Source organism: Rhinoraja longicauda, chromosome 11, assembly GCF_053455715.1.
Source record: "Rhinoraja longicauda isolate Sanriku21f chromosome 11, sRhiLon1.1, whole genome shotgun sequence".
Classification (NCBI taxonomy): domain Eukaryota; kingdom Metazoa; phylum Chordata; class Chondrichthyes; order Rajiformes; family Arhynchobatidae; genus Rhinoraja; species Rhinoraja longicauda.
Window position 1 is genome coordinate 35,351,219 of NC_135963.1, and position 72,089 is coordinate 35,423,307.

At 45.8% G+C, this 72,089-nt stretch overlaps 1 long non-coding RNA gene across 1 annotated transcript; it reads left to right on the forward strand.

Annotated features, from left to right (window-relative positions):
• Window positions 1–32,879: 32,879 nt before the first annotated feature.
• Window positions 32,880–48,514, forward strand: LOC144598110 (uncharacterized). Its single transcript, XR_013547828.1, has 3 exons — window positions 32,880–33,013; window positions 38,802–39,110; window positions 46,458–48,514. It is a non-coding gene; the product is annotated as an uncharacterized LOC144598110 (long non-coding RNA).
• Window positions 48,515–72,089: the final 23,575 nt, after the last annotated feature.

The following is a 72,089-nucleotide window of genomic DNA, read 5'->3' on the forward strand; positions in this document are numbered from 1 at the left end:
GGAAGGTTTTTCACATGGAGGATGCTGGGTATATAGATCGGGCTGCCAGAGACTAGTTGAGCCAGCTACTATAATGCCATCAGGTCATAAGTGATAGGAGCAGAATTAGGCCATTTGGTCCATCAAGTCTACTCTGCCATTCAATCATAGTTGATCTATCTTTCCCTGCTAACCCCATTCTCCTGCCTTCTCCCAATAGCCTCTGACACCCGTACTAATCATAATGATATTTGAAAGACATTTAGATAGGTACATGGATAGGAAACATTTAGAGAGATATGAGCCAAACATGGGCAGTAGCGAACTGGCATAGATGGAGCATCTTGGTTGGCATGGGCAGGTTCACTGAAGGGCTTGTTTCCATGCTATATGACTCTATAAATGGACAGATAATGTTTTGTTCAGTACCCTTCTGAAGATGACGGAAGGAAATGTATCATACCTGTGATAAATGTCACAGTAAAATAGCTTGTTTTGGTCAGGGTTTGTAGCAGGCTAGGTATCTAGCAAAGGATTGGAAAGGGAAATGGGTTTTATAAGTGCATATGCTCCTCACAGCATCTGCTCATTGCCGTCAATAAGGAAATGAAAACTATAAAATTTAGCAATAGACCCACAACAGACTATATTTCCATATTCCTTTACAACACGGATGGAAGCCATTTAGTTTATCAAGACTAGGCTGCTTTGCAGTGCAATCCAATTCCTCCATTGATTTTCCCTGCAACTGTCACCCCACGTTCAATCCCCCGTACACTCGCACTATCCTACACTCAAGGAACAATTTATAATTTTTGCTGAAGCCAATTAACAGTCCCATCAGCACAACTTGATCACATCAACAAACTTGTCCCATCTACACTAGTCCCATCTGCCTGCACTTGGCCCGTTTCCCAGCAATCCTGTCCTACCCATGTATCTGTCTAAATGTTTCTTAAATGTTGCCATTTACCTACCACCCTTAGAGCAAAAAAGCTACTCCTCTGGTTCCTATTAAATGTTCCCCCCCCCCTCACCTTAAACCTATGTCCTCTGGTTTTCCATTCCCCTACTCTGGGCACGAGACTCCGTAATGATGCAGGTCTATCGGATTTGGAAATTAATGATGGCCAAATAATTCAGCTTGCGTTTTCACAAATAACCAAGACAATTTTTTTAGTTATAGTTTTAGTTTATTTATTATTGTCACATGTACCAAGGTACACTGAAAAACGTTTGCGCAATCCAATGAAGACTATACATGATTGCATCCAAGCTGTCCACAATATACAGATAGATGTTCGATTTACTCGCAAAATGCTGGAGTAACTAGTCACCCATTCCTTCTCTCCCGAGATGCTGCCTGACCTGCTGAGTTACTCCAGCATTTTGTGAATAAATCGATTTGTACCAGCATCTGCAGTTATTTTCTTATATACAGATGTTCTTTGCTTTAATTTCTCAACGGTATGTTGCTGGTTCTTAGCCCTTTTCTTTTAAATGCAAATTTTCCATTACGACCTGTTAATAAAGGAGATTTTTTAAATATGCAATCAACTCCCTCACCTGCACTTCTATGCTGTGAATAGTTATTTCCATATGCAATGAATTATGTTGTTTATGTAAAGTGGATAATTTATACATCTGCCCGGATGCATCTTTAACTCAATAAACTGATTCTATATTACCAAAAATACTCAGAACTATTCACAATAATTCCCACATCACTCAGACAAGATCAATTATTTGGAAATTCATTTACTGTAATGTTGGAAATCAAGTAAACAACGTGGTTATTTTTTTCATTTATGCGCAAAAGAGCTCTTTTATTTAAATTGCAATAGACATCATTTTGTGATGATCTCTGATCACAAGATATTCAGCTTAGTTTCAGCTCCACCATAACTGATAAAGTACGCGTGCTGATCAATGCAGAGCTTGCTCTTTCTATTCTGCTTTGAGATTACACACAAAGGGAACAAAGCTAAACCAGCAGAGTAAATATCAGTCACTGCCCAACGTGATCCTGCAACATAGACTGGCCCACGAACATCACCGAGACACATTTATTCCGACAACACTGATCCAATTTCCAATTCAGGGGAAGAATGGGTAGTGATAAGCACCATAGCAACAAGATGTGTGAAAAGCATAGAAAAGTAGGCATGGGCTCGAAAGCAATGTGACTAATAATCAGTGACAATTTTTTTTATCAATGTTCCACCTTTTAGAAGCTAAAAGTCCAACAAACCCTGCAAAACTGTTTACGTTGGTGAACACGGGTAGATCTTTAAAAAAAATTAATTAAAGTTATTAGGAGATGGGAGTATTCATCGCTCTGATATTGTACAGGAAGCAAAGAGCATGCTGCATCTCAGAGATTACTTCAGGCAGTTTGTACAGTGCATCTCCTGTTCAACTGTTATGCCACTACCATTGAAAGTCCCAACAAGTATCTACTATCTCATTGACAGGCTTGACATTCTCAATTAGGTCTTAACAGGTTAGTACAATCCATCTCCTGCCCAAAACTCTCAGCATTATTGATCATCTAAACAGCAATCATACTACACACATATTTTAGTATCTCCAAAGCAACTATGCATTCATGTATAGTCACACCTGCCAGCTTTTATTTATCGCCCAATACTTTCAATGTGTGTAGGAGAGACCTAAATTCCAGATTGAATTAGAAATCGCTGTCTATCTATTTCCCTAAATTAATAAGACAATTCTCAAATTATAATTAAAAGAATAATGAACTGGTAAAATAGCTGCTTTGCTTTTGCACGTCTCCCACAATTTGATGATGTGTGGCTGAACAATTTATGCGATAAAGTGAAAGATGCTTGCGATTTATTGTGAAAGGTCTACTTAACTTCACAGAGATATTTATTCATGCTGTAGGAACGAGGAACTGCAGATGCCGGTTAATACACAAAAGGACACAAAGTGCTGGGTTAACTCAGCCGGTCAGGAAGCATCTCTGGAGAACAAGGAGTGGTGATGTTTTGGGTCGAGACCTTTCCTCAGGTTATCCGTGTTCTCCAGAGATGCTGCCTGACCTGCTGAGTTACTCCAGCATTTTGTATCCTTTATTCATGCTGGTTCTGTGACCAGTGATGGTGGCGTTAATCTGATGACTCGGAAGACTGGTGACATTAAACCATTGTACGAATAATTCCTTCAGCAGTGAATTTTGCTTCTGTTTACAACCCATCAGATTGTGTGAAAATATCTTCCATTGTCTTATAACTGCAAGAAATTGCAGAGAATTGTGGAGGCAGCCCAGACCATCACGTAAACCAGCCTCCCTTCGATTCACTCCATCTACTTTTTTTTCAAGATGGTCGCGCCGTTGTGTTTGGCTGCCTGTCGTCGCTCACCTGGAGATCGTAGTGTTCTTCGAGCCACTTTGGTTTACGACCGCTGAACCCTCCTGTTGATCCGACCCTCCGTCGTCGACTTCTTCAGTCCAGGTCCCGGACAAAGTTTCTTCCAGCGATCGCTCCTCGATCAACTCCCGGTAGATGTGCGGGCCCAGCCTTACATCCACCGCCGCATGCACCGCGCTAGGGTAAACGCGCGGGAACATTCGAAAATTTAAAAAACCTCGCCCGCGCTCATCCAACAGCGGCCTCCCTCGCCCAGCGCTGCGAAGTCGGACCTGGTCGACCTTACTGCTCCATCCACCGGCGCTCCCTCGAGCTCAGGTATGCCGCTCTTCGACCGATCATCCCGGTCCCTGGACTGCCGGCCCGTGGGCTCCCAGCAAGGCCATCTGTGAAGCGCAGCGGCGTGGTCTCCCTGAACCTCCGCCCGCTGGCATGGGAGCCGCTACCAGACCGAAGCTCACCTGCTGTCCCTGCTGTCCCTGCTAAAGTGGCCCTGATCAACGCAAGATCCCTACAGAACAAGACCTTCATCCTCAACGACTTCTTCACCACCCGTGGATTGGACTTCTTACTGCTCACAGAATCCTGGCTTAACCCTGGTGAGCTTGCTCCACTCGTGGAACTCTGTCCTGATGACTGTAACTTCTTCACCTCGCCTAGGCTGTCCGGACGCGGTGGGGGCTTAGCCACTGTGTTTAAGAAACATTTCAACTGCCGCCTCCTGAACGCTGATCATTTCTCCAGTTTCGAGGTGCAACTAATTAAAGTAGGCCTAGCCTATCCCCTCTTAATTGTTCTTGTGTATCGCCCACCAAAAATGCATAAGGACTTCATCACCCAATTTGCTGATCTGATTTCTAGCATTTTGCCCAAATTTGACCGGATCATGATTCTTGGTGACTTTAATATTCATGTTTGCTGTCCCACTAAGGCTCTTGTGAGTGAATTTATGCACCTGGTTGAGTCCTTCAATCTGACTCTTCACACCACGGGACCCACTCACAAGTTAGGCCATACTCTCGACCTAGTGTTATCATCCGGATTCCCAATCAACAACATTGAAACTACTGAAGCCTGTCTATCGGTCCACAGCGCTATCATTTTTGACGCATCTCTGCCTTTATCTCCTGCAAAATCTCATCTCCCTGTTCGCTACTCCCGCGACATAAATTCATTGACTGCCAGTAAATTCTCCGAGGCTCTCACAGCTGCCCCCAACATCTGCACTATTGAGGCCTCTCCCCCCCATCTCAGCACTGAAGATCTCGCCTCTTTATTTAATGTCACTTGCTCTTCCATCCTGGATTCTATCGCTCCCCTTAAAATGAAAAAGCCTAAGCCCAAAGGTCGGCCGTGGCTCAATGACACCACCAAAGCCCTAAGAAGGGAGTGCAGAAAATCAGAAAGGAGGTGGAAATGTGACAAGCTTCAAATTTCCTTCGAAATTCTGAGAAACAATCTTCTCAAATACCAGGAAGCGGTAAAGTCTGCTAGAGCACAATACTTCTCCGACCTTATTTCCAAAAACTCTCATAATTCCAAGGTCCTATTTAGAACAATTACCTCTGTCATATGTCCCGCCCCCAGTACCAGCTTAGTTGGGTCCCCTGCTAAGTGCGAAGAATTCGCTAAATTTTTCACCAACAAAGTTGAGAACATTAGAATGAACATTTCCCCTCCCACCCGTGACCTAGCTGTCTCACTAGTCTGTTCATCTAAATTGGACTGCTTCCAACCCGTCACTCTATCCTCCCTTGCAAAGCTTGTCTCCGCTATGAAACCTGCAACCTGCCCCCTTGATCCTGCCCCCACTGCCCTTCTGAAGGATGTCATTGCAATAGCCGGTCCCAGCATCCTCTCTATTATCAACAGTTCTCTGGCCACTGGCACTGTTCCAACCAGTTTCAAGCACGCGGTGGTCCAGCCCCTACTGAAAAAACCTAACCTAGACCCCACCTTGCCTAGCAACTACAGACCCATTTCCAAACTGCCATTCCTGTCAAAAGTCCTTGAAAAGGCAATTCTAAACCAATTAGTGCCTTACCTGCACCAATACACCATCCTGGAAAGTTTCCAGTCAGGTTTCAGAGCCCACCACAGCACAGAGTCTGCCTTGTTGAAGGTACACAACGACCTGCTTCTCGCCATCGACACCGGCGACTGTGCAATCCTGCTCCTTCTCGACCTCAGCGCAGCGTTCGATACAGTGGACCACACCATCCTTATTGACCGTCTCCGGTACGCGGTTGGCATTGATGGCACTGCCCTGAGCTGGTTCGCTTCGTACCTCAAAGATAGGAGTTTCGCCATCAACATAGGCAGTTATTCCTCTGCTCCAGCTAGCCTCTCCTGCGGAGTTCCACAAGGCTCCATCCTAGGCCCCATTCTCTTCTCTCTATACATGCTCCCCCTTGGCCAAATCATTCAAAGGCACGGCATTTCTTTCCACTGCTATGCCGATGACACTCAGCTTTACCTCCCCCTGAAACCCAACAACCAGTCAAATTTAAACAGCCTCTTACACTGCCTTGAGGACATAAAATGTTGGATGGCACAGAACTTCCTCCAATTAAATGAGAGCAAGTCTGAGGTCATCCTATTCGTCCCCCCCGACTCCATCAAATCGATAACAGGCAGTCTTGGAAGTCTATCCTGCCTAGTCAAACCGCATGTCAAAAACCTCGGCATGATATTTGACTCTGCATTAAAATTTGATAAGCAAGTCAATGCTGTGGTAAAAGCCAGCTTCTTCCAACTTCGAACCATAGCTAAAATCAAACCTTTCCTCCAATTCGACGACAGAAAAAAATCATTCACGCTTTCATTTCCTCCCGCCTAGACTACTGCAACTCCCTATACACTGGGATCAGCCAATCTTCCCTGTCCCGCCTGCAACTGGTCCAAAACGCCGCAGCGAGACTCCTGACGGGTACCCGTAAAAGGGACCACATCACCCCGATTCTGGCCTCTCTCCACTGGCTCCCTGTACGGTACAGAATCAACTTCAAGCTCCTCCTATTCACGTATAAAGCCCTAAATGGACATTCCCCCCCCCTACATCAAAAATCTTCTAACCCCCCTCTCTAACTCCAGGTCCCTCAGGTCGACCGACTTGGGGCTACTCACTATCCTGCGGTCTAGGCTTAAGCTCAGGGGTGACCGCGCTTTTGCGGTTGCAGCTCCTAGACTGTGGAACAGCATCCCTCTCCCCATCAGAACTGCCCCCTCCATCGACTCCTTTAAGTCCAGGCTCAAAACCTATTTCTACTCCCTAGCGTTTGAGGCTCATTGAGGAGGCGCTGTGAACTGTTTGCGTGCTACTGTATGTTTCATTTTTTTTCCTTAGTACCTAATCAGATGTACAGCACTTTGGTCAACGTGGGTTGTTTTTAAATGTGCTATACAAATAAAATTGACTTGACTTGACTTGACTTGACTACACTTCACGCTGCCTTGGCAAGGCCACCAGCATAATCAAGGGCCAGTCTCACTCCGGTTACTCCCTCCTCTCCCCTCTCCCATAAGGCTGGAGGTACAGTAGTGTGAAAATGCACACCTCCAGATTTAGGGACAGTTTCATCCCAGCTGTTATCAGGCAACTGAACCGACCTGTCACCAGATAGAGAGCGGGCCTGATCTATCATCTACCTAATTGGAAACCCTCAGACTGTAATCTGTAATCAGATTACACTGGATTTTATCGTGCACTAAATGTTATTCCCTTTATCCTGTATCTGTACACTGTGGATAGCTTGCTTGTAACCAAGTAGTCTTTTCGCTGACTAGATAGCAGGCAACAAAAAGCTTTTCACTGTACCTCGGTACACATGACTATAAACTAATCTTAAAAAATAAAAATTTAAAGTTTAAAATGTCAGATCAGATATTGATAATAGAAACTGAGTCCATTCAGCCCATTGTATCTTTGCTAGCACTTTGCTCCAGCAATCAAATCCAAAGATAATTCCACTGCCTATCCTCTGCTCAAACTCTGGTTCTCCATCAGCCTGAAGTTGGGTTCTGACCTGAAATTCCTCCACAGCTGCTGCCTGACCTGTCGAGTTCCTCCAGCATATTGTGCTTTACTGAAGATTCTAGCATCTGCAGTTCCCTGTGCCTCTCTACGTCCTCCGGCTTGAAATACTTAAAAAACCACAGGGCCTCGACAGATATGATGGACTAGTGTTAAATCACTGGACAAGATCCCACGGCCTAGACTTTTGATCTGGAGATGTGATCACTAAATTATCCCATTGATGGTCACTGCAAATCCAGGAGATTGTTGCAAAACCCTACCTGGATCAGTAATATGCTTTAGAGAAGGAAACCTGCTGTTCTTACTTGGTTTGGGCTAAATGTGGTTCCATATGAATGATGCAGTAGTTCAATGGTTCAATGGTGCTGTTATTGCCACATGTGCAAACGCACAGTGAAATTCTTTTCTTGCATAGGTCCAGTGCAGTATTCCCATACACAAGCACATCCCTGATTAGCAAGTGTGCAGAAATAGTCTACTGAGGCCGCATGCAAGAGGCACCATGTTTCGGCGCCAATTTCAAATTCCCATCCGTGCTCTAGTTCTTGTCAGCGTTGCGTGATCCAGGCAAGCCCCAGGCTGCTGCGGGTCTCCTTCCTTGGACGCGATGTCTCTCTCCTCGCCCATCTACCTTTGTACCTGGGGGCGCATCCCGCAGCAGACCATGAGGGACGGTAGGCCCGACCCTGGATCCCTCCTCTACCGCCAGTCGCGCCCGTCATCATCACTGGCTGCACCCTTTCTGTCTCTGGTCAGCAGAGAATGAGCAGGGGACGGCCCGGCGACTCTCTACCTGCAGATCACGGTCCGCCGGGTCTTACGTTCTGGCGCAGAGGACGAGCGCGGGCCATATCGGCAGCTCACTCCCTGCAGGCCGCGGTCCGTCGGTCCTCTGACCACTGGCCGGCTCACTCCCTGCAGGCCGTGGTCCGTCGGTCATCTGACCACTGGCCGGCTCACTCCCTGCAGGCCGCGGACCGTCGGTCATCTGACCACTGGCCGGCTCACTCCCTGCAGGCCGTGGTCCGTCGGTCCTCTGACCACTGGCCGGCTCACTCCCTGCAGGCTGCGGTCTGTCGGTCCTCTGACCACTGGCCAGCTCACTCCCTGCAGGTCGTGGTCCGTCGGTCCTCTGACCACTGGCCGGCTCACTCCCTGCAGGCCGCGGTCCGTCGGTCCTCTGACTACTGGCCGGCTCACTCCCTGCAGGCCGCGGTCTGTCGGTCCTCTGACCACTGGCCGGCTCTCTCCCTGCAGGCCTGCTGGTAGCTCAACTACACTTGACCCGTGGTTGCAGTTGTAACGGTGGAAATGGTCTCCCAAGCAATAATTTGTGAAGGATCAGAAATCTTTTTTGTGGCTGGTTGAGGCTTTGCTATTTGCTCGATCTCATTTACAATTCTCCTGTCATGAAGTACTTGAAATTGTCATGTGATAGGAGCAGAATTAGGTCATTCAGCCCATCAAGTCTACTCCACCATTCAATCATGGCTGATCTATCCCTCCCTCCTAATTCCATTCTCCTGCCTTCTTCCCATAACCTCTGACACCCGTACTAATCAAGAATCTATCTATCTCTGCCTTAAAAATATCCATTGACTTGGCCTCCACAGCCTTCTGTGGCACATATTCACCATCCTCTGACTAAATATATTCCTCCTCATCTCCTTCCTAAAGGAACGTCCTTTCTGAGGCTATGATCTCTGGTCCTAGACTCTCCCACTAGTTGAAACATCCTCTCCACATCCACTCCATTCAAACCTTTCACTCTTCGGTAAGTTTCAATGAGGTTAATATCTGCAGTTTCTATATAATAGTCGAACCAATTTACTCCAAATTTACTGTAATGTGAGATTGTAATGGTCCCAATCTGAATTGGTGCCTGTCCATTCCCTCCACAGATGCTTCCTGACCCGTTGACTTCCTCCAGTGCTTTTTCATTTTATGCCAGATTCTAACATAGGAATGTAGAAACATAGAAAACAGGGGTGCAGGAGTAGGCCATTCGGCCCCTCGAGCCAGCACCGCCATTCAATATGATCATGGCTGATCATCCTAAATCAGTACCCCGTTCCTGCTTTCTTCCCATATCTCTTGATTCCGTTAGCCCCAAGAGCTATATCAAACTGCATCTCCAGTTCCTTTTGTGTCACGCCTTCAGTAATCTATCGTATTATAAGTTACTCAATACTACAAATGAAAAAGTAAATTACATTTTTAATAGAAGGATTCAGCTGTTTAGGATTTCATGCTGAGGGCAAAATATAAGGTTGATTTCCCAAGACAACAGAGAGAGGAGCTGTAACTGCTGTGGAACCAAATGAGCCCAAAGGCTATTTTTAATTGAACAGTTAACAAGCTCTAGTGAGCTTTTTAAAAATTCAATTTCTCTTAATATATTTGTACCAAAGGCAAGCATTATCTCTGCTGAGAAAAACAAGAGCCGGGGGTCCATGGTGTGCAGGCAAACATCTCCATGTGTTGGTGTAACCCAACAGGATAGATATTGAAAGATCCTCCAAGCGTGGCGTCCCTGGCAAAACAGATGCTGAGGTGCTACCAAACCTTCCAATGCCAGTTATTGGCAAACCGCAAAATGTTTGTGAGCTTGACACAAAGTTCTGGAGTAACTCAGTGAGTCAGGCAGCATCTCTGGAGAACGTGGATAGGTAATGTTTCGGGTCGGGACACTTCTTCAGACTGATCGTGGGTGGAAGGGATGGTGGGGACTGGAAGTGAGAAAAGACCAGGCCAAATCAGGTCCAGCAACAGATGACCTCAGGCAGGTTGGCTTCTTGAAACCTATCCATTTTCTCCAGGGCAGCATGATGGCGCAGCAGTAGAGTTGCTGCCTTACAGCGCCATAGACCCATTTCAATCCTGACTACAGGTACTGTCTGTATGGAGTTTGTACCTTCTCCCTGTGACCACGTGGGTTATCTCCGGGTGCTCCGGTTTTTCCCACATTCCAAATACATACAGGTTTGTTGGTAAATTGGCTTCAGTAAATTGTAAATAGTTCCTAGTGTGTAGGATAGTGCTAGTGTATGGGAAATCAAACATCCCTCATCTGTATCCACCATCAAACCCCTCTCAGCTATCACTGGCCAGGCTTTGTCCTGCCCCCACCACTCTTTTCCAGCTCCTCACTCCCACCTCCCACCCCACTCCACCAGTTTGACGAAGGGCCCCAACCCCAAAACATTTTCTGTCCATTCCCTCCACAGATGCAGCCTGACCCACTGAGTTCCTCCAAAACTTTATATTTGGTAAAAGCATTGAATCTTGCTTTCTTAGGGTGGCACAGTGGCACAGCAGTAGAGCTGCTGCCTTAGTGCCAGAGACCCGGGATCGATCCTGACAACAGGTGCTGTCTGCACGGAGTTTGCACGGTCTCCCTGTGACCATGTGGGTTTTCTCCGGGTGCTCCGGTTTCCTCCAACGCTCCAACGATGTACAGGTTTGCAGGTTAATTGGTTTCAGTAAAATTGTGAATTGTCCTTTGTGTATAGGATAGTGCTAGTGCACGGGGTGATTGCTGGTCGGCTCGGACTTGGTGGGCCAAAGGGTCTGTTTCCGCACTGTATCTCTAAAGTCCACAGTCTAAAGATGCTGCCTGCCCCACTGAGTTCCTCCAGCATTTTGTGTTTTGCTCCACACCGGTTTATGTGTTAAAAGTATTTCAAAAAGCCAGGCAGAAGTACTGGCGTTGAGAAGGGGCTGCTGCAGCACTGCATTATGGGTGAGAGCTGGGAGGTGATTATTCATCGCCACGCTTGGGAACTGTTTACTCATGAGTACTGCTGGCACGGGTAAAGTGTTTAGAGCTGCTGTAAGCGCTACGATCCAAGGAACGCTCTCTCATTAATGTTTAGACACAGCATTCTCTACAATATTAATAATACCAGTGTTAAAGTTTAAGAGACAAATGAACTTCAATTTAATGGATACTTAACTTCCAATAATCTGCTGTAAAAGCAAAATATAAATAATTAAGAGCACTCCAAAGAAAGGTGATTAATGCTTTCTTTCTGTATAATTTCAGTACACATGCACCAGGCACTGACAAATTAAACTCTTGAGGGAAAAGGGTAAGGTTTGTTCAGTCTGGCTTTCATGCATTGAGGAACTTCAGGCTGTTTTCTTTGGATTGTCTGGTTGTTTTGATCAAGGACATGGCTCAAAGTTTATCGAATGAGATGTTGACAGTAATTTAAGGCAGACATTTGGAACTACAGATTCTGAAACTCCAAGTGCTGAAGTAACTCAGTGGGTCAGGCAGCAGCTCTGGAGGACATGGATACACGATGTTTCGGGTCAGTAACCCTTCTTCAGTCTGAAGTTGAAACCCAGCCCGAAATAGTGCCTGTCCATGCCCACCAGATTTGCTGCCTGGCCTGCTGGGTTACTCCAGTAATTTATTCACCCATTCAGAAGTTCACACTAATTCTTTGGATTGTCTTGCTAATGATTCGACCTACATGTGGTAATACGGAATCAAGGGATATGGGGAAAAAAGCAGGAACGGGGTACTGATTTTGCATGATCAGCCATGAACATATTGAAGGGTCGAACATGGCTCAAAGGGCCGAATGGACTACTCCTGCAGCTACTTTCTATGTTTCTATGTTTCTATACATACATGTCAATACATCGGGTGCTAAGACTATTACAGCAGTAAAAGGTGTAAAGTGAATTCCAAGAAGAAACCGATAAACCATGCTTCGTGAGATAAGCATTCTTTAATTTTGCCAAATGTTACATTCATAAGTTTGCAAGATCATAAATCATAGCAGAAGTAGGCCATTCGGCCCACCAAGTCCACTCCGCCATTCAGTCATGGCTGATCTATCTTTCTCTCTCAACACTATTCTCCTGCTCTTTCCCCATTACTCTTGGCAACGTTCCTAATCAAGAATCTGTCAATCTCCGCCTTAAAAATATCCGCTGACTTGGCTTCCATAGCCGTCTGTGGCAATAAATTCCACAGATTCACCAGCCTCTAACTAGAAATTCCTCCTCATCTCCTTTCTAAAGTACGTCCTTTTATTCTGAGGTTATGGCCTCTGATCCTAGACTCTCCCACTGGTGGAAACATCCTTTCCACATTTACTCTATCCAGGCCTTTCACTATTCGGTAAGTTTCAATGAAGTCCCCCCCTCATCCTTCTAAACTGCAGGGAGTCCAGGCCCTGTACCTTCAATCGCCCATTATATGTTAACCCAATCATTCCTGGGATCATTCTCGTAAAACTCCTCTGGACCCTCTCCAATGCCAGCACATCCTTCTTCAGATATGGGGCCCCAAACTGCTCACAATACTCAAAGCCTCCGCCAACTTTCACATCCCTCTAGACCACCTGTCTTATCCATGTTCCTGTCTAAATGTTTCTTAAACATTGCAATAGTCGCTGCCTCAAATACCTCCTCTGGCAGTTCAGTCCATACACCCACCAAAGTTACCCCTCAGGTTCCTGTTATATCTTTCCCCCTTCACCTTAAACCTATGCCCTCTGGTTCTTGATTCTCCTATTCTGGGCAAAATACTGTGCGTTTACCTGATGTATTGCCCTCATGATTCTGTACACCTCTATAAGATCACCCCTCACCCCCTGCGCTCCAAGGAACAATATCCTAGCCTGCTCACCCTCTCCCTACAGCTCAGGCCCACGAGTCCTGGCAACAACTTCGTAAATCTTCTCCACACCCTTTCCAGTTTGACAACATCGTTCTTATTATACGGTGGCCAGAACTGAACACAATAATTCTCAGCCAATTCTCAGATCCATCCCCAGGAGAATCCTCTCCTATCTCCCAGCTCGCCCTATCTGTACCTCAATGGCTTTGATTTCAGAATGCGGAAGAAATAGAAATGGCCTTTGCTTTAATTCATCACATTAAATCCATGAGATACAGCCTGCAGTGCTTTTACGTAGCCTCTGTAAATTGCAGCATTTGATGGGGAACCCAGACCGCAGCAACAAATGAAATGAATAATGAATTCAGCAAAGCACAAAAATAAAATCCTGTCAGTTGAAAATTCAACGTTGGAGAATCTTCGGTTGTTATTCCGAGGGAGAATCAGACAGGCCAAGCCCGCTGGTCTGGAGCTCCCTGGATCCTGGTCACAGGCAGCCAAATCCTCTGTAATCCTGCAAAGAAAATTGTTTGAATTTAATATTCATTGTGAATTAAATATGGAAATGCTTTAGAAGTATAAATGAAACAAGGTAGGGAAGTATAATAGATTCGAGTTTCATATTAATATCTTTTACAAAGTGTAGGGAAACAGGCCGTTCGGCCCACTCTGTCCATACTGGCCATCAACCACCTTATTTTACTGATCCATTTTTATTAGACTTTAGACTTTAGAGAGACAGCGCGGAAACAGGCCCTTCGGCCCACTGAATCCGTGCTGACCAGCGATCACCCTGTACACGAGCACTATCCTACACACTAGGGACAATTTTACAACTCACCACAGGTAATTAACCTACAAACCTGTACACCTTTAGAGTGGGGGAGGAAACCGGAGCACCTGGAGAAAACCTACATGGTCACAGGGAGAACTGTACAGACTGCACCCATAGTTGGGATCGAACCCGGGTCTCTGGAGCTGTGAGGCAGTGGCCTTATCCGCTGCGCCACCGTGCCGCTACCTGTATCTTTTCCTCCAAGATTTTTACTGATAATGTCGTGTAAGTCATGACCTATTGCCTGGAAATTCATCTCAAGTTAGTGGTCCTAGATGCACCAAATCACATTGGCACTATCCTGTATCTGGCTTTAAAATTCAATTCCTTTACAGACAATAGGTGGCACAGTGGCACAACGGCAGAGTTGCTGCCCCACAGCACCAGAGACTGAGGTATGATCGTGATTACAGGTCCAGTGTGTGCAGAGTTTGTACGTTCTTTTAGTGACCACGTGGGTTTTCTTCAGGTGCTCTGGTTTCTGAGTACCCAGAGGAAACTCACGCAGTCAAAGGGAGAACATGCAAATTCCACACAGTCACCAGCACAGGTCACAATCGAATGCCGGTGTCTGGTGCTGTCAGGTAGCAGTTCCACCAGCTGCATCACTGTGTGGCTCTGTAAGCTTTTGGGTTAAACGTATTGGGTTAAACTCTAGTATGCAAACTCTTGGATTAAAAATATTACAAATATTACAAAAGAGACCAATTTTCCAACAATTTCCAGAATAACTATTCCATAGAATTCTATAGAATTTCGAAGTTAATGGTATTACAAGCACATCTATTTTAAACTTTAATTTAGAGATACAGAAAGGAAAAAGGCCCTTCGGCCTACCGTGTCCATGCCAACCAGCTATCACCCCGTGCACGGACACTTTCCTACACACACTAGCAACAATTTTTACGAAGCCAATTAACCTACAGTTAACCTGCACGTTTTTGGAATATGGGATGAAACCGGAGCCCTCAGAGAAAACCCACGCAGTCACTGGGAAAACGTACAAACTCCATACAGACAGCACCCGTAGTCAGGATCAAACCCCGGCCTCTGCCGCTGTAAGTCAGCAACTCTACCGCTGCGCCACTGCACATTCATTAAAAAGTATTGGACAATATGATACAAAGAATAGTTTTAGATGATATTAAGCTGAAGTCTCATTCAGATGGATGTAAAATATCCCAAGGAATCTTTTGAAGATCAGCATTACTCACCAATGTTATTCCCTCATTTTCCATCAGTGAAATTTCCTGGTCAGTATCCAACAACTGCCTGGGCACCTCTCTGCTGCACAATTGATTGCTGTGATTCGTACATTATCTTGGCTGAGAGACGTTTGTTGATGTCATGAGGTTGTAAAAAGCTCCATAAAAGTAGAAGAGCTATCCATTCAATGTAATTTAAGAAAACAATATAGATTATTCATTAAACACTATTAGCAAATGTGGTATAATATTTAGCTACCTTTAAACATGACCTGACTGCGGTTTGTACAGCTTCTGTCAACACTATTAGAACCAGATACAGGTCCACCACCGACTCCCCGGTCAACTGGTGGTCCGGTGCCCGCGTGAATCCGGACAAAACTACGAGCGCACATTTCAAAACGCCACCTGGAAGTCCCCCCTAAAATGTGGCACCTGGGCCAGATGAGGTGACTGATCTTGACCTCATCAGGACTTCCACGGTGATCGGTGTGTCAAATTTGGCCCCCTGCATCCAAGGCTCTGGAACTTCAGCCCGACCCGAGCCGGCAGATCCTTTCCCATGGCTGACCTCTGAGGCCAACGTTGTGGGCCAGTATCTTGGCCTCCCAAGGCCATGACCTCTGTCGGTCCGGCAAAACAGATAATATAAGGGTCTCGACCCGAAACATCACCCATTCCTTCACAAAATGCTGGAGTAACTCAGCAGGTCAGGCAGCATCTCGGGAGAGAAGGAATGGGTGACGTTTCGGGTCGAGACCCTTATATTATCTGTTTTGCCGGACCGACAGAGGTCATGGCCTTGGGAGGCCAAGATACTGGGCCACAACATGGCTAGAAGGGTCTCGACCCGAAATGTCACCCATTCCTTCTCTCCCGAGATGCTGCCTGACCTGCTGAGTTACTCCAGCATTTTGTGAATAAAAACCTTCGATTTGTACCAGCATCTGCAGTTATCTTGTTATACCCATTCCTTCACTCCAGAGATGCTGCCTGTCCCGCTGAGTTACTCCAGCATTTTGTATCTACCTTGGATTTAAACCAGCATCTGCAGTTATTTCCTACACATTTAATATGCAAGGCTCTGGAACCAAGGGTACCGGAAAATTGGTGGTGGATCTGTAACTGTAAAAGAAAAACAGCCTTAGAGCATGACTTAACTGTGGTTGCGCATTAAACATGACTTAGAATTTAAAACATAGAACGTAGAAAATTACAGCACAGATGAATCAGTCTGTGTGCCAGAGATCACATTTGTTCAGACTGCACATAACGCCAGACAGGATGGAATGGAATACTTTATGGAATGGAATAGTTTATTGTCACATGTGTCAAGGCAGTGAAATTCTTTGCTTGTAAATCCAAGGTATGCAAATAGTCACCACATAAACGCCGCTGCCAATGTTACAAAGTACCCCTGCCGGCTCCTGCTTTGTTCTCACCCCCCTTCCACTCCTCAGAGTGGTCCCATCCATGCGGGGACCTCCATTGTTCATTTTTCGTCCCCCTCCTCGCAGCGGTCCCCCTTCCCCTCTCACGGTGGTTCCCCCGCGTCCTCATCGATCACCGACCGCCAGTCGACCCGCGAGGCTCCCAGCGACCTGCGAGGCTACACCGCTGCCACCGTGAGGCCCCACCACCACCAAGGCTCACCACCGTCGCTGAGGTTCCACCATCGCCGCCAAAGCTCGCCGCTGCCGAGGCTCAACCGCAGTCGAGTGTCCTTTCCACTGGCCTGTGTCTCTCACAAGGACAGGATATCACAAAGCACTTTACATTTTAAGTGTATTCAATGTTGTAATTCAGGAAGTGCAGCAAGCAGAATGGGGGAACTATAATAAACAGGCAGATTGTTAGTGGGGGCACATGGAGGCTTATGCCATCGATTGATAATCAGGCTTAAGGCAAACATGTGCAAGAAATGATAAGGGCTGCTTGCTTACATCTGCTCATTGCAGATCAGAAGACAATGTGTCCTCCACTGTGGTATTACTGTAATATCCTCAAAGCCTCTCTCCCAGGAGGAAGCCTTTTTAAAGGTTTATTATAGAATCATTTTGATAAGTGTGTGAAGATATCAAGGATTCTCAGAAGACTGGGATAATTAGGATTGTCCACTGTTAATAACTATAGCAAAAAATCCATGCAAAAGCTTCATTTGCAAAGCATGATTATACAAAAGATAATACCATATCCACTGAGACTTAGGTTCAATAGTAAATTCTTTGAGCAGAGGTATAATTATTAGTGGTTGAATACAGACACAATTTCGCCATTGTGTTCAATAAAAGGCTGCCTGCTTTTTTTTGTTTTCATGTTTCCATACTCTTTTATGTTCAGCCAAGTGCGTGTAATTAGCTAAGCGATGGGTCTTCCACTGTGTCACTGGGAAAAAAGCCAGTGGCACTGTGCCACTGGGAAAAGGCCAATGGAATAACATTTGTTCAGGAGTGAAAGCGGATTGTAGAAAATTATTTCGTTTTAGTTTAGTCTTCCCATAAGTAATCCCATTCCCCTTATTTCCCTGTACCCTTTAGACTTTAGAGATAGAGTGTGGAAACACGCCCTTCAGCCCACCAAGTCCACGCCGACCATTGATCACTCAGACACTAGTTATATCCTACACAGTAGGGAAAATTTACTGAAGCCAGTTAACCAATAAACCAGCACATCCTTAGGATGTGGGAAGAAACTGGAGCACACGGAGGAAACCCACGTGGTCACAGGGAGAATGTACAAACTCCGTAAAGGCAGCACCCGTAGTCAGGATCAAGCCGGCTCTCTATCGCTGTAAGGCAGCAACTCTATCGCTGCACCACTGTGCCAACCTTTGCTTGTTTTCTCGGAGTTGAATCAAACCCGTTTTTCCAGAACAGGCCGTTCCCAAACATTTCTTTATCACATCTAAGCCATGTCAGTGCTCAGATCTCATCAGTTTTAATACTTTTTCATCACATATCATGGCATCAGCCACTGCAACACTAACTTACCAATCATACCTCAGCCATCTCACTGCATCAGTGTCAAACACCAAGCCTCTCACTGCCCCGCAAACCTGACTCATCCACTGCTCCTTTGGCAAATGTTAAACATTGCATTGCTTAAGTGTGATTTGGAGGGCTATTCTGAACAAATAGCAGTTGCTATTTCTGGGCAGCTGAAGGGCCAAGGATTTGGATTTTATTAAGGGCCGCAGTGGCGCAGCGGTAGTGTTCAATCCAGTTCGATTCTGACCACGGGTGCTATCTGTACGGAGTTTTCACATTATTTTCTCCAGGCGCTCCGGTTTCCTCCCACATTCCAAAGACATGCAGTTTTGTAGGCTAATTGGCTTCTGTAAATTGTCCCTAGTGTGTAAGATAGAATTAGTGTGTGGATGATTACTCAACGCCATGGACTCGGTGGGCTGAGTGGGGCTGTTTCCACGTTGTATCTCTAAACTGAACTATTAACCATTCAACTCACAACCTACCAAAAGAGTAAAGCTGAATTTTGCTTTCCCATTGACTGGTACTTTGTGCACAGTCGCAACCGCAAGACTACGTCCGTAATTGAGAAGAGTTCTGAAATGGGTTGACGTTCTGGGAGGATGAGATTAAATGAGCCAAAGGTCCACCTTGTTTAAGCCTTCTTTATGATTACATTAATACTCTTCCCTTTCCTGCTCCAGAGGGTTTCAAGTGTGGGAGTTGAATCCAGTGATCCATCAATACCTCCAACACTCGAGAATGGTTATTGAATTTTCCACAAAAACGTTGACACAGTCACCCCTTGCACAAGCAAAATCCCTTATCCCCTTGTGAGTGCATGCTGCACTGGTCACGCAATAGAGACATCTTGCTTGAACGGTGACAGATTGCGCCAAGATTCACATGGGAGATTCAATAACCAATCTTCAGCACATTCAAACTAGGAGTATGTTCTATCATGTATGCTATGTTTTAAAAGGCCACAAAAAATCCAGTTCAGTTCATTTTTCTTGTCTCATTAAATCTACTTTAAACTGAAGCACACAAGTGATAATGAGTCATAGAGTCATACAGTGTGGAAACAGCCTCGCCGGCCTAACTTGCCCACGCCGACCAATATGTCCCATCTACAGCAGTCCCACCAGCCTGCATTTGGTCTATCTATATATTACTAAAACTCTCATCTTGTTTGTTCCCAACTTCCTGTATGATTGTCTCCCCCCCACCCACAACCTCTGTCCCATATGTTTTTCTCATATTTTTTTGGCGATTTTCTTCTGGAAAAAAACGGTACATGATAGCATGACAAATTTAGGCCCACCTTACTCACCATTGTCCTGGGATGTGTTTAACCCACATTTCATTCAAATTGGTCTTATATTTCTGAAGTTATTTACATTTTAAAGTTTAAAAATAAAGTTGGCTGGATCCGCTGGAGTGACGGGAGTGGCGGCCAAAGTGGGGGGGGGGGGGGGTTCCGGGCAGATGAGCTGCCGTTAACTCACCCACTCCATCCCCCCCTCCCCCCCTTACCCACTCCATCCCCCCTCAACCTCCCTCCTCCCCACCCCCCCTCACCCACTCACCCATTCCATCCACCATTAAACCCCCTTATCCATCACCCCCCCTCCCTGACTCAATCACCTGATCCCACCCCCCCCCCCCCGCCGGGAGGACGAGCTGCATTTTTGACGCTAGTCCGCGCGTGCGACCTAACGATATTTTGACATGGAGATGATGCAAACGGCAGCGACCCGTAGCGATCGCAGCTCACTTCCAGCCACGTGAGGGGGGATCGAATGGTCGAGTGGGTAAGAGGGGGGGGGAGGAGGGGGAGATAAGGAGTGGTTGAGGAGGGATGGAGTGGGTGGAGAAGGGGAAGGGGGAGTGGGGCAGGGGAGGGTGCTAGACCAATGCAGGAGAGGTTTGGGGGGTTGGGGGATGGAGTGGGGGAGTGTGCGAGGGAGGGGGGTGAGGGGAGGGGAGAGAAGGGGGATTGAAGAGGGATGGAGTGGGTGAGTGGGTGAGGGGGGTTGAGGGGGGATCGAGTGCGTGAGTGGGGGGGATAGGGGAGGAAGGTGGATAAGGGGGGTTCTGGGGGGATGGAGTGGGTGAGTGGGAGGGGAGGGGGAGGGGGAGAGGGAAGCAGGGGGTGGGGGCGAGTGGGGAAGGAGAGGGTGCTGCACCAATGCAGGACAGGTTTGGGGCCAATGTGGGGGAGGGGGCTAACTTTAAGAGGTGCGCTCCCCCCCCCCCCCCGCCGGGATGACTGGCGCCCGTCCCGACATGCCCCACCTCTGACCTTCCTCCCGTGTTGCAGCGCAACGTCAGAGGGTCCAACAAGATGGTCATCCCCGCCGATCGCCGCCGTTCGCCAACGACCGCCACCGTGCTGTAGGAGAGGCTTTTTGTCCACGGCTCGCTCTGGCTGCAGCGCTGACGGCACGGGGCCGAGGTGAGTGGTTCCCGCCCGCCTACAGCCCCAGGGCACACTCCCCGTCCGGCAATAGGCTTTGTCAGTTGGAGAGGGTTGCCGGGCCCGCAGGATCGTCAGTTGGAGAGGGTTGCCGGGCCCGCAGGATCGTCAGTTGGAGAGGGTTGCTGGGCCCGCAGGATCGTCAGTTGGGGGAGGGTTGCCCCAGGAGAGGCCCACAGGAGAGATTTGTCCCAACGGCTCCACCTCAGTCTAGTATCCCTCTAAAGCTGTCCATGTACCTGCCTAAATGGTTATTAAACGTTGCGATATTACTTGCCTCAACTGTCTCCTCCAGCAGCTCATTCCATACACCCACCACCCTCTGTGTGAAATCTATGAATTTATGAATATCTATAAACGTCTTTAAGGGTGGCACAGTGGAACAGCAGTAGAGGTGTTGCCTCACAGGTGCCAGACACCCGTGTTCCTTCCTGACTACGGGTGATGTCTGTACGGAGTTTGCATGTTCACTCCAAAGACATACAGGTTTGTCTTTGTATTTCCCTTTGACTCTATGAACCCATGACTCTAAAATGTTCGAGAAGGAAGCAGGTACAGAGTGCTAGAGTAGCTCAGTGGGTCATGCAGCATCTTAGGAGAACATGGATAGGTGACGTTTTGGGTCGGATCCTTTTCAATCTTTTTGTCTCACAGCTTCTGTCTTTTCGATTCTGGCCTTTGTCTACCAACTGCCTACAAACCTGAATTAACCAATCACCTGCCAGGCTTTGTCCTGCCCCATCTCTCTTCCAGCTTTCTTCCCCCCTCCCCTACAATCAGACTGAAGAAGGGTCCCGACCTGAAAATTCACATATCCATGCTCACCTGAGATGATGCCTGACCCGCTGAGCTATTCCAACACTCGATAGATGCAAAATGCTGGAGTAACTCAACGGGTCAGGCAGCATCTCTGGAGAAAAGGAATAGGTGATGTTTTGAGTCAAGTTCCTTCTTTAGACTGAGGGTCAGTGGGGAGGGAAACGAGAGGCATGAAAAGGTTCAGAACAAATCAGAGCCGGCTCCGATGACGAAGGAAAGCTTGAGCCCACAATGGTCCATTGTTAGCTGTGAAAGAGGTGATAACGAAGGGATATATCGATGTGAACAGTGGAATTAGTGGGATGACTAGGGTGGGGGGAGGGTAGAGGGAGAGGCAATACAGGGGTTAGTTGAAATTAGAGAAACCAAACGATATATCAGATACTGTACACTCTGTGTCTTCTTTTGTAAAGCAGCATCTGCAATTCCATGTTTCTCCGATGAGAAGGAAGGAAAGGAAGGATGTGTTTCAAGTCTCTGCCACTTATATTTGTTTCTCAGAAATTCATCATTCACATTTGCCACAGAAATTTGGACAGGAACATCTTTGCAAAAAATGACGTTACCATTCCTTTGAAGTTTACTCCAATTAATAACCTTTTAGAAAACCAATTTACAGACAGTGGGATGGCTTAACCTTACAACACCCTATCTTATTTCATGGAAATGTTTGAAAATGCCTCAGGTAATGGGTAGAATTTGACAAACTTATTTAATGAAAATATTCTTCTCTCAATATTCACAAGCCACATGTGTTGTTTAGTTTCGAGATCCAGTGTGGAAACAGGCCCTTCGGCCCATGAGTCCGAACCAACCAGCCATCATCCCATACACTAGCACCGTCCTACACACTAGGGACTGTTTACAGAGGGCCAATTAACTTACAAACTCTCACGTCTTTGGGATGTGGGAGGAAACCGGAGCACCCCGGGAAAAACGCATAAAATGACAAGGAGAGTGTGCAAACTCCGTACAAACAGCACCCGTTGTCAGTATCGAACCGGAATCTCTGGCTCTGTGAGGCAGCAACTCTACCATTGCCCACTGTGCTGCTGCATTTAAAGCAGAAAGAGGTTAATTGCATTTCAGTATATGTCCCTATTACATTAGTGCAAAGCAGTGGTTTCTTTCTTAGCAAACAGATGCCAGCAGGCATATCGTTCGTTGCTGCTGAAGTTGAAAGTGGATCATCGTCCTACAAGCTACTTAAGCTATTTAAAGGCATTCCTGCCTAATTTAATTAATATCTTTTAATTTTTTTAAACTTTAGTAATCTTTCATTGGAAATCTTTGAATTCTCTTTAATCGGACTTTATCAGACTTCAGTATTACATCTTTGCACTAAATGTTGTACCCCTTACAACCTTTTTCTGCGTGCTGTGGATGGCTTAATTGTGTTCAAGTGTAGTCTTTTCCAGACTGGATAGCATGCAAACAAAAGTTTTTCACTGTACCTTGGTGCACGTGACAATAATAAACAAAACTGATAATAAACTAAAAATATTTTTTTTTTGCAATATTAAAAAAATAAATTAAAAGGTAAATATAGCGTGTAACGTTTTGGAGTTGCCGGTACACTGTATTGGCACGTACAGTCACAATGGTGCAGAGTGATATGGTCTTGTATCTTTTTAATTGACAACCCTAGCTTTATGCGGATCTGTGCTGCCTATCCTGCACTATGCAAGACACCAGGTAGAAAAGAAAATTATGAAGAAAAACAAACAACATGTCAGAGGTTTTGGTGCACAACCCGCAGGCATTGCCACTTTCATTTCACTGCACATCGTGTATGTGTATGTGACAAATAAATTTGACTTGACTTGAGAATGGGGTTAGGATGGAAAGATAGATCAGCCATGATTGGATGGCGGAATAGACTTGATGGGTCGAATGGCCTAATTCTGCTCCTATCACTTATGATCTCATGATCTTATGAACATATCTGAGGTGATGGGGGGAGAGCACGTGGAAGAGGATTATGGGGTTTCCTTGGGTCTCAGAGCTGCACAAGCATTTTTGCATTAAAATTAAATTCTGGAGAGGATCCTCTGTCAAATCCTGATGTTACCTGATTTCTTTAAGAAATCCATGTCAAAGATACAAAAGGATGCAATTGTGGGAACGCTTGGATTCTTACTTGTCTGTTATAATTCATTGGAGACCCTTGAACTTTCTTCATTCGGACTTTATCTGGCATTAAACGTTATTCCCTTTATCCTGTATCTGTATGCTGTGGACGGCTCGATTGTAATCATGTATAGTCTTTGCACGGGTTGCCTAGCACGCAACAAAAGCCTTTCACTGTACCTCTGTACACGTGACAATAAACTAAACTAAACTATACTGATTTTAATAATGATTTTACTTCACAGCTTTTTTGTCAGGATGTGATGGAAGACTCACTGAATCAAATGGCATGAGACAACTGTGCCTAATTAGAGGGGATTTATTGTGTTAACATTGGCTGAATCAGAGGTCTTACTGTTCAAACCCAATGTTAATTCAGCTGGTTTATGTCGTTGGTTTTAGGTGCCAAAGAGACCAATAAAGGGCATCTTGGCTCATTGGGTCTCACTTCAGCTTGTGTAGTTCTTAAATTTACTTCATTTATTCCCCGGACTTCATATCTTATTATAGGTTCCCAGGACTTTATAGTTATTGCTTGGAACTATGTAAAGCCTGCATTATACATGATTTTTGATGCAGCCACACACTGCATGTGTTTTGCAGAGGCGTAATAATATTATCAATGGTTCAATGGTTCAATGGTTCTTTATGGTTCGATGGTTCTTTATTATCATGTGAACCAAGGTACAGTTAGATTCATTTTTTGCATACTGATCATTAAGATTATTGCTGCACTACGTACAATCTCCGATTAAGTAGAGAATGTATAGAAACAGCTCATGAGTCCATATGCAAGAGTCGCCAGGTTTTGACTCCATTTTCAAAGTCCCAGCTGCAGCCGGCCATGATGGTCCATTGCAGCCGTCGCCTCCATCTGGTTGTCCGGGGAATTGTCGTTCTTTACTCTCTTCATCAGGCCACCTTCAGCCTTTGATCCTTGCGTGACGCCTCCCACAGCCGACCATGAGGGCACGGAAGGTAAGACCCCGGTTCTTCTTACCGGCCCTTTGTCCAGCATCTGCCGCCATCACTGACTCCCTCCACTCTCTCCTATGGTTCCTGACCTATTGGAGACGGGTCTCGGATGAGGCTCCCACTGCAGGCGAGCTCCCGGTTCCATGGCGGGTGAGTCAGGCCTGTTTCCAGGGTACAGCTGCGGCCCCGACCGGCGGTTCTTTTGCCTCGTGTGACCCGCCGGGAGTTATGAGGGGCTCACCAGCTTTGTGCACCGATAGGTGCAAAAGACGGTTAGACAACCGAAGGCCATCAATGAAAGGGAAAAGAGGCGGAGATGGAGAGGTGGAGGTGTTCAATGAAAGCACGGCACGGTGACACAGAGGTATCGTTGCTGCATTACGGGTGCTGTCTGCACGGAGTTTGTACGTTCTCCCCGTGACCGTGTGGATTTTCTCCGAGATCTTTGGTTTCCTCCCACACTCCAAAGATGTACAGGTTTGTAGGTTCATTGGCTTGTTATAAGTGTAAATTGTCCCTCGTGTGTGTCTCGGGTAATGTTAATAGGAACATAGAAAAATAGGTGCAGGAGTAGACCATTCGGCCCTTCGAGTCAAAACCGCTTTGTGCGGGAATCGTTGGTCAGTGTGGACTCGGTGGATCTGTTTCCACGCTGTATCACTAAACTAAACCAAAGTAAACTAAATTAAACTAAACTAAACTAAACTGAAGGCCATCAATGATAGGAAAAGAGGGAGATTGAAAGACCAAGACAAGACGATTAGGAGTCCATGCAGCAAGAAACAAAAGATAATGATGAACACGACAGGAAGAAGGCTGAGTAGTTTCTGAAATATTACCATTACTCAGCATAAAAACTAATAAATTCATTTTATACTCTTTGAAAAATCAATTCAGTCAAACCACGGAGACTAATTGTGTTTCGGCATATAATGTATTCCTGGGTGTGGGGTGATCTTATAGGGATGAACAAAATCATGAGAGGAATAGATTGGGAAAATGCACAGAGTCTCTTGTCCATAGCAAGGGAATCAAGAACCATAGGTTTAAGGTGAGTAGAGAAAGATTTACCAGGAACCTGAGGGGTAACATTTTTACACAATGGAAGGTGAGTGTATGGAACAAGCAGCTGGAGGAGGTAGTTGAGGCAGGTTCTATCGCAACATTTAACAAACATTTAGACAGGTACATGGATAGGATAGGTTTAGAGGGGCATGGGCCAAACGCAGGCAGGTGGATCTAGTGTTGATGGGGCATATTGGTCGGTGTGGGCATGTTGTGCTGAAGGGTCTGTTTCCACGCTGAATGACTATGACTCTATTTCATATTTTGAAAAGTGTCACTTAATACATCCATCGAGTCAGCCCCATTCACATGCCATGAGTACAGAAATGAGGTGAGATAGCTCTCCTTGGCCATACAACAAATTTTGTCCGCTCTTCCTCTGATCAAGTTCCAGAATTGTCTTGAGGGACAGTTTTCTAAAGGCTTCCTACTATATGGTCAAGGATAGATGGTTCTGCGAAATGCTTATGTTCTACAAGTGACTGGAGCTGTTGGTGGCTGCTGCTTTACTCCACAGCTATGTGCAGGAAGTCAATGCACATACAACATAGAACAGCACAGTGCACATACAACATAGAACAGCACAGTGCACATACAACATAGAACAGCACAGTGCAGGAACGGGCCATACGACCCACAATGTCCATGCCAAACATGATGGCCAGTTAAACTAATCTCCTCTGCCTGCAAGTAATCCACATCACTCAATTCACTGCATATCCATGTTCCTATCCTAAAGCCTATGAAATGCCACTGTTGCATCTGCCTCCCCCGCTTCTCCGTGGATTGTCACCTTGTCGTGGTGGAGAAGCTTGTATGGTCCTGAGATCCTGAGAGCGATGCTGTTTGGAGCTATGCTCCTGGTAGGGTCATCCATGGCGGTAAGGTCGGGGGGGGTCCCTGACAAAGAGCAATCCAACCAAGACCTCAACAGTGAAACAGGCGGAGCATGATGGCTGACTTTAGTGGAGCGTCACAATGGCTGTGAAGGCGGATGAAGGCTGCAGTGGGCAGGTGCTATAGACAGGAAGGTAGACGCTCCCGCCCCCACGAGTCTCGGGCAGATGAGGCTCGTCAGCCTGGGAAGGCAGTCCATCTAGCAGAGGGAAAACTCTGATCTAGAACCTCCACCGCCTTGTGGCCATATCCAGTCATGGAAAAGGCTCCAGGAGTAAACCTCAAGAAAAATCCAGAGTCGGAGTCCCTAAGGCAGTTGGTCGTTGTCTACAACCTCGTTCTGGCAGCTCCTGCGATGGCGCTGGTGCCAAACTGTAACGGCTCTGCTGTTCCTTTGGATCAATCAGCGACGTGGAGAGGGGGGACGTGCTGCACGGGCAACAGCCTGTCCTTCATATGTCATCGCCCAGGCTTGTATCCGACCACACATTGACGCTGCTCTAGCCGAGGTTTGGAGCAAGCAGCCAACAACCAGGATGCATCACCCATGGTCAGCCATGACCGCGGGGGGCCTTAGATTAGATGTATCTGCCTCCCCCACTACCTCTGGTAGCGTGTTCCAAGCACCCACCACTCTCTGTAGAACGTACTCGCCTCACTAATCTCCTTTAAATTTTGGGCCTCTCACCTTAAAGCTATGCCAGCTAGTGTTTGACATCTCCACCCCAAGAAAAAGTTCTGACTGTCTACCCTATCGAAGCCTCTCATAATCTTGTATACTTCTGTCAGGTTTCCAACGGTCAAGAGGAAACACTCCGAGTTTGTCCAACCTCTCCTCTTAGCTAATGGCCTCAAATCCAGGCAGCACTCTGGTAAAAGGTCGAGTCATCTGACAAGGAAAGAATTGTGAACAATGGTGACTACGTGAAGCCACTGCAAAATTAATTTCAGGGAACCTACCAGGTAAGATGAAAGGCTCAAGCAGATAAGAATGCAATCGATTATATGAATTGCAAGACAAATGAAGCACCAGAAATTGTTCATTGAAATAACAAGCACCTTGATAACATGAAATGGATGAAACTAATAAGCTGAGTTAATCCTTATCACATTCTTAAAAGCTTTCTCTCACTTAAGAAATGTATTTCACAGTTGTTTTTTGGAACTGTAATCAGATGAGGAAGATTCATCAGTATTCCGTTTTCCCTCATCATTAACATCCGTCCAAGTTAATCGCTGCTCTGGGAGAGATCTCGGCAAGATGCCTGATTCAGGTTCAGTCACAGAACCACCACGTCCTGCAACTGCAATATTTACCACCATATCTAAGCAATGCATTTCAAAACCTCTACTCAACATTTTACTCAAACTTCACACATTGTGCTCCATCATTTTAATTCAGAGAGTCATAGAGAGTCATGCTGCACAGAAACAGGCCCTTTGGCGAAGGTACCATGCCGACTAAATTGCCCCATCGAAGCTAGTGCTATTTACGTATGTTTTGCCTGTATCTCTCTAAGCCTTTCCTAACCATGTACCTGTCCGTGTATCTTTTAAATGTAAACTAAACTAAAGTAAACAAAATGTTGGTATAATATCTGCCTCGAACACAACCTCTGGCAGCTCGTTTCATTTACCCAACACCCTCTGTGTGAAAAGGTTGTTCCTTGGGTTCCTATTATAATGCTATATATAAATACAATCAAGCTAAACTCAATTACAATAGATAGAGCAAAGGGAAAGATAAAGAGTGCAGGATGTAGTTCTCGGCATTGTAGTGCACCAGTTCCAGAGACAACGTCCAATGTCCACAATGGGGTAGAGGTGAATCGGACAGTACCCTAGCTTATGGAAGGATTGTTCAGAAGCCTGAAAACAGAGGGGAAGAAGCTGTTTCTGAGTCTGGTGGTGCGCGCTTTCAAGCTTCTGAACAGCAAACCCTCGCTCTGACGGACCACAGGGAGGATGGTGTCTGTTATTGCCAATTGTCTGCTATAACCGGATAATAGGAGTAAATATTAACTTGTTCAACCCAAGGCTGGGGGGGGGGGGTTGTTAAACCAGGAGGAATTCACAGGCTGGTGAGCCACAGAGCCCCCTGGCACCACATGCAATGTGCCAGGCCCTCTTCCTTCATGTCATATACTGCCAGGGGGCGCCACATGATGGCTGTCTCGTCTTTTTCATTCTTTGTGTTTTTAGTTTGTTGTAAAATGTTTGTTTTAGCTTATCTTTAGTTTTTGTATTTGTGAGGGGTGGTGGGTGGGGGGGGGGGGACTTTTTTTATCTCTTAACTCGATGGAGATGCAACTTTTTCCTTGTCGTATCTCCATCTGCACTGCGGCCTAACATCGTGGAGTTGGCGGCCTCTTATTTGGGACTTCTAGAGCTCCAACGCAGAGCCTGCAGACTTTAACATCTTGGAGCGGGCGACCCCTTTGCCAGGGGTCGGCCATTGGGTCTCCAACCTGCGGGAGCTGTGGACTTTATCATGGTGGAGCTCGCGGTCCCTGGTTAGCGGCCGACTTCGGGGACTCCATGCCACAGGGGTTTCGACCGTCCCGATGCAGGAGCTTAGGCCCCCCCGACGTGGGAGCTCGATCATCGGCTGTGGATGGTTCGACTCCCCCGACCGCGGGAGGAAAGGAGGAAAGAAGATAAGACTTTAATGCCTTCCATCGCAGTGGGGAATGTGGAGGAGCCACTGTGGTGGATGTTTATGTCCATTTTTAATGCAGTTGTGTGTCTTGTTGCTTTTTTTGGTGTGGCTGTATGGCAAACCAAATTCCTCGTATGTTGCAAAAACATACTTGGCTAATAAATTACGACTATGATTTTGATTATTATGATTCCAAACTAACAGAAGGGCTTCGGACGTTTGCATTTAGTTCACAATTGCTAGTGAGAATCAATAAGTACGGGTGAAGCAAGCATGATAATTTATAAGTGACAAGATTGTAACAGTGTTGTGGTGACAGGGAACACTGCTGTCTAGAACTGTGTTATTCCATTTACAATTGTGTGGGAGGAATTGAAGGAACTACCTTGTATTTTTACATCTTCTTTCATAGCCTCAGGTTAGTGTTAAGTGTTGAACAGCCAACAAAACAATTAACTGTGGCTACAATGGCATATGCAAGCTAATTTGTGGCCTTTAAGGTGCTGTTGAAATCAATATAATAATGGGATAATAATCTGCTTAAGTTGTATTGGTTGAGGAATGCATAATGGTGATCAAATGAGACCATATGATTTTCACATGCCAACCGTACTTCCCAGCAGGTCTCTCTGCATTAAGCTCCTGAATTTCTGTTAGGTCTTCCTACCAGAACATGGACTTACTTGATTACTGAAGAAGGGTCTCGACCTGAAACCTAATCTCACCTATTAACCTTTCTCCAGAGATGCTTTCTGACCCGCTGAGTTACTCCAGCTTTTTGTGTCTATCTTCTACTTGCAAGGTCTTCATTGCACCTAGGGCACCTCGTTATTAGTAAGTTTCTTGATTAGTAAGGGTGTCAATAGTTACAGGGAGAAGGCAAAAGAATGGGGTTGAGAGGGAAAAATAGATCAGCCATGATCGAATGGCAAAGCAGACTCAATGGGCTGTATTGCCCAGTATTGTCCACTGTCATTTCCAACATAAAAATGCTTTTGACCCTTCAGTCTGAAGAAGGGTCTCGACCCGAAACGTCACCTGTTCCTTTTCTCCAGAGATGCTGTCTGACCCGCTGTGTTACTCCAGCTTTTTGTGTCTATCTTCGGTTTAAATCAACATCTAAGTCCTTTCCGTCACGAACCATTGAACCTGATTGTATAACACTCATCTTCTACGTACTTGTGGAAAACCTTGATTCCTTATTAATTTGAAGAAAGTAGGCAGGGTTGGAAAATCTGCTGTAATCTGTTAAACTCTTCACCATGGAGTTCTGGAGTTATAAGATCATAAGGCATGGAAACAGGTCCGTCAGCCCAACCATGCCAGACAACATATCCATCTAAGTTAGTCCCGTTTGCCTGCACATGACCACCATCCCTGTAAACACTTCCTATCCATGTACCTGGCCAAATATCTTTTAAATGTTCAATGCACCCAGTAAATGGTACTGCATTTTGCTTCAACCACTCCCTCTGGCAGCTCATTCCATATACATACCACCCTCTATGTGAAAAGCATTTAAGTGGCTGTTAAATAGGCGCATGGTTATGCAAGGAATGGAAGGATATGGATCACATGCAGGCAGAGGAGATTCGTTTAACTTGGCATCATATTCGGCACGGACATTGTGGGCCAAAGGGCCTGTTCTTGTGCTGAACTGGTCTATGTTCTGAAAGGTTGCTCCTCAGGTTCCTATTAAATCTTTCCACTCTCCCCTTAAACCTATTCCTTCTAGTTTCTGAAACCGCAACCCAAGGGAAAAAACCCCTGCATTTTACTCTATGTATGCCTATGTATTCTATAAGATCATCTCTCAGTCTCCTACACTACAAGGAATAATCTCCTAGCTATAGTCCAAACTCGCCCTATAGCTTAATCCCTTGTGTCCTGTCGATATCCTTGTAAATCTTTTCTATATTCTTTCCACCTTAACAACATCTTTCCTATAACAGGGTGAACATTTTGAGGTAATCTGTTTTTTTTTTAATGCATTCTGTTGGTCTGGAAGATTTATTTAGATATTGTACTGCAGATGATCCTAGTTTTGCACCTACATTTGGTTTTTAACTTCTTCCTCTAAAAGGAACGCATTGCAACATGTAATTAATTAAATGGCCAAGATTGGGTCAAGCTTTTAGCAAAATGGAAAACTAATCAGTGTGTATATTTAACTGACAAGAGCATCTCTTAGTGCTGTAAACTGCTTTCCAAATGGCTCCTCATCAAGTTTATGTGAATCTGTTCATCTGAAGAATAATGGAACATAGTGGGTTGCAGTATGTAAGCTCAAACGTCTCTAAATAGACCAAAAAAATACAAATTCAAATAGTTTGAAACCGCAAAAGTCATATATGTCATGGGTATTGCCAAAATAAAACGTTTATTTCTATTTGTGGTGAATTGGAGTTCACTGATAAATTCATTGAACGTTAAAATCATTTTAAGGACGCAGTCACAAATCTATCGCTGCCATCCTTTCACAATCAATTATTTAGGGAAAGAAAACACCTTATAATTTACCTGCTCCACTGCAAAATCTCCTCAAGGTATGGCTTCTTTCAAGAAGTCACAGAGAAATGTGAGGCGTTGCATTTTGAGAAGACTAACGGGCAGGATCTACGCAGTGAATGGTAAGGCTCTGGGGAGTGTTGTTGAGTAGAGGGATCTAGGAATGCAAGTACATAGTTCATTGAAGGAGGCACCAAAAAAAGGCTTTTTGCACATTGGCTATAAGTCAGAGTATTGAGTATAGAAGCTGGGAGCTCATGTTGCAGTCATATAAGAGATTGGTGAGGCCGCATTTAGAGTAACGTGTTCAGTTTCAGGCACCATGTAAAAGAAAAGGTGTTGTCAAGCTGGAAAGGGTGTATAAAATCATGAGTGGAATAAATCAGGTGGATGCACAGTCTCTTGCCCAGAGTAGAGGAATGGAGAACTAGAGGACATAGGTTTAAGGTGATGGGGGAAAGATTTAATACCAACCTGAGGGGTAACTTCTTCACACAAAGGGTGGTGGATGCATTGAACGAGCTGCCGAAGGAGATGGTTGAGGCAGGTATTATTGCAACATTTAAGAAACATTTAGACAGGTATATGGATAGGACAGGTTTAGATGGATAAGGGCCAAACACAGGCAGGTGGGACGAGTATAGATGGGACACGTTGATCAGTATGGGCATGTTGGGCCGAAGTGGCTGTTTCCACACTGTATGGCCCGATGGCTCTAAGTTCTCCTCCTCTCTCCGACCTTGCTACCACAGCCACACTGAAGAAGGATGCTGACCCCGATACATCACCTTTTCTCCAGAGATGCTGCCTGACCCGCTGAGTAACTCCAACATTGTCCATCTTATAATTTCTGTTTTTCACCAGATGCTGTACAAAGTTCCTGATGTTTAACTCTTTTTATGTTGATTTTTTCCCTTTATCTGATAGCAGCAAAATTTCATTTTGAAAGGCTGAATCTCCTTCCTCTTCGTAGCGTTGCCTGATAGGTCATGTGATGGAGGAGAGAAGCAACTAGTTAGTTTATGTAAGACTTTCCAAATAAAATGAGACAGTGGCTATACTTCTACCTGTAGAAATCCAGTCTGCAGCAGACAGTGAGGAAATGAAACAGGTGTCCAGAAATGTCATCAACCTGTGATTGTGGAGATGTGATTTGCCCTTTTGATGACTGATTGTGAGTCCCTCCTCTGACCCCTGGTCCTCGCCCATGTTTACATGTTCTGTAAATGATCAAACATGTCCAACTCTACATAACGATGAGTTCCCTTTTTAATCCCTTTATGTAAACCAGCATCTGCCGTTCCTTGTGTATGCTGTTCCCATATTGTATGGGAACTGCACTGTAAGGAGTTTGTACGTTCTCCCCGTGGCCTGCGTGGGTTTTCTCCGAGATCTTCGGTTTCCTCCCACACTCCAAAGACGTACAGGTATGTAGGTTAATTGGCTGGGTAAATGTATTAAAAAAATAAAAAAATAAATAAATAAATAAAATAAAATTGTCCCTAGTGGGTGTAGGATAGTGTTAATGTACGGGGATCGCTGGGCGGCACGGACTTGGTGGGCCGAAAAGGCCTGTTTCCGGCTGTATATATATGATGTGATGATATGATATGCAGTGCATGGATTTAATTTTGGTGCACAACCTCCAATATATTTTACCTACTTATATAAAGACAAGTATTTCTTAAGAGCTAGCAGCACCAGATAATTATCATTTTAAAATTGTTCAAGTGAAGTATTTTGGATTCACAGGAATTAATCATTAATTAGGACATGCAATGGCAAAGCAGAGCAGAATTATTTATTAATTTTTACCCTGATCAGTAAATATACAGTAACTGTTACCGTGCTGAATTATAATCATGCAATAAATATGCTTTTATTCTATTTAACTGACAACAATTGACATGGTGGGTAACCCTGTGGAATAAACAACAGCACTTTGCATTTCTTAAATGACTTTAATGGAGGAAAATTTCCAAAAGTACTGCATAAGACCAATATATATTAAGAGGAAATTACTTTGAGCCTCAAAAGAAAATTGACATGTGCAGGTAACAAAAAAATTGATAATGGAGCTATTTTAAGAACCTCGTCCATAGTACGTATGTAGATTTGCCATGGGGTTGAGCAGGGGAGAATGATAAAGAGAGGGCAGCACGGTGGTGCAGTGGTAGAGATGCTGCCTTAAAATACCAGGGACCCAGGTTCGATCCTGAATACGGGTGTTGTTTGCACGGAGTTTGTACATTCTCCCTGTGACCGCATGGGTTTTCTCCGGGTGCTCCGGTTTCCTCCCACACTCGAAACACATGCAGGTTTGTAGCTTAATTGGTTTCTGTAAATTGTAAATTTTCCCCAGTGTGTAGGATAGTGCTGGTGTACGAGGTGATCGCTGACCGGCACGGACTTGGTGGGCTGAAGGGCCTGTTTCCACGTTGTATCTACAAAAGAAACTTTGAGCCACAGAGAAAAATTACATTAGCCCAGGGAACAAAAGAGTTTGATCATGGAGCTATTTTAAGAGCCTCAAGTCCACAGTAACTGTGTAGAGTTACTATGGGTTTGACGAGGGGAGAATGATAAGGAGATGGGTTGGCTGGGAAGGATTCCAGATCTCCTGGTCCAGGAAGCCAGCAGAGACTTGAACAATGAAAACTGGTGAATACCATGTGCCCAGACTTGGAACTTGGACCAGAGAATATCTTTGGACTGTAACTCATTTCTAATGGATCAGAAATAATTCCTCTCTTACATTGTAAATAACCAAACTGGAGCACATTAACTAGGCCGGCCTCACAAAGAACTTACCAATAACAATTGACCTGGTCGGCAACCATGTGGAATAAATAACAGCATTTTGCATTTCTTAAATAACTTTAATGCAGGAAAATTTCCCGAAATACTGCAGAGGAACTATATATATTTAAAGAATTGACTTTGAGATGCACTAAACAAAAATGACATTAACACATTAGAACTTCTTAGAATATAGATTATAGAGTTCATCTGGTTTATGTGGTCCATTTCCCCCATATATATAAATTACCAATCACCTGCTCGATGAGATTCTACAATCTACCACTGCTCCACTGTACCAACCTTCCTGGCTACAAGAGTGTTGTCAGAGGATTGATGGCCGATAACATTGTACCTTTTTTTTGTAAAAGGTTCATGGGAGAAATTGAAATTGAAATGAAACGATGTACAGATGATGAAAATCTGAAATATTCTGGTGCAGAGTCATATCTGTTCACCTTGAATATTTCAGATATTCAGCAACTTTCATTTTTAATTTCAACGCTAACTCTGCTAACAAAATGGTAACTCTGTATCCCTCTCCACAGATGTTACCTGACATATTAAGTATCATTGCCATTTTTTTTCATATTACATAAGGGATAAAATAGGCTAATTAACTTTACTTAAATGGTGTGAAAATTAAGGACTAAATTCGAAGGGGCAGCATCAAGTTTTCTGTACAAAGGCATGAGTTAATGAGGAACAGTTTGGATTTGTTAAGGAAAGAAAGGCACAAAGTGCTGGATTAACTCAATGGGTCAGGCGGCATCCCTGGAGAACATGGGTAGGTGACATCGGGTCAGGACCCTTCTTCAGATTGATCCATGTTCACTAGAGATGCTGCCTGACCCATTGAGTTACCCCAGCATTCTGTGCCTTTCTTTGTGAACCAGCATCTGCAGCTCCTCACATCTCCATTTGTTCAGGGAACAACCTGTCTGATGATACAGAGTTCTTTGAGGAGGCAGAAAGTTTGAGGTTATTTACACGGTTTTGACCATAGGTTTTGACAAAATCCCACATGACAGGTAGTTTAAAAAATAAAAAATCCAAAGGAGAGTGCAAATTGGATTGAAACTGGTTTGAGTGCAGGGAGAAAAGAATAATGGTTGATTAATGCTTTTGCAACCTGTAAGATGTTATGGTTAGGATTACCAAGGGCCCAGTACTCAGTCCATTTCTCTATGTATCATATATATATTAATAATATAAATCTGACTGTAGGAGCTTTGATGGAGTTGCCTATAGATGATATATTAGCTTTGTGATTTAGAGTGGGGAGAAAAGCTTTGGTCAGCAGGAAGATTTAGATGGTCTGGTCAGTTGGGCGGATAAGAGGCAAATGGAATTTAATTTACAGAGGCAAAGTATTGGAAGGTGCAGCCATCAGGGGAATACACAGTCTATGGGAAGATATTGAGTGGATTGGAGGAAGAAATGTGTTTAAAAAAATGCCATTGATCTTCCCTCCACCACCTTCTCTGCAACTGAAAATTAACTTATTTTTCACTCTTTCCTCCTTCTGACAAAGGTTTATTGACCTGAAGTGTTCATTCCATTTTCCTCTGGTCGGCTGAGTGTTTCCTGCATTTTCAGCTTTTACGCCAGATTTCCTACACCTGGATTTTTCTTTAGCCTTTTTTTCCATCGTATTTAAAGTCATAGCGACAAAGAGTCGTGCAGCACAGAAGCAAGCACTTCGGCACAGCACGTCAAGGGCCTGCAGCGGTAGAGTTGCTGCCTTACAGCACTTGCAGTGCCAGAGACCCGGGTTCGATCCCGACTACGGGTTGCTGTCTGTACGGAGTTTGTATGTTCTCCCCATGGTGTTGCTCCGAGATCTTTGGTTTCCTCTCACACTCCAAAGATGTACACGTTTTTAGGTTAATTGGCTCGGTATAAGTGTAAACTGTCCCTAGTGTGTAGCATAGTGTTAATGTGCGGGGATCGCTGGTCGGTGCGGACTCGGTGGGCCAAAGGGCCTGTTGCCGCGCTGGATCTCTAAACTAATAAACGAAACTAAACTAAACTAAATTAAACGTCCAAGATGACCAAGAGGCCCATTCGAAGCCGGTCGCATATTTCACATTTAGCCCATATCCCTGTAAACCTTTTCCATCCATGTACCTATCCAAGGGTCTTCTAAATGTTGCTGTAGTGCCTGCTTCAACCACCTCCTCAGGCAGCTCGTTCCATATGCTCACCAGCCTCTGAGTGAAAAAGTTGCCTCTCAGGTTAGAGGGGGGGGGGGGGGGGGGGTGTAATAAAGAAGGGAGTGTTGCCTAAAGAGTTCAATGTTCATACTGTTGGGTTGTTAGCAACCCAAGCGGAATATGAGATGCGGTTCCAGTTTGCGTGTGGCCTCATTCTGGCAATGGAAGAGGCCCAGGACAGAAAGGTTAGTTTGGGAATGGGAAGGGGAATTAAAATGGTTAGCAATTGGGATATCCAGCAGGCCTTGGTAAACCGAACGTAAGTGTTCGGTGAAACAGATCGCCTAGTCTATCTACACTTGGTCTTGGCATGCTACAGGTAGGGCCAAGTCACCACATAATTAATGGATTAGGCCAAAACTTTGTCATTCATAAAAGGTGGGTGGACTGATAAAAAAAAAACAATGGGAGAAGGTTTAGAGGTGGTCTTGTTAATTGATGAATGCACAGTGTTCTTTACATTAGGGACCTCTTTATAACAGATTTCAGTTTTATTGGACAGGGCCTACCCTCAGTAATCAGACTGTCTCTTTGAGAACACAGGCTGCTAGTTACACTGCGGAAGGTTATTGAAATTGACAAGGAATTGCTTCGATCCACTCTTGTGCAATGATACTGTATTACACAACGTAACAAATAGCCTTTAGTATTTTTAGCTTGCAGTAACAAAAATACATTTTTCGCTGTAAAAAAGAAATTGGTATTGAAAACAACTCATTGTAACCTTTAAACTTTGTTTGGGGAATTTAGAGACTCAGCAAGGGAGCAGGTCATTCGGTCCACTGAGTCCACGCTGACCAGTGATCACTGCGTACACTAACCTACTCAAGCTGGGGACAATTTTTACAATTTCACCGAAGACAATCTTACCTGCGAACCTGTACAATTTACAATTCACAGAAGACAATTAACCTACAAACCTGCATTTCTTTGGAGTGAGGCTGGAAACCGGAGCACCTGGAGGGAATCCATGTGGTCACAGGGAGAACGTACAAACTCTGTGCAGATTGCACAGCTGTGCAGATAGCACAGCAGGATTTCTGTGCAGAAATCCTGTAGTCAGCATTGAACCCAGGTCTCTGGTGCTGTGAAGCACTATTCAAGATATCTTTATTTGTCATCCAAAAAACAAGTTTTTTGGACGAAATTTCGTCACCCACAGTCCAACAATAAGAGCAATAAAATAAGCAAATTACACATGCAGTTGGAATGAATCCCTTACTCGGTTAAAGCGGACAATCGGCAATAATGGACAACATTCCCCCCTCCTCAATGGTCCATTACAATGAGGATTACCTGAATTTCCACAGATAAATAAAGCTGTCCATATTCCAGGCAGTAAGGCATAGGCAACTTTCCAAAAATAAACATGCACAATCTAGGAAGTGAGAATCTTTAACGACAGAAACCCTAAACTTAACGTAAAATAACCTAGTAAATTCAATTTCAAATAGGAGCAGAAAATATTGGCAATTTATCTAATACTCAAGAACAAAGGAATATTAGGATTCCTAATACACCCGGGATGAGAGGTTTATCATATCTTTCACACACGAGGAAACATCATAAATAACAAAATCAATGTTTAGAATAGAATGATTAATCCTTTCAACTCTAAATCGTCAATTTTCTTGTCCTGGCACAGTGTTGTTGCATGGTATAATATTCTAGACTTTACTCCTCTCAGCCGATCTGTGTTTAAATGAAGCTTGTTGCAACCACCATTCCTTCCCACTAGTTTAGTTTATTATGGTCACATGTATCGAGGTACAGTGAAAACTTTTTTGTTGGGGGCTATCCAGTCAAATGAAGACTATGCATGAGGACACATAAGCCGTCCACAGTGCACAGATAAGGGTAAAACATTTAGTGTAAGATAACGTCTGATGAAGTCCGATTAAAGATAGTTTAAATGTCTCCCATGAGGTGGATGGGAGGTCAGGACCTCATTGGTTCAGTTGCCTGATAACAGCTGGGAGGAAACTGTCCCTGAATCTGGAGTTGTGCGTTTTCACACTTCTGTACCTCTTGCCCGATGGGAGAGGAGAGAAATGGGAGTGTCGGGAGTGAGACCGGTCCTTGCTTATGCCAGTAGCCATGCCAAGGCAGCGTGATGTGTAGATGGAGTCAATGGAAGGGAGGTTGGTGTGCATGATTCATTTCACCTCTCATAATCTTAGTTTCCTCTCATGATTTTCAGACTTCTGAAGCACTTGTAAAGTTGATGAGGACCGGGGGCGATGAGCAGGATGGGGCTCGCCTCTGGCGTTCTGGAAGACGCTCTGGGGTTAAGGGATCAGCTGCGGTGGCGCCCCAGAGCACAGAGGCTGGGTGGTGACGAGCGAGACAGCACATTCCCAGGCCTAGAGGCCCTGCAACAGCCAGGGGATAGCATGGATCGGGCGCCACTGGCCGCCCACGGAGGTTGGCATGGAGCGCGGTGCGGCAGTGAAGGACGTCGACAACATTGCCAGGCCAGGCACACATACACACACATAGACATGCACAGGTATAAAGGGCCTGTCCCACTTAGGTGACTAGGCTGTCGCTGACAGTTTGCGGGCATGATCGTGAGGAGTCTTCAAAAAATCGTAGTGGATCTCGGCGCCTCGCTGAGAAATCAACCGGTTTGAAATTTCTCGGCGACAGCTGGCTTGTCGCCAGGTATTGTTGCTTATTGCGGGCGCTGTCGCATGCTGTCCCCAGGTTTGCTAGGTTGTCGCAGATGCATTTAGAAGCACATAATATTAAATTAAGTAAAGTCATTTGAAGATACCATAAAATACTTGTGTTTAACCAATTTATTTACCGTCAGGACATTTGACAGGTAAATTGGAGGCGACAGTTTGACGGTCAGGTAAGCGTAGGAATTTTTGTGATGTTTATGGCCATCAGCGATTACATTTAAAGTAGGCTCCCAACCCAGATATGCAACCCAGAAACCAGATATGCATCTCCCGTAATTTTCAAAGAATGCCCACACTCCGCACAAAAATCCATTTAACCATGTTTAAAATTAAATTTCTTAATATTGCTATTAGTAAACTGGAAGTCAATCCAGTTTATGCCTTGTTACCGTGAAGCTTGGTTTTTAAGTAGCCCGGGCAAGATGTTATATTTCAAAACTCTCAAGTAATTACAGACTATTCAGTGATTTCAGCAAAAATTAGGACGCCAGAGAAGCATTGATAAGTGTGGGAATTTCGCGATGTTTCCGAAGACGGTGTAATCTCGACCTGACTCGGCATTGTCGTGGTCATTGTCGTAGGGTAAAAGAAAAATTTGGGCAATCTGCTACGACTTTGACAGTCGCCGGCAGTCGCCTAAAAAACCCGCCTAAGTGGTACAGGCCCTTAAGCTGCCTATAGCTAATACCTAGCTAATGGAGGACCGTTCAGAAGCCTGATAACAGGTTTCAGAGCGGAAAAAGCTGTTTTCCTGAGTCTGGTGGTGTCGGCTTTCAAGCTTTTGTACCTTCTGCCTGATGGGAGTGGGGAGTGTCTATACACCAGTTAAACTGAAAATATGCCGACTAAAGTGCTGTTTAGAGTGCTGTGGTAATCCCAACGATGAATTGCTCTGGTTGTCTCCAGATGCTTTTTTTTCCTGCATTGTACAGGCTGCTGATTTTGTGGAATGAAACATCAGAAATTTAAAACTTCATGCTGCTAATTTGGGATAATTGGCAGTGTTGTGCCCTAACTTTCCAGGAGTGGTGAGCAATGGCAATATATAGAACATAGAACAAAGAACAGCACAACACAGGAACAGGCCCTTTGGCCCACAATGTCTGTGCCGAACATGATGCCAAGTTTAACTAATCTCCTCTGTCTGCATGTGATCTGTATCCCTCCATTCCCTGCACATCCATGTGCCTACCCAAAAGCATCTTATACGCAACAGTTATACCTGCTTCCACTACCTCTCCTGGCAGCGCATTCCAGGCTCCCACAACTCTCTGTGTAAAAAGATTGTCACAAACATCACCATTGAACCTCACTCCTTCTATGCTTTCTGGTGTTTGGCACTTCCATCCCTGTAAAAACAATTCTGACTGTCTACCCTATCTATGCCTCTCGTCGTTATACATGCTTCTGAGGTTTCCCTTCAATCTTCGGTGCTCCAGAGAAAACAATCCAAGCTTGTCCAACCTCTCCTTATAGCTAGTACCACCTAATCCAGGTAGCATTCTGGTAAACCTCTTCTGCACCCGCTCCAAAAAGTGTGATGTATCCGCTGATCATTCTGTGTGGAGAAAAGCTGACGAATTACAGATTTCTGAGGAAGTCAGATTCTAAGGTGAGTTAGAGAAGCTTCCTCACCTCCAGAAAGTGCTCTTCGACTAAATGAAATGAACGTTAGGCAGGAGCTGGAGTGTAATCTAGTCTTCTTTAGATAAGTAAAGTAATTTTCAATGCAGTCGTGCTCAATTCTGAATGTTATTAAAGATATTTGATCTTTGTACTCCAATCTTAAAACCAAATATAATTCTGAATTCCAGGGGAGTATGATTTTCAATTAAAATTACTGGGGATTGAAATAGATATTTATATTTCTGAAGACTGTCATTTAAATGTTAGCATGTGAAGGATTCCATCGTCCCACAGGTTTAACGTCACCCTGACTCGGGAGTTGACAATCGAGAGTTAAGAATCAAACAAAATTAAGCCATTCGGCCCGTCGACTCTACTCCGCCATTCAATTATGGCTGATCTATCTTTCCATCTTAACCCCATTCTCCTGCCTTCTCCCCATAATCCCTAACACCTCTGTCAATCTCTGCTTTAAAAATACCCAATGATTTGGCCTCCACAGCCATCTGTGGCAATTAATTCCATAGATTCACCAACCTCTGACTCAAGAAATTCTTCCTCATCTTCCTCATCTTAAGGTACGTCTTTTTATTTTGAGGCTGTGTTCTCTGGCCCAAAACTCTCCCCATTAATGGAAACATCCACTCTACGTCCACTCTATCCAGGCCTCTCACCATTTGGTAAGTTTCAATGAGTTACCCCCTTAATTGTCATATGTACCAAATAGGTTTGCCAACTGTTCCGTATTAGTCGGGACATCCCGTATTTTGGGCTAAATTGATTTGTCCTGTACGGGACCGCCATTGTTCTGTATTAGGCCCGGGGGGCACTGTAGGCCGGACGCTGTAGGCCCCGACACTGTCGGCCTCGATGCTGTAGGTCCCGACAGTTTAGGACCCGACACTAAGTTTCTGACATTTTATCTCCGGACAGTGTAGGCCCAGAGGCCAGTATGGGAATGGGAAGGAGAATTAAAGTGTTTAGCAACCAGGACATCAGGTTGGTTCAGGCGGACTGAGCGAAGTTGTTCAGCGAAACGATCGCCGAGTACAAAGATCTGAAGTTTGAGGCCACGGACACTAGGTGGTGCTGGCGAGTGTGGTCTGAATTTTTCCTTCTTCTTTCCCACATTGAACAATATTTAAAATTAATGTTCACCTGCTGATTGATTCAATCCCTCTGGCCTTCCAATAGTGAATTAGATATCTCTTTTATCACATTTCATTACCGCACATTAAAGCCGTATTTTGCATCGTACACAATTTGTTGTTAATTATATGCACATTTGACCTTTGATTGGTTGTTATAACTCTTACAGTTTGTCAAGTTCCTGTTCAGTCATCACCTCATTACCTGAGAATCTTTCATAAATATTCAACAATTGCCTTTTAGGACTTTAAAAGTAAAATGAGATGATTAAATCACACTATAGTCGGAATTACCTTTCCAGGTCAAGTTTAAGTACTTTTCTTTATCACTCAATATTACTATGAAGCGAATGATATTTATTATTGGGTACCAAATAATGCACAATGCATTCAATTGTGCTTGGAATTACTCATGGGATCACTTTTTTAAATGTTAAGTGCAATGTCATTTGTTTAATCTAATTTATACCACCCATACCAAGGCCAAGACTCTGCCTCACCTCCAGCAGATGCAATCTGTCAATATAACACAACTGTTGAAAAATTGCCCCTAGTGTGCGCGAGGTGGATGCGGAAGTGGGACAACACAGAACTAATGTGAATGTGTGATCGATGGTCGCCATAGACTCGGTGGGCCGAAGGGCCTGTTTCCATGCTGTATCTCTAAACTAAAACCTCACTGAGAAAGCACACAACCTGTGCACTTAAGTCCCTTGCTATTGTAAATGAACACTTTGTGAAGCCATCACTGCAAAGGTACACTAAATAGAACATTGAACAAGAACTGTGGGCTTCACAGTGGTGCAGCCGTAGAGCTGCTTCCTTGCAGCACCAGAGACCCGGGTTAGATCCTGACTGTGGGTGCTGTCAGTATGAAGTTTATAAGCTCTCCCTGAGACTGTGTGGGTCTTCAGCGGGTGCTCCAGCTTCCTCTCATGTTGCAAAGACATTCAGGTTTGTAGATAAATTGTCTTTGGTAAAATTGTAAATTAGAGTCATAGAGTGAATCTGCTTGGAAACAGGCCCTTTGGCCCAACTTGCCCACACCGGCCAACATGTTCCAGCTACTCTAGTTCCACCTGCCTACGTTTTGTCCATATCCCTCTAAACCTGTCCTATCCATGTACCTGTCTAACTGGTTATTAAACATTGGGAAAGTCCCAGCCGCAAATACCTCCTCTGGCAGCTTGTTCCATTCACCCACCACCCTATGTGTGAGAAAGTTGCAGCTCAGATTCCTGTTAAATCTTTTCCCCTTCACCTTAAACCTATGTCCTCTGCACCTCGATTCACCTACTCTGGGCAAGAGACTCTGTGCATCAATTGTCCCTAGTTTGTAAGGTAATGTTAGTGAACGGGGTAATCGCTGGTCATCGCAAACTTGGTGGGCTGAAGAGCCGGTTTAAATATAGAACAGTGCAGAACACAAGCAGGCACTTTGGCCATCGATGCTTGTGCTGAACATGATGCCCAGCTGAACTGAGCTCATCTGCCTGTAAATGATCCATATCCCTCCATTCCCTGCACTTCCATGTGTGGCATCCCAACACACACTCCCACCATGCAATATGACATGGACCAGATAATCTGTTTCGGTGATGTTAACTAAAAGGTCAATATTTCCCATGATGCAGGGGTTAACCCATCTGCTCTGCATTCTGAAGATAGACAAAGGAGTAACTCAGCAGGCCAGGCAGCTTCTTTGAAGAAAAGGAATAGGTGACGTTTCGGGTCGGAACCCTTCTTTCAGGCTCTCTGCATTCAGATTGCACCCTGATATCTTTTCCAGTTACCCCAGACAGAGTCGTGACCTCTCATTCGCCATCGTATCTGGAAAAAAATGGCAAATCAAACAAAATGAAAACTAGCGAAGATCAATACACTTCCCATTGTCAAATTACAGCGCAAAGAATCATTTTGAGATTAAATTAATTATGTTTTGTTTGAATTCCTTTATCTCTTCATGTAACTCTAGCCCTCCCCCCCCCCCCCCGATGGGTTACAAAGACATGAACTCCCACTAGGTTACAACAAGCCCCCTCACGCAAGCAGATGATTTTGATTATTGCACCTATTTATTGCCTGCTGATCATGAGATCACACACTGAATGCCAGTGATCTGCAATTTGGAATAAAGTCATCTCCTGATGCAGAAAGAAAGTCTCCCACGTAGAAACTAAAACCAGAGCACCCATATCTACTTATTACTCACTTGGGTGATTCTGTTTTCTGTGCTGCATTTCATACACTTTGTGTTACAAGCTGAAGGGCTGGCACCATTTGTGTGGAGGGCGGCCACTATTTATACGGTTGTTTGCGTGAAACGGTTGGGGACGGAGTCCATCACCTGCAACCCTCACTCTGCTCCTCACGACTTGTTCCCATCTTATACTCTTGATGCGTTTTTGCAGCCAGCAAAACAAAAGGAGTTTCATTCATTCAGCAGAATTCATTCAGTTTCTTTTTAAATATTGAAAATATCAATTGTGCTTATGTGAAAACTATATCAATGATGACTGAAAGGTGGATGGACCTTCAGAATAACTGGGAGCTACCAAAGTCAGAAGAAAATTGGAACACAAAACACATTCAATCAAAAATAAATTATTTAATGTCGAAGGATAGCCACTTCTGCCCTACGAGGTACCATTGTTAGACACAAAAAGCTGGAGTAACTCAGCAGGACAGGCAGCATCTCTGGAGAGAAGGAATGTATACCACTGTGCTGTCTACTCATAGGCAGGTTTGTTCCACATGAGGAGAATACATGCAGGAAAATGGCAGGAGTAGACCGTTCGGCCCCTCAAGCCTATTCCACCATTTAAACAATGTGTCTGATGGGCACCGGGCCTCGTCTCCCCCGGTCCTGTACCTCAGAGCCCACCATTCCCTGATCTTTAAAAAATGTGTGTCTATTCCTTCTTTAAGTGGTACAGTGGCACAGTAGAGGTGCTGCCACACAGCACCGGAGACCCTGGTTCGATTGTGATCTTGGGTGCTGCCTGGGTGGAGTTTACACATTCTCCCTGTGACCGAATGGTTTTTTTCTGGGTGCTTGGTTTCTTCCCACATCTCAAGTATCTTGAATGTTGTACGTAAATTGGCCTCTGTAAAATTGCCACCAGTGTGTAAGAAGTGGAGAGAAAAGTGGGATAACATGCTGTATCGATCGATCGATCGATCAATCAATCGATCAATCGATCAATCAATCAATCAATCGATCAATCGATCAATCGATCAATCATATCCAATGATCTACTCTTTACAACACAATGGGGCAAAGAATTTCAGAGGTTTATTGGCAGAAGAATCTACTACGCAGCTTAGTTTTAAAGGGCAACACATTGGCATCATAGTAGAGTTATTGGCTTACAGCGCTAGAGACCCAGGTTAGATCGTGACTGTGCGTGCTGTCTGCGTGGAGTTTGCACATTCTCCCTGTGACCACGTGGGTTTTCTCCGGATGCTCCGGTTTCACCAAAGACATCCAGGTTTGAGGTTAATTGGCTTTGTTATGAATTGTAAGTTGTCCCCAGTGTGTGGTATAGTGTAAATGTACAGTATGATTGCTGGTTGGCATGGACTTGGTGGGCCGAAGGGCCTATTTCCACACATTATCTCTAAAGTTTAAAGTCCAAATGATGACCTTGTAACTGTAATTATACATTTAATTTATTTTCCAGACTTTGTGGTCTAATTTTTACTGCTTAGCTTTATTTCTAATAACCTGCCTTAAATATTATCCTTATCAACCTGGATGTAGACATATTATCTTTGAAAGTTTCAAGAATAATGAGCAGAAATCTTTTCCCTTAATTTCTTAGTACTTTTACTATGATTAATTTATGCCTTTTAAAATCATTCTCTCTCTCTCTGTCATTTACACAAAGTGCTGAAGTACCAGAATATATAATTTATCAAGAGAATTAATATCTATAAATAATACGGAGAATTACATTAGAAATTATAGCCTTTGGCTTCTCAGAAAGCAAAAAAAAACACAATACATTGGCAATCCTCTATTCTTGAATGAACATTTTAGGTACAAAGTGGTCCTTTTATCTTCACCATCATCCCATTGTACCTCATTTCAACAAACCAATTTACTCACCTCTGTCAGAGCAACCTATCCAAGAATCCAAACCATTAAAGAACTTCAGTTGTGCAAATGAAACGGTATGATTATTGAATATTCTAAATTTGGGTAACCTTTAACATATCCCCTTCCCTCCTTTTTTCAACCCCCCTCCCCTCCCCTATACCCTGGACACCTGGACTCCCCTCTATCTCTCGCCTCCAACTCCCCCTCCCCCTCCTGCCCCATACCTTCCTCTGGCTTCACAATTCGCAACTCTTCAACCCTGTCTCACACCTTTCTCTTTTTATCTCTGCCAGGGGTCAAGGAAAGAACGTTCACGTCGCGGCCCTGTTTCCACCAATCTTTCCACCTCCAGGCACAAGATGCACAAGAAGCTCAAGACACCGTTGTATGCAGCATTGTGTTCAGCTCTGGCTGAACAATTTCTAATCTTGCGATGTGGACTCGATAAGAAGATCTCTGCCCTTTGTTCCAACCATCTGCCTATCATGAACCCCCTTCTGCCTGTGACCATCTATTACCTGCCCCGCTTTATCCTGTCTCTCCTCTCTTCCAGCTTTCTCCCCCCCACCACATCCACACTCTGAAGAAGGTGGTCCTGATCCAAAACATCACCTGTGTAAATGGGGTGGCACAATGGCGTAGCTGTAGAGTTGCTGCTTTACAGCCCCAGAGACCCAGGTTCGATCCTGACTACGGATGCTGTTTGTATGGAGTTTGTATGTTCACTCATGAAGGGTTTTCTTCGGGATCTCTGGTTACCTCTCACACTCCAAAGACGTATAGGTTTGTAGGTTAATTGGCTTGGTATAATTATAGAATATCTCTAGTGTGTGTATGTGTGTGTGTAGGACAGTGTTAATGGGCGGGGATCACTGGTTGGCACAGACTCAGTGGGGCAAAGGACCTGTTTCTGTGCGGTAATTCTAAACTAAACTAATAATTCTAAACTAAAATAAACTAAACTATCTTTGTTCCATGTTCTTCAGCTGAGTTACTCCAGCAATTTGTGTCCTTTTGTGTAAACCAGCATCTGCAGTTCTTTATTTCAATATAGATAGGAGGGTAGGAGTTGGCTGCGCCTAACGGCTACGGCTCTCTGGCAGTCTGTTTGTCTTTTTTTCTTTTTTTTTGTTTGTGTCGGTGTTGGGATGGTTTTTGTTTCTGTTTTTGGCTGTGTATGTGTGGTGGGGGGGTGGGGTGTGGGTGTGGGGTGTGGGGGTGGGGTGGGGCGGGGGAAACCTTTCTTTTATTAGGTCTCTTCCCCGGGGCGCAGCTCGCCCGCGGGGCCTTCCATCGCCGGCGCGGCTCGGCTGCGGGACGTTTCAGTGCCCGGTGCGGCTCGGCCGCTGGACTTAACATCGCCCGGTGCGGCTCGGCCGCGGGACGTTTCAGTGCCCGGTGCGGCTCGGCTGCGGGACGTTTCAGTGCCCGGCGCGGCTCGGCTGCGGGACTTAACATCGCCCGGTGCGGCTCGGCCGCGGGACGTTTCGGTGCCCGGTGCGGCTCGGCCGTTGGACTTAACATCGCCCGGTGCGGCCGCGGGACGTTTCGGTGCCCGGGGCGGCTCGGCCGCGGGGCCTTCCATCCTCTTGCGGGGGCTGTGCGTGTCGGTTGCCTCGGTAGGGGTCGAGCTGCCTGTCCGTGAGTGCGGGGGGAAGAGAGGGGAAGTTTTGTTGCCTCCATCACAGTGAGGGGGTGTTTGGAGTCACTGTGATGGATGTTTGTGTTGGGGTCGGGTGTCCTGTGTTTTTTTCTTTTTGCGGTGTTTTTTGACTGCTGAAATTTCGTTCGGTGTTGTGCCGAATGACAATAAAGTGTTGTTATGTTATGTTATGTATAAAAATCTAGTGGATAATTTTAAATTTAGTTTAGAGATTCAGCTTGGAAACAGGTGCTTCAGCCCACCGAGTCTGCACCGACCAGCGATTACCCCGTACACTAACACTGCCCTGTGCACTAGGGACAATTTACAATTTGTACCTAAGCCAATTACCTGCAAACCTTCACATCTTTGGACTGTGGGAAGAAACCGGAGCACCTGGGGAAAACCCATGCGGTCACGGGGAGAATGTACAAACTCCGTACAGACAACACCCGTAATTAAGATTGAAACTGGATCACTGGTGCTGTAAGGCAGCAGCTCAACCGTTGCACCAATTTGCCGCCCACAATAAAATTTCTTTCTTCCTCCAGCTGAAAAATGGTGTGCATTCATGATAGGACTGTCTAGGTGTGGAGTGACAAACTGACACAGCTGCTTCCTCACTTCTATACAACCCTGAGTTCACTTGTGACCTCTGTTGCCGCCCATGTGAAGTTTGCAGGTTGCTTCGGATGTTCCCTCCCACATCCCATGAAAATGTGATTGATGAGATACTTGGCCAATGCAAATTGCCCTTAGTATGTAGGCGAGCAGTAGAATCAGGGTGAGGGTTGGGTAAAAGCATAGGGAAATTCCTACCGCTGGGTAATAAGCTGCCCAAGCGAAATATGAGATGCTGTTCCTCCAATTTTCATGTGGCCTCACTCTGACAGTGAAGGAGGCACAGGACAGAAAGGATAGTGTGGGAATGGGAAGGGGAGTTAATATTTGCACTAAACGTTGTGCCCTTTATCCTTTCTCTGTGCACTGTGGACTGCTTGATTGAATTCATGTCTGGTCTTTTCTTTGACTGGATAGCAAGCGAACAAAAGCTTTTCATTGTATCTCGGTACACGTGACAATATTGAACAAAACCAAATTTGATCTCTCAAGGAAGAACCACTACATGTAACAACTCTGTTATCTTGATATCTCTCTGGTAAAATTGAACAGAATATAAAATGGAAGTATATTAAAATGTGCGATTTATTGAAGGAAAACATTTGAAATGTTCCTTTCATAGTGGTTTCATTTTATTTGGAATAGGTCAGTCAGAAATCATACCAAGGCAAAAACAGTTCCACACTTGCAGTGAGAATTCTTTAATGACCTGCACTAGTTTAAAAGCACATTTTCTATTTTATGCCCGCTGTGGGACGAGAGTTTTATACCTATTCTCTGCCGTGTGGTTAGTATCTGAAGTTAGCCTTTTCAGTGATATGTGTGTGAAATAGAGACCCAATAATAACCCAGCAATGAAAATGGAAGGACAATATTTTTCCATGCTGAAATTGCGTGAGACTTGAAGGGCCCTCACAGCTCCAGAGAACCAAGTTCGATCCTAACCTCCATTGCTTTCCGTGAGGACTTTCACGTTCTCCCTGTGATCGTGTGGGTTTCCATCGGGCATTCCAGTTTCCTCCTGCATCCTAAAGATGTGTGGGTTGGGAGGATAATTGGTCTCCATAGATTACCTAGTGTGTAGCGAGTGGTAGAATCAGTTTTTGTTTGATTGAAAAATACTGATGACAATGGAAATACAATGGAAATAGGCCCTTCGACCCACCGAGTCCACACCGACCATCAATCATCCATTCACATTAGTTCTATGTCGCATCCAGTCTCTACACACTAGGGGCAATTTACAGAGGGAATTTAACCTACAAATCCTCTTGTCTCTGGGATGTGGGAGGAAACCAGATCACCTGCAGGAAATTCATGTGGTCACATTAAGAACATGCAAACTCCACACAGACAGCACCTGAGGTCAGGATTGAACCCGGGTGTCTAGCACTGTAAGGCAGCAGCTCTACCAGCTGTGCCACTGTTGATGTGAAGGTCGGACTGAAATGAGATTAGTGTAGGTTTAGTGTAGACGTGTGCGGTTGGTGTGGTCTTTGTGGGCTGAAGGTCCTATTTCCATGTGACACCACTCTAGTCAAAAGAACATAGCAAGGTTGCTCATCCATCACTTATGGTTCAGATCAGAGTAGAGGGATTTGCTGCTGAAGGTACTTTGTGACGTTGCATTGCTTGTAATTCATGGATCGTGTATCTGGAGTACACCCATGGATCACAGTACTAAACAGGCAGCTTCTATTCACAATAAAGCATAGGGATGTCAAATATCATGCACTCTCAACCTATGGGGAGAATTGCTTGTGTAACAGATACCTGGAGGTGCAAGAAACTACAGATGACAAAAGACAATGGATAGACACAAACTGCTGGAGTAACTCAGCGGGATGGGCACCATCTCTGAAGAGAAGGAATGGGTGACAATTGGGGTCGAGATCTTTCTTCTGCGGCCTGTCCCGCTGAGTTACTCCAGCATTTTGTGTCTATCTTCGATTTAAACCAGTATCTGCAGTACCTTCCTACACAAAAGACATTAGGACAAATATCGAGATAGGAAGGGTTGAGGGCGATATAGGCCAAATGCAGGAAAAGGGCACGAGCCCGTGAATGTAGCAACAAGGAACTGCAGGTGCTGGTTTATGCCAAATATAGGCACAAAGTGCTGGAGTAACTCAGTGGGTCAGGCACCGTCTCTGGAGAAAAAGGTCGAGTGATGTTTAGGGTCGGGACCCGATCAGATCAGCCTGAAGAAGGGTCACGACCCAAAACGTTGCCCATCCTTTTTCTCCAGACGGTGCCTGACCTGCCAAGTTACTCCAGCAATTTGTGTCTATCTCTACTAGTCCAGAATGTTAACTTGTTTGGCATAGACAAGCTGGACTGAAGGACCTGTTTCCATGCTGTACGGCTTTGTGACTCTATGCTGGATTCATGAACAAAAAACAAACTGCTGGAGGAACTCAATGGGTCAGGCAACATCTGTGGAGCTATTTGGTCAAAAATAAAGTTACCCAAAGAGAGGATCATTGCTCCTTTACAGGATCTTTGAGTACGTTGATCAGTATTGATCAGCGTTGGTCATTACCTGAGTATTGATCTTCCGATTTCAGATGTCATTACAATTTTGGCCAGATTAATGGAGGTACAGAGCATGGGGTCCTGAACCGAAGTGTTCCCTCTCCGTGTTCTCCAGGGATGCTGTCTGACCTAAGTTACTTAAGCATTTGGCCTCTTTTGTTGGAGACCAGCATCTGCAGTTCCTTGTGTGTGCATACAGTTGGTTCCTGTCGCAACTGGCGAAACCCTTGCTTGGTCATTGAAATAGTCCAAAAGGTGCCAATACTCAGAGCTGTCAAGAGGTTTTGTATTTGACTCTCTGATGAAACTAGTGTTGGTTATGACAAGGCCATGTTCTAATCAGAAGGAGTCTTCGCTGGTGTTAGTTTTGTCTACTCCGTTGCAGCCAGTTTGCCAGAAGTCTGTGCCATTTACAACTCTTCTTTTACAATTGCCAAGGCCAGGAATCCCTGAAGAATGGAGTAAAAGTCTGTTTAAACCACGCCTATTAGTTGGAATGTCGTGCTATGTGGACTGACAACCGCACTACATTAGGTCCATGAGTGCCTCAGCTCAACGTTCATGACGTGTTCACTTATCCCATAGTGGTTCAATGGCTCAATGGTGTTTTTATTGCCACTTTGCGAAGTTCAAATGCACAGTGAAATTATTTTCTTACAAGCAGTCCAGTAATACTAATAATAATGACAATAATACATTTTATTTGTCATATATAGGTTGGCACAGGGTCAACGATACAATGAAATGTATTTGACAAGACAACGGGTCACCTCAGCAGTAATATTCCAAGGATAAATAAGATTTTAAAAATGACATTAGTATGGTAAAAAGACAATATTAAAAATAGGTAAAAAGACAATATTAAAAATAATCAACATATATGATTTGAAATGTGTTTATGAGTTCAGAAGCTTGATGGCCTGATGGTAGCAACTGTTCTTAAGTCTGGTGGTACGCGCAGCCATACTCCTGTATCGTCTGCCTGACGGTAACAAGGAGAACAGCCTGCGTGCTGGGTGGCTGTGGTCCTTGATGATGCTGCGTGCCTTCCGCAGGCACCGCCGGTAGAAAATGTCCTGAATGGCCGGGAGACAGTTGCCAGTGATGTGCTGTGCCGTCTTCACCACTCTGTAGTAATTTGTGGCTGTGGGCAGAACAGTTCCCGTACCAGACTGTAATACAGCCCGTCAGCAGGCTCTCGATGGTGCATCTGTAGAAGTTTGTGAGGATGCTGGCGTTCATGCCAAACTTCCTCAGTCTTCTCAGGAAAAAGAGCTGCTGGTGGGCGTTCTTTGTTATTGTGTCCGTGTGCAGTGTCCAGGAAAGGTCCTCAGTGATGTACACACCGAGGAACTTAAAGCTGCTGACCCTTTCAACCTCAGCATCACTGATGTGGATGGGGAGGTGTCCACTCCCCTGCTGTCTCCTGTAGTCCACGATAATCTCTTTAGTTTTGCTGACATTGAGAGAGAGGTTATTTTCCTGGCACCAGCTGTTTAGTGCCTTTACCTCCTCTCTGTAGGCCGTCTCATTGTTGTCTGTGATGAGGCCCAAGATGGTCGTGTCGTCAGCAAACTTTAGGATACTGTTTGAGCTGTGCTTAGCAGTACAGTCGTGCGTGAACAGGGAGTACAGGAGAGGACTGAGCACACAGCCCTGTGGTGTGCCTGTGTTGAGGATCAGTGAGGAAGAGGTGTGGCTGCCAATTCTCACCACCTGGGGCCTGCCCATCAGGAAATCGAATATCCATCCGCAGATGGAGGTCTCCAGTCCAAGATCAAGGAGTTTGGGGACGTTTTAAGGGAATAACAGTGTTGAATGCCGAGCTGTAGTCAATAAAGAGCATTCTCACATATGTATTTCCTTTGTTCAGGTGGGTGAGAGCAGTATGTATTGCCATGGTGATGGCATCGTCCGTGGCCCTGTTTGGTCTGTATGCAAACTGAAGGGTCCAAGGTGTCAGGGAAAGAGGAGCAGATGTGAGTTTTGACTAGTCGCTCGAAGCACTTCATGATGACTGATGTCAGTGCAACAGGACGGTAGTCATTTAAACTGGTTTCTTTGGAACAGGAACGATGATGGATGCTTTGAAGGAGGTGGGAACCACAGACTGACTCAGAGAGAGGTTGAAGATGTTGGTGAACACCTCTGCCAGTTGATCAGCACACGCTCTGAGGGCCCGCCCTGGAATACCATCCGGCCCTGGAGCATGCGGTCGTTGACCTTTTTGAAGGACCGCCTCACGTCTGCCATTTGTAAGGACAGTGTGGTAGTCCCCCTGCACACCTGTGGACTCATGGTTGGCGCTGTGTTGTCTGCATTGAACTGGGCGTAAAAGGTGTTAAGCTCGTCTGAGAGCGATGCGGTAGGCTGAACAGTGCTCCTGTTTTTCCCTGTAGTCTGTGACGCAGCGTAATCCACTCCACATGCGTCTGGAGTCCGAGCTGTAGTAGTTAGATTCCACTTTGTTTCTGTAGTCTCTCTTGGCTTTCCTGATGGACTTCCGGAGGTCATATCTGGCTACCTTGTAGGCATTGAGGTCGCCTGAGTTGAAGGCGATTGCCATACCCAAACACATCCGCATTTAGCAAGTGTACTGAAATAGTTTGCTGAACTTGCAAGCAAGAGGGACCATGTTTAGGCGCCAGCCATTATCAAAGTCCAATCACTCAGACATCAAACCAAGATGGTCGTCAAATTATAACCATCCCTTTCAAACCATGAAGAGAGCATTATCTCATGTCCCCTCATCCTCCAGTAGCTCAGAGTGTTAAATGTTAAAACATCTTCATTAAATGTGTGCTGAACACATATTGATTATTCTCCTCCCTCAGTTGCTATTTACCATGTCAAACCAATTAAAATGTTTTTGAAATTCACAGGTCGAATACAGGTTCAAATCACCAAATGCCTCATATGGACTAGAAGATAGAAGACTAGGATACTTACTCTCAACCTAATTCTATTGGAAAGAGATACAAAATGCTGGAGTAACTCAGTGGGTCAGGCAGCATATCTGGACAAAAGGAATAGGTGACGTTTCGGGTCGAGACCCTTCTTCAGACTACAGCAGAAAGAGAGGGTGTTGCAGAACTCTCGTTGGAGAGAGGAGAACTTTTTCAAAGTAGACATAACATGTGGAGATTTTGCAGTGGAACAAATAAGGTATGTAGAGAGGAACTGCAGATGCTGGTTTACACCGAAGATAGACACAAAATGCTGGAATAATTCAGCAGTCAGGCAGTATCTCTGGACAAAAGGAACAGGCGACATTTTGGGTTGAGACTCTTCGGACTGAAGAAGGAAAGTTGTCAGATTAGTCTTGCACGTTGCAGTGTATTCTGATTTCACCACTTAAATCGGGAACTGCTGTATAACACTGATGTATCTTTGTGCATTTCAGAACACATTACCAGACTTCAACATCTAGAAAACTATGAAGATGTGTGCGAAAATACATCACCTGATAGAGTACTGAAATGCAGACAAGTAATTCCCAGAAGACGATCTTGTTCAGTGTGTTTATAGTGAGATGTGAAGCCAGGTGTAACTCACAAATAGTCGCCTACCTTTTCAAGGCTCACAACTTGTGTGTGAAATCATGTGCACTATTCCCTGTCTCTTGATGTTGGAAGAACAATTGGCTCATTTACCAGGCAGTGCAGCAAGAATCCAGCGAACCCTTTTTTTTTGTTTAGCATGCAAAATGTTGCTTTGGCAAGTCTACATGCTCAGGGTCAACACGTGCTGAATGTGAAACAGATAAAGAATTTTACAACGACAGCTTTCTGCAGCATCAAGCAGGGAATGAACCAAAACGGGAACACATAAATGAATAGAATAAAATGTAAGCGATGTAAAATTGTTCAGTGCTTTCAGCAAAAAAAGCATATCATCTAAATGGTGAGAGAATGCAGATCTTGGAGATGCAGAGGGACCTACAGTAGGTGTCCAACCGAATACATGATTTGCTAGAGGCTAGGACACTGGTACAACACATAATTAGGAAAACTAACTAACGGCGGCACAGTGGCGCAGCGGTAGAGTTGCTGCCTTACAGCGCCAGAAACCTAGGTTTGATCCTGACTACGGGTGCTGCCTCTACGGAGTTTGCAGGTTCTCCCTGTGACCACTTGGGTTTCCCCTGGGTGCTCTGGTTTCCTCCCACACTCCAAATGTGTACAGGTTTGTAGATTCATTGGCTTAGTAAAAGTTGTAAATTGTCCCTTGTGTGAAGGATTGTGTTAGTCTTCTTTCGTGTCCGTCATCTATGTTTCAAATGTTCGGCCAGGCTCTTGCACAGTGGACAGCCTCCTCGTTTGCCAACGCCAGATCTTCCAGGTAGCATTGTTCACCAAGAAGTGGGCATCTTAGTAGTAGGTGTGGCATGGATTGCACAGATGTTCCACATTCACATTCTGTGTCTGCCGCATCTGCATAGCCACATTTGCTCATATTGGTCCTGCATCGACTCATCCCTGTACGAAGTATTGAGGGATTCCAGGTCTTCCAGTCACACCTGTGACCAGGTGGTAGCTATTCCTTAGTTGACTGTGTTAGTGTACAGGGATCGCTGGTCGGTGTGGACTTGGTGGGAGGAAGGGCCCTTTATCTTTAAACTAAACTAAATTAACAGAATATTAGAAGATAGACACATTGCTGGAGTAACTCAGCGGGACAGGCAGCATTTCTGGATAGAAGGATTCCTTCCTTCTATTCAGAGATGCTGCCTGTACCGCTGAGTTACTCCAGCATTTTGTGTCTATCTTCGGTGTAAACCAGCATCAGCATTTCCTTCCTTGACAGAATATTAGCATGTTGAATACAAAAGTAGGATAGTAATGTTTTGGTTATAGAACATGGAAAGGTACGAAACAGGATTGGGCTCTTCAGCCCTCAATGTCAGTGCCGAGCATGATGTTGTCAAGCTAATCTTCCCTGCCTGCATGTGATCCAAATCCCTCCATTCCCTGCATATCCACAAGCCTCTAACGTGCCTATCTAACAGCCTCTTAAATGCCACTTTCCTACCACCTCTGATAGCTCGTTCCATTTTTTGTATCAAAAACTTACCTTGCACATCACCATTAAATGTTGTTCCTATCACCTGGGGGTACATGTGAACCTCTGCTCACCTGAAAGGACTGCCGGTGTCCTGGATGGAGTCGAGGGAGGAGGTATAAGGGCAGGTCTACATGTGCCTTCTCTAAAGAGCATCCCCTGTTCCTGATGTGGGTTCCTGAACATCGGCGTGACCAAACGTAGACTCGGTAACCGTTTCGATGAACCTTGCGCTCGGTCCGTGGAGGTTGACGCGATCTTCTGGTTGCAAACACTTTAACTCCCCTTCCCAATCCCACACTGACCACTCTGTCCTGGGCCTTCTCCATTGCCAGACTGAGGCCACACGCAAATCGGAGAAGCAGCATCTCATATTTCACTTGGGTAGCGTACAGCCCAGCGGTATGAACGTTGAATTCTCTAATTTTAAATAACTTCCACCTGCACTGCTCCCCCCTGCCCTCGGCCCCCTTTCTCCCTTCAGGTGTATAACCAGTTCCTCAGCTCTCGACGTTGCATCCTTCTCGTTCACACCTTCTCTAGCCAACAATGGGCCCACAGGGCACCACCCTACCTGAGGTCATTTGTGGCCAGCCCTGATTGGTCCTGGTCTTTTCTCACCTGCAGCTCTTCACCCCTCCCCACCCCCTACTTTCAGTCTGAGGAAGGGTCTCGACCCAATATATCACCTATCCTTTTTCTACAGAGATGCTGTCTGACCTGTTGCGTTAATGCCGGCACTTTTTGTCCGTCTTTGGTCTAAACCAGCATCTGCAGGTCTCTGTTTCAACGTTTAAGCATTTCACTGTAACTCAGTACATGTGACGATAAAGAGACCATTGAACCATTGAACTATTTGAAAGCCTCTTAAAAACATTTACCTGCAGATTAACTCATCAGAATACCCTTCACATCACTAACACAATTGTTTAACAACACCAATTAACAAGCGTCAATGCTTAGGTCTGATCCCTGAAGACAGTTCCCATCAATTGCAACACAAGTGCAACACAATGCTGGACATTGCATCATACCACAATCTAATTTAGATTGTGAGACCCGCCAAAAAAAAAAATGTTTCTCTCGACAGTGGCGGAGCGGTAGAGTTGCTGCCTTACAGCGCCAGAGACCCGGGTTTGATCCTGACCATGGGTGCTGTCTGTATGGTGTTTGTACGTTCTCCCCGTGACTGTGTGGGTTTTCTCAGTTGGGCTGAAGGGCCTGTTTCCACACTGTATGACTATGACTCTGTGATTCCATGAACAGTGGGTCTCGATCGTGCATTCCACCAGAATTGAATGAGCCAGAAAGCAGAAAGGTCACATGTAAACCAGTGAAATGTTTGCCATGTGGTGAGAGATTTGGGTATCTCAACAAAAACATCTGAAAGAATACCAGAGGCTTGTGTCTTGGTCAGGGCCTTGGTCAGCATTCTGTAGGAGGCTGGCATTTTGATGGATTGATAGATACTTTATTGTGACATGCACTTGGTACAGTGAAATTCTTTGTTTTGCGTAGAATATACATACATAGAATATGCAAAGAATTGCCACATAGAGGGCGCCAACAAAGTCACAAAAGTATTCAATACCTTCCTTCCCGCCACACGCTGGGTCCCTCTTTGTTCTCTTGGTAGGCCCCTCACGCAGGGACCCGCTTTGTTCTCAGCAGCCCCCCATCCTCGTCAGGTCATTCTTTGTTCTCGATGGCCCCCCCTCCACCCCCCACCCCCAGGGTCGCTCTTTCTTCTCGGCGGCCTGCCCGCCGACAGTCACATGAGGTCAAAAGGTCATAAGTGATAGGAGCAGAATTAGGCCATTCCACCCATCAAGTCTACTCTGCCATTCAGTCATGGCTGATCTATCTCTCCCTCCTAACCCCATTCTCCCGCCTTCCCCCCATATTTCCTGACACCCGTGCTAATGAAGAATCTATCTATCTCTGCCTTAAACGTGGGCAGCGGGTGATGGCTCTCCTCGCTGGGCCCGTCCTTGCCCCTTGTTCTCGGCGGTCACTTCAGCCGCTGGGCTCCCCTGTTCGAGGCGGCCGCCGGCTGAGTCCGGTTTTGATCGGCTCTTTATTTTGTGACACACTCTGACAGCGCAAAGTGTGGAAACGTTACAGCATTTGTATTGAATGATTGCGGCAGGCCTCTTTGCTGTTTAAAAGATTATTCTGATTGCCCGCACTTCTTGGCATTCTGCAGGATGGAGGATGCAATTCGAAGATACCTCACTGAGAGGATTACATTTTCAACAAAGCCTTTTGCAGTAGCTTGGCTCAAGCAAGCCCATCAGCGGTGACAGGAGGCTCTCGAATCCAGGATCCAGTGATTTCTCGACAGCTGTCAAGGAGCAGCAAGCAGCAAGACTGATTAAATATTAAAGCTGTCTAACACCTGCAATTTCCAGGGACTGCAGATACAGTGAGGAATCCATCGCAAAGACCCTTCCTTCCTATGTACTGTGCACTGAATTATTAATTAAAGTCATCTCCTTTGATTCAGTTGCAGAATTGAGCGCGACACTCAGCTAGTGAGTGGGGGAATATTCGTTTCTCTAAATTGATGTATCTTCTGAGATGTATTTTCAAATTATGCATTTAAAGGAGATTAAGAAACCTCCCAGAGTGTTCTTCAAGGCTTTACTTGTTGTTGTACTCTCTTATCAAGCCACAGAGGTTGTCAACAATTTCAGCAAGATCCCCTTTACTTTAGACTTTTGAGATCCAGCCAGGAAACAGGCCCTTCGGCCCACTGAGGCCATGCCGACCAGCGGTCTCCCCTTCTACTAGTTCTCTGTCATCTCAGTTTCACATCCTACACACGAGGGGCAATTTACAGAAGACAATTAACCTGCAAACCCGCACATCTTTGGATTGTGGGATGGAAACCAGAGCACTTGGAGAAAACCCACAAGGTCACAGCGAGAACTGTCCAGATGCCATAGAAAGCATTTTATCGGGATGCGTCACAGCATGGTTTGGGAACAGCTCCATCCAAGACCATAAGAAACTGCAGAGAATTGTGGATGCAGCCCAGACCAACACACAAAATAACCTCCCTTTTATTGACTCCATTTATACCTCACGCTGCCTCAGCAAGGCCACTAGCATAATCAAGGATGAGTCGCACCCTGGCCACTCCCTCTTCTCCCTTCTGCCATCGGGCAAAAGGTACAGAATTGTGATAATGCACACCTCTAGATTCAGGGACAGTTTCTTCCCAGCTATTATCAGGAAACTGAGCCATCCTACCAACAACTAGAGGGCAGCCCTGACCTCCCATCTACCTCATCGAAGACCCTCCACAGATGCTGCCTTACCCATTGAGTTACTCCGGCACTTTGTGTTTTACTCATGATTCCAGCACCTGTAATTTCTCATGTCATCAGTGCATATATTTCCAATGTTTTTTTTAATGTACACTTTTTTTGTTCTGACTCCTATATTCTTTCTAGTTCACTGAAATAGATAGGCTGGATTTACTATGATAGAAAGAGGCCCTTCAGTCCATCATGTCCATTCTGGCTTCGAGCAGAGCACTCCCAATCCCCTTATCTCCTTGTACCCTTTACACTTTAGACTTTACTTTAAACTTCAGTGATACACCGCGGAAACAGGCCCTTCAGCCCATCTAGTCTGTGCCAAAAGCGATCACTCTGTACATGAACACTTCCCTACAAACTATGGACAATTTTACAATTTTACCAAAGCCAAGTAACCTACAAACCTGAATGTAGACACAAAATGCTGGAGTAACTCAGTCTGAAGAAGGGTCTCGACCCGAAACATCACCCATTCCTTCTCTCTCGAGATGCTGCCTGAGCCGCTGAGTTACTCCAGTATTTTGTGTCTACATTTGATTTAAACCAGCATCTGCAGTTTTATTTTCCTACACAACCTACAAACATGTACGTCTTTGGAATGTGGGAGGAAATCAGAGCACCTGGAGAAAACAAACGCGGTCACAGGGAGAATGTACAAACTCCGTACAAACAGCACCCATAGTCAGAATCGAACCCGGGTCTCTGGCACTGTAAGGCAGCAACTCTACTATTGCGCCACTGTACCTCTGCAACCTACTCTCTCTCTCACACATGCCCATTGACTTCCCTTTGATTATTTGGTCACCTGCATTAAAGGACCATCCATCCAAGGACCCAAACCGTCTTTCCAGGTGAGGCAGAGGTTCACCTGCACCTCCTCCAACCTCATCTATTATATCCGCTGTTCCAGATGTCAACTTCTCTACATCGGTGAGACCAAGCGCAGGCTCGGCGATCATGTCGCTCAAGACCTCCGCTCAGTCCGCCTTAACCAACCTGATCTCCCGGTGGCTCAGCACTTCAACTCCCCCTCCAATTCCCAATCTGATCTTTCTGTCCTGGGCCTCCTCCATTGTCAGAATGAGGCCCAGCGCAAATTGGAGGAACAGCACCTCATATTTCACTTGGGCAGTTTACACCCCAGCGGTATGAACATTGACTTATCTAACTTCAGGTAGTTCCTCTTTCCCTCTATATCCCCTCCCCCTTCCTAGTTATCTCTCTAGTCTTCCTGTCTCCTACTACATCCTATCTTTGTCCCATCCCTCCCCTGACATCAGTCTAAAGAAGGGTCTCGACCCGAAACGTCACCCATTCCTTCTCTCCAGAGATGCTGCCTGGCCCGCTGAGTTACTCCAGCATTTTTTGTCTACCTGCATTAAAGGGTAATTTTCAGCAGCCAATTAACTTAGCAGCATACCTTCGAGATGTGGGAGGAAACCAAATTTTTATGTCAACAGTACAGACTTTGCATAAACCCTTAAAAGATCTGTAATTAAATGCTGGAGTAAGGGACATCAGGAACAACGCACAAAGGAGCAGTTCACCAAGATGAGAAGAAGAGACAACAAAATGTCAAGAGTCCATGTTTATCAAAGGCGCCTGTACCAGAACAATTACATTCTTACCCGTTGCAGCTTTACAGGCACATTAATGCAACAACACGACAAATACATATACAATAATGGCATAGTGGCACAGCGATAAGGTTGCTGTCTTACAGAGCCAGAGACCCGGGTTTGATCCTGACTATGGGTGCTATCTGTACTTAGTTTGTACTTTCTCCCTGTGACCTTACGAGTTTTCTCCGGGTGCTCCGGTTTCCTTCCACTTTCGAAGGATGTGCAGGTTTGTAGGTTAATTGGCTTCTGTAAATGGTCCCTAGTGTGTAGAATAGAACTAGTGTGCAGGTGATCACTGGTCAGCAGGGACTCAAAGGGCCCAAGTGCCTGTTTCCACGCTGAATCTTTACAACTATAACTACAAGTAAAACTTAAATAGTAATAATAGAATAAATGATCAGTTCTTCCCAACAGCCATCAGGCTCTTGAAAGCTACAAAACACTAACTAAACCATCAACTATGAAATGATCTAAAAAGTGCTGGAGTAACTCAGCGGGTCAGTCAATATCTCTGGGTAACATGGATACGTGATGTCGGCAACTGCAGTTCCTCGTTTCCACATGAACTATGAACTGTCTTGGTTGCTCTAATGACTTTGGACTTTCTGCACCAGTATCAGGGTCTTTTAATTTATTGATTTGTTTTTGTTTATTACATTATCTCTGAGTTCTGTGTTTACAGACCCATTATGCTGCTGTAAGTAAGAGTTTCTTTGTTCCGTTGTCGGTACATATACATATTTTTAATAGTAAACACATTTGACTCTTGACTTGATTCTAATACTAAGTAGTAAGACCAAAATAGTTTAGTTTATTTTAGTTTAAAGACACAGTATGGAAACAGGCCCACCGAGCCCACACTGACATCACCCATTCACACTAGTTCTACGTTATCCCACTTTCTCAGCTCTACAATGTTACAGAAGCCAATTAATCTAGAAACCCACACTGCTTTGTGTTGTGGGAGGAAACCGAAGCACCCGGCGGAAACCCACACAATCACAGAGAGAGCGTGCAAACTCCACACTGGCAGCACCCAGGGTCAGGATGGAACCAGGGTCTCTGGTGCGGTAATGGCGAGTACAGTTTCAAACACGTACGTGCGGCCACACCGTCTGATTTAAACAGCCAGACCAACAAGAACACTAATAGCCAGGAGGAAATATCACTGCTCTCCCCTGTATAACTTCTAAACAGACAAATATTGCATCAATCACTGACTTATACGGAGTTGAGAAGAAAATAGGCGTATTGATATCGACAATTTAGACAACGAGACTGGGATGAATTCATAGCTGATTTTACGAAGCATATTTAAATAGTGATTTCTATTCCATTACTGGGCATATTTATGACCTTGATGATAAAAAATAAAGTAATGAAACAGACAGGATATGATGGCAATAACAGTTCCAAGAGCAAACAATATGAATCAGTAAGGCTGTACTGGTGAAGTCCCTGAAGCAGATCCTTCCATAACCGCATAATAATGAGTATTGGAGCATCTCTCACCTGGGTCATCATTCATTTTTTTATTGCCTTCCACAGGCAATTAATCATGTTTCCCATTTGCTTGGCGAATCAATGATAATGCTATGAATTTGCAGAATAAAAAAGCTGAGATTTATGTTAATGGGATGTACGGCAATGACATTGAGATCTCCCCTCATTGCCGCCATCGTCAGAGCAAACTTTACAGAAGAGAAACGCCGATATTAATGAATTAATGAATGAATGAATGATACTTTATGATGAATTCAACATTATTATCACAGTGAAATACTTTGTTTTGCAAACTCTTTGTATGCAAAGAGTTGCCACGTATAGGTGCAGACAAAGTTACAAAGTGTTCATTATGATCCCAATGGTCCCTCTTCATTCTCGGCCTCCCCCCCCACCCCCCTCCTCCACCCAATGCCGTGTCCCTCCTTGTTCTCATGGCGGCGCGTCTTTGACCGATCTCCGGCACTCACACGGCCCCCTCGACCTCCGGCACCCACCACGAGCTCATCCGACCTGCCCTCACCACAAGCCCGTCTGACCTCTGGCACCCACAGCGGGTAAAAATGAATGATTGAAGTTAGACCTGAAAATATACAGATCAGTTCTCTGGAGTGCATCCATCGTCGTGCACTAGCCAAACAAGCAAGCGCAGTTGCTGCCTTGTCGTTGGTTTTGATAGTTTTCAGGCTTCTGAATGGTCCTTCCCAAAGCCAGGGCACTGTCCGATTCACCTCGACTCCATTGTGGACGTTGGACTTTGTCTCTGGAACTAAAGTGCGACAATACAGAGAACTTTATTCTCCACTCTGTATCTTTCACTACGCCCGGCCTATTGTAACAAAAGCTTTTCACTGTGTCGGTACAGGTGACAACAATAGACTAAACTAAACTAGATGTTACAGGGTGGGTTTCTATAATGCACAGTGCTACCCATGGGGAACACTCACTAATTGCAGATAATTAAACCAGTAATGTTATTTATCAATGTCACTTGCCAGATTAGTGTATGTTTGACATAGCTTATAATAGATTTTCATTGATTGGAAATTCATGAGATAGAGGAAGGCAGGATATTCAAGGAGTGATTCAGGGTTTACTTTCCCCGCTCCCGATCCCAGGGACCAAACCACAAAGTGATGGAGTAACTCAGCAGCTCTCCTGATGCAGAAAGAAAGTCTCCCACGTAGAAATTTAAAAAAGGGCACCCATATTACTCACTTGGGTGATTCAGTTTTCTGTGCTGCATTTCATACACGTTGTGTTACAAGCTGAAGGGCTGGCACTATTTGTGTAGAAGGCAGCCATTATTTATACGTTTGTTTGCATGAAATGGATGGGGACGGAGTCCATCACCTGCAAACCTCACTCTGCTCCTCACGACTTGTTCCCATCTTATACTCTTGATGCGTTTTTGCAGCCAGCAAAACAAAAGGCGTCTCTTTCATTCAACATAATTCATTCAGCGCCCAGTTTCTTTAAAAAAATTGAAAATATCAATTGTGCTTATGTGAAAACTATATCAATGACCCCTAAGATGAGCTGGCGAAGTACACAGGCTAAACCTGTGCAGCCTTTAAATCTCTTTACATTCAGTCAGAGACACAGGTACATACTGAGTTAGCAATGAGATATCTCATCACAATATTATTTCCACCGATGGTCTATTTTCACAGAATTGTGTCAGGGAAATGAAAGGAACATGGTCAATCATTTGGGGAAATGCAACCTAAACTGTATGGATGTGAGGGAGAAGCTTTGTCACTACCGATTGCATTCAAAATATGTCTTTGTGTATAAAAACCACCCCTTTAAATGTGCGCAGGATTTTCAGCTTCTTATTACTGTTCCCCTTCTATCACTTCAAAATATAGCATCAATCATCAGCTTATGGGGAGTTTGATGAAAATAGATGCACTGATGATGACTCTTCAGACAATGAGATTGCGATACCTTCAAAGCTGATTTGACAAAGCACATTTAAACAGTGATTCAATAGACAATAGACAATTGACTGATTCATTGATTCCATGGGTTTAAAGATGGAACAGTACAACACCACCTTTTGTGCATAAATTAGTCAAGGCGAGTACGTTGTCATATGCACATGTACGGTGAGGTACAGGTACAATGAAAATCACGCTTGCAGCAGCATCACGCAGGTAGACTCAGACACCAGACTGAACATCAAAGAGCAATAAATATGTAAACATAGCACTATATAAAACCCATAACGAACAACAAAAGTATATAAATATATATATGAACATTTATAATTCTTTATTAAACACACACATGTGTAAATGTGTGTTTAATAAATACATATGATGATACTAAGCTGGGGGGTAGTGTGAATTGTGAGGAAGATGCAATAAGGCTGCAGGGTGACTTGGACAGGTTGTGTGAGTGGGCGGATACATGGCAGATGCAGTTTAATGTAGATAAGTGTGAGGTTATTCACTTTGGAAGTAAGAATAGAAAGGCAGATTATTATCTGAATGGTGTCAAGTTAGGAGGAGGGGGAGTTCAACGAGATCTGGGTGTCCTAGTGCATCAGTCAATGAAAGGAAGCATGCAGGTACAGCAGGCAGTGAAGAAAGCCAATGGAATGTTGGCCTTCGTAACAAGAGGAGTTGAGTATAGGAGCAAAGAGGTCCTTCTACAGTTGTACCGGGCCCTGGTGAGACCGCATCTGGAGTACTGTGTGCAGTTTTGGTCTCCAAATTTGAGGAAGGATATTCTTGCTATGGAGGGCGTGCAGCGTAGGTTCACTAGGTTAATTCCCGGAATGGCGGGACTGTCGTATGTTGAAAGGCTGGAGCGATTGGGCTTGTATACACTGGAATTTAGAAGGATGAGGGGGGATCTTATTGAAACATATAAGATAATTAGGGGATTGGACACATTAGAGGCAGGAAACATGTTCCCAATGTTGGGGGAGTCCAGAACAAGGGGCCACAGTTTAAGAATAAGGGGTAGGCCATTTAGAACGGAGATGAGGAAGAACTTTTTCAGTCAGAGAGTGGTGAAGGTGTGGAATTCTCTGCCTCAGAAGGCAGTGGAGGCCAGTTCATTGGATGCTTTCAAGAGAGAGCTGGATAGAGCTCTTAAGGATAGCGGAGTGAGGGGGTATGGGGAGAAGGCAGGAACGGGGTACTGATTGAGAGTGATCAGCCATGATCGCATTGAATGGCGGTGCTGGCTCGAAGGGCTGAATGGCCTACTCCTGCACCTATTGTCTATTGTCTATTGTCTATATCTATCTATCTATCTATCTATCTATCTATCTATCTATCTATCTATCTATCTATCTATCTATCTATCTATCTATCTATCTATCTATCTATCTATCTATCTATCTATCTATCTATCTATCTATCTATCTATCTATCTATTGTGGCGGATCAGGCCACTCCTCGGGTCAGCCCCCTCGTTACGTGACGGACAGGTGAAAGGAGTTAAAAGCCAGACCAAGGGAAGGCGTGGATCATCCCTTGGAGAACTACGCTGTGGGCACCAGCTCACAGCCTAATAAAGCAATCTAACAAAACACTGCCTGGCGTCTTGCCTTTTCTCTGGCCTCCGCCAGGCCACTACTCACTCACTCTCTCTATCTATCTATCTATCTATCTATCTATCTATCTGTCTGTCTGTCTGTCTGTCTGTCTGTCTGTCTGTCTGTCTGTCTGTCTGTCTGTCTGTCTGTCTGTCTGTCTGTCTGTCTGTCTGTCTCTCTCTCTGTCTGTCTATCTATCTATCTATCTATCTATCTATCTATCTATCTATCTATCTATCTATCTATCTATCTATCTATCTATCTATCTATCTATCTATCTATCTATCTATCTATCTAAAACTGATCTTGTGAATATATATATATATGTATATATGTCTGATTTGGTTGTGGAACTACAGCCAAAACGGTAAATGATAGCACCATAATTTTAGCACCACCTTAATCACCCTTGTCCTGGCGACTGTTAATGAAAAGTTTAATTTAAATTGGTCTTATATTTTTAAAGTTAGAGAGATTTTAAGGTTTAAAAATGACCTTTCTAACCGATTTCTTTAAGGTCTTCAGTGTGTGACATCACAATGGGACCGCACAACTTTAATTGCGCTCCCCTGAAGAGCACGGTGCCAGAGAGAAGGCGAAAGAAGATGGCCGCTGGCAGGACGGCTGCTCTCCTGCTGCTGGCCACCGTGATGGCCACTTGGGGCCGGGGTGAGTGGCTCCCTCTCCTCTTTTCTCTCCCCCCGCACCCGGCCCCAGGGGAGGTTCCGAGCAGGAGGAAGATGGTCATCGTCCCCGTCGTCTCATCGTTCCCCGCCGTCTCCTCGAGCACCCACTTCAACCGACGGCATCGTCGAGTCCCTGCTCCTGCCCGGGCCCAGTGCCCCGGATCATCACCAGACCATCACCGCAGGGGCAGTGGTGGGGCAGTGGAGGGGGAGGGGAAGGGGGGCGAGGGGGAGGGAGGGGGCGGGGGGAGTGGAAGAGTAGGGGGAGTGGTGGAGGTGGGGGTGGGTGGGGGTGAAGGGGAGTGGAGGGGGAGGTGGAGAATAAAGGGGGTAGGGGAGGGCAGTAGGGGGTAGTTGGGGGTAGGTGGAGTGGGGAGGGGGGGCAAGGAGTGGGTGGGAGACGGAGTGGGTCAACTCCGGCGCGTGCTCAGTTGGGGGAGGGTTGCCATGTTGTCTTCAGCTCTGGCACGTGCACGGTTAGGGGAGGGTTGCCATTTTGTGTTCTGCTCCGACCACACGCTCGATGCCTGTTTAGTCCGTGTCCCACGTGGGGGGAGCGCCGGCGCTCCCCGCTCTGATTGGTCGTCGGCGCGTCCTGATTTGCTCCTGCTGCTCACCCCCACATGGGGTCCATTGATTGGCTCCGACCTCCCGCTAGACGCCAGATTGGTCCGGGTCCCCACGTCAGGACGAATGATTGGCTCTGACCTCCTGCTCGACGCTCGATACCCTTCCCTGTCCCCCCTCGCCCGCCCACGGCCCCCGGGAGACACTCCCCGCCGGGCCGCCCATTTTTGGAAAAGACCTCGGATCCATCTCGGCCTCTTTATTTTACATAGGATCTTTATTTCATTGAGATTCATTTTATTTTTTAAAACGAGCTATTTATTTTAAAGAAAAAACGCGATTTTCCCAGGTCACAATGGAAACCCTACGAGAAGTGGGCCCAACGGGAACGGGTCCAGGGGTTGCTGGGCCCACGGGATCGTGTCGGGGGAGGGTGGCTGCAGGGCCGTCTTGGGTTTTCTCCGAGATCTTCGGTTTCCTCCCACACTCCAAAGACGTACAGGTATGTAGGTTAATTGGCGGGTAAATGTAAAAATTGTCCCTAGTGGGTGTAGGATAGTGTTAATGTACGGGGATCACTGGGCGGCACGGACTTGGAGGGCCGAAAAGGCCTGTTTCCGGCTGTATATATATGATATGATATGATGATAATCCATGGGCCTGATGGGCACTTGCCCAGGGGCCCATGAGCATAAGGGCCCCATGCTGATCTGTGTATGTTAAGTGACTTGCAATAAATAAATACTACTTTAAAAATGTAGGTTCAATAAGTGCTTTTTTCGCAACATTTTCGTTCACTAAGTGCTTCTCACAGCGATCTGTAAGTGCTTTTCGCAACAATGTAGCACCCTAAGTCCATCGCTAAGTGCTTTTCGGTAAGTGCTTTTCGCCGGCACGACAGGGGGGGGGCTGGTAGGGAAAGGGGGGTGGGGGAGAGTAACGGTAGGGGCCCCAGTACACTGCTTTGCCCGGGGGCCCATAATGCTGTAAAAACGGCCCTGGGTTGCTGGGCCCTCAGGAGAGGCTTCCACCCAACGGGGTTTGCCACGCCTGCAAGACCACCCGCAGCAAAGAGTTGCACCCAGCAGGTGCACACTGTCAAATATATAAATATACCGACAGGGGGATCCCACCCTCCTGATCAGCCCCCCCCCACTCCGTGACCTGTACCCACACACCAGGATCGTGGGACTAAAATGCAACCAAACCTTGAGGAGCAGCCCCTTCAGACATTCATATAGGGGCAGCAAACTCACACACTCCATATACACGTGGAACACAGTCTCTTCCTCACCGCAGAAATTACAGGTGGCCGGCGAGTCCGTGAACCGACTCAAAGGTTTATTACACACCACGGCTCTGTGCAACACTCTCCACCCCAGGTCCCTGATGTAAAGGGGGAGGACTCCCTTGTAGAGAGACCTCCACTGGGGACCACCCCCGCTGACAGGTGGAAACACGGACTGCCAAGGCTTAATCCGGACGAAAGATGAAGGCGAGGAGGTGCAGAGTGTGCTGGAGCATCCTATACAGTAAACGTCTGCCTGCATCACGGAATGGCACGCTGGGCATCTCGGAAAGGCGGCTCATGTTGTGTAGGCCGGAAATATTCCGTAGCCTGGGCCGGATTAGCAATTCCGGCGGAGTGGGGGTAAGCTCGACGGAATCACTCCAAGCACACGCTGCTCCCCGACACCCACCGCGACAGGGTGAGGACCGGCCCCCTTCGCAGTCACAACACCCCCCTCCCCCTGAGGAGCAACGCACTGACTGAAGATGACCAAATTCCTCACTCTTAACACATCGCGGTAAAAACTAGGCAGGTTCTGTGTGGCGGGTTGACTGATGCCCGCCACCGGGAGCCGCCAAACCCCCCTTAGGCAATGGCCCTGGCGGAAAAAATACGCAAACTAGGGACTGGCCACCCTCCTCTAACGGGAGACTCAGGACTGTAGCAGAGACCCAGTGCTTCCTCTCTCCCCAAAAGAAATCCACTAGCCTCTTCTGTACAGCATTTACAAAGATAGAGGGCGGGATCAAGAGTTGTCAGCCGGTACCATAACATGGAGGCCACCAGCTGGTTTATGACCAGCACCCTACCTGGTAAGAAAGAACTCTAAGCAAGCCTGACCAGCGTCCCAGCCGGGCGACGACTTTTGTCTCCAGCTCCTGCCAGTTCGCCGGCCAAGCAGCCTCAGTGCGACTCAGGTGACCCCCAGGTAGAGGAGGTGCGTGGTGCTCCACGCATAATCTATCATCTCCTCTGGCAAGGCATCCACCTGCCACTGGCTCACTAGGAGTCCGGAACACTTACTCCAGTTAATCCTGGCGGACGATGCAGCCGAGAAAACCTGCTGACATTCACACATCCTCTGCAGGTCAACAGGATCAATAAACATAAGCAGTACATCGTCAGCATAGGCCGAGAGAACCACCTCCACCCCCAGTCCTGGTAGAACCAGGCCTGTCAACCACCTCCGAAGAAGACACAGGAACGGCTCCACACAGACCGAGTACATCTGACCAGACATGGGGCACCCCTGGCATACCCCCCTCCCAAAGTGAATGGGAGCCAACAACGCACCATTAACCTTCATGAGACACTCTACTGCAGCGTACAAAGCCGGACCCGGGCCACAAAATGCGGTCAAAATCTGAACGCTTGCAGCGTCCCGAAGAGGTAATCATGATCCACCCTGTCAAAAGCCTTCTCCTGATTGAGGGACAGAAAAGCAGCTGACTGACCAGTCCCCTGGGACAGATGGATCAGGTCCCTAACCAAGTGGATGTTATCTTGGATGGACCTGTCAGGGACTTTATAGGACTGGTCCGAGTGGATCATTTGGGACAGCACGGAGCCCAGGCGATTTGCCATTGCCCGTGCAAAAACTTTATACTCTGTACAGAGGACTGAGGGCGCCAGTTCTTCAACAGGCAGAGTTCGGCCATCTTGGGCACTGAAGCACTTCCACCAAAGCGGAACTGGCAGCCCCGAATGGGCCAACAGTGCTTTCCTGGGCTATTACATTGGGATTTCTCGCAGCAGCCCGGCCATTGGGACAATCCTTGTGGAAGTGCCCGACCTCTTTGCACGTGTGACACCGTGCATACCCCCAACTCCAAAATACACGGTAGGGGATCCCCTCATGCTCGACCAAGAAGCTCCCCTCCGTGCCCGTCCCCGTTCCCACATTCATGAACACCCGCCTCTTAAAACGTAAGATCCCTTTAAGACAAGGGTCGCTCCAGGACTGCTTAAGCCTAGTCAGCCTGGACCGCAGCTCCCCAATCTTTGCCAGGTGTGGAAGAAGGAGCACATCCAAGATGAAAGTGGGAACGTTGCGCAGGAGAACCGGTCTCACGGCGGACACCCATGGTTCCACCTGTACAAAGGTCCCCCCCACTGTGAGCCCCTTCTCCAAAGCCAGGACCACATCCTGCTGTTCCTTTAGGATAAACTGACATTTCCCCCCTCCAACCTCGGAAGAGGCAATCTCGTTCTTCTGGAAAAGATCGTACAGACCCATTTCTATTACCTCTTTGGTCTACCGGTGCCCGGTATGGATCGTGATCCCGTGCTTGATACCCCCCAATGCAACATATGACTCCTCCTCGAGTGACCCCGAAGCCGCTGCCGAGACCACAGCTGCGTAGCTCCGAGCACCAGCCCAAGCCACCGCCATCCTTACAGGGGTACAGACCAACACCGGAGACAACAGCGGTCTTAGCTCAAGAGCAATCTCAGAGTCAGTCTCAGTCTAAAAGAGCAGCAGAAGCAGTTCTCTCCAGCCGAGCACGGAAATATGCCCACGCTTAACTTCTCTGCCAAGAACAGCTTTTGGGGGGCTTTTTGAGGCCTTCCGAGCCCCCGGAAACTGCCGGATTCGAAAAGTACCTTCTCTTCGTTAAAGCCCAGGTGACCTGGTCTGGGCAAAACAGTAAGGGAGCAGGGTTACGGTGCTAGAAATGACACAAACACCGCCTATTTCCAACTCACGGTCTTCAGGCATGATTGGCCAGCCACTGCCATTCCAACCGGAAATGCAGAAAAGCACTGGAATTCCTCACTAAATGGAGGTTCTTTAACAAAACAAAGTTTCCGCAGTCCGACGTTAAGTCAAACTTCGAACTCTCATTGCCTCTGTCCCTCTTCCTTCAACAAAAACCTTTAAAAGGTTGCTTCAAAACTTCTCAGCCGTCAAAGCACAGAGAAACACCACCTCTCCCTCTCCCTCTCCCTCTCCCTCTCCCTCTCCCTCTCCCTCTCCCTCTCCCTCTCCCTCTCCCTCTCCCTCTCCCTCTCCCTCTCCCTCTCCCTCTCCCTCTCCCTCTCCCTCTCCCTCTCCCTCTCCCTCTCCCTCTCCCTCTCTCCCCCTCCCCCTCCCCCTCCCCCTCCCCCTCTCCCTCTCCCTCTCCCTCTCCCTCTCCCTCTCCCTCTCCCTCTCCCTCTCCCTCTCCCTCTCCCCCTCCCCCTCCCCCTCCCCCTCCCTCTCCCTCTCCCTCTCCCTCTCCCTCTCCCTCTCCCTCTCCCTCTCCCTCTCCCCCTCCCCCTCCCCCTCCAAAGATACAACATTGGCTGTTGTTGTTAAGGATAGTTGGTTGCAGGCCGCCTGAACAAGGTTTATGTTTATTATCGTCATGTGTACCAAGGTACAGTGAAAACGTTCGTTTTGCATGCTTTTTGATCAAATCAGATAGATGAATACAATCAAGCCAAACTCAAGTACAATAGTTCGAGCAAATGTAAAGAATATGGTTCTCAGCATTGTAGCACAACAGTTCCAGAGTCCAATGTCAGCAATGGGGTAG